The 53421-nt window shown below is 32.0% G+C and overlaps 4 protein-coding genes and 1 pseudogene across 7 annotated transcripts; 4 read left to right on the top strand and 1 right to left on the bottom strand.

Moving 5' to 3' along the window:
- The first annotated feature begins 11071 nt into the window (after positions 1–11071).
- Positions 11072–14891, top strand: LOC100791940 (cationic amino acid transporter 7, chloroplastic). The gene is made up of 5 exons (XM_041005999.1): positions 11072–11565; positions 11713–11932; positions 12033–12381; positions 12547–12781; positions 14074–14891. Exons 1-5 carry the CDS (start codon positions 11190–11192, stop codon positions 14646–14648), a joined length of 1755 nt encoding a protein of 584 aa, XP_040861933.1. The 5' UTR covers positions 11072–11189; the 3' UTR covers positions 14649–14891.
- A 5723-nt stretch (positions 14892–20614) lies between these two features.
- LOC112997710 (pentatricopeptide repeat-containing protein At5g04780, mitochondrial-like) lies at positions 20615–23267 on the top strand (annotated as a pseudogene). Its single transcript, NR_163797.1, has 2 exons — positions 20615–20916; positions 21272–23267. The product of NR_163797.1 is annotated as a pentatricopeptide repeat-containing protein At5g04780, mitochondrial-like (transcript).
- Positions 23268–23402: 135 nt separating this feature from the next.
- LOC100790885 (uncharacterized) lies at positions 23403–32721 on the bottom strand. Of its 2 annotated transcripts, XM_006589646.4 has the most exons (9): positions 32384–32721; positions 29294–32073; positions 26408–27554; positions 25921–26249; positions 25651–25851; positions 25052–25212; positions 24646–24734; positions 24501–24572; positions 23403–23746 (listed from the first exon to the last, which is right to left on the bottom strand). In XM_006589646.4, exons 1-8 carry the CDS (start codon positions 32556–32558, stop codon positions 24541–24543), a joined length of 4914 nt encoding a protein of 1637 aa, XP_006589709.2. In that variant the 5' UTR covers positions 32559–32721; the 3' UTR covers positions 23403–23746; positions 24501–24540. The 2 variants fall into 2 exon arrangements, with proteins under 2 accessions (XP_006589709.2, XP_003535740.2); XM_003535692.5 differs by lacking the exon at positions 25651–25851.
- Positions 32722–38800: 6079 nt separating this feature from the next.
- LOC102668773 (transcription repressor OFP13) lies at positions 38801–40016 on the top strand. The gene has a single exon (XM_006589645.4). It carries the CDS (start codon positions 39175–39177, stop codon positions 39928–39930), a length of 756 nt encoding a protein of 251 aa, XP_006589708.1. The 5' UTR covers positions 38801–39174; the 3' UTR covers positions 39931–40016.
- A 7801-nt stretch (positions 40017–47817) lies between these two features.
- LOC100789303 (probable pectate lyase 12) lies at positions 47818–52563 on the top strand. Of its 2 annotated transcripts, XM_006589644.4 has the most exons (4): positions 47819–48478; positions 48575–49481; positions 49563–49771; positions 52051–52563. In XM_006589644.4, exons 1-4 carry the CDS (start codon positions 48342–48344, stop codon positions 52310–52312), a joined length of 1515 nt encoding a protein of 504 aa, XP_006589707.1. In that variant the 5' UTR covers positions 47819–48341; the 3' UTR covers positions 52313–52563. The 2 variants fall into 2 exon arrangements, with proteins under 2 accessions (XP_040861932.1, XP_006589707.1); XM_041005998.1 differs by lacking the exon at positions 52051–52563 and having other exon boundaries at positions 47818–48478; positions 49563–49778.
- The last annotated feature ends 858 nt before the right edge of the window (positions 52564–53421 follow it).

The following is a 53421-nucleotide window of genomic DNA, read 5'->3' as shown; positions in this document are numbered from 1 at the left end:
TTTTTTTGAAAAAATAAGGGTGTTTTTTTTTTTAAAAAAAAGTAACTCAGATGAATATAATTAATTACTTTTTTAAAATAACTTAACCAAACACATAATTTAAAGGGATTATAAAATTTGCTTGATGGTAAAGAGAAAATGAAGAGAGGTAAAAATCGTGTGTTCAAGTAATAACCTAGATAAAATATAAAAAACAACCTAGTTCACATATCCTTAGGGCCGAGGAATAATATGGATTCTGATGTGAATGCATGAAGAAAGAAATCCCAGAATAAAGAAATTTATAAACCTTTGGTGCTGTAACAACAAAATCAGCAGGCTCTTTGAGGCTTTTTTTTTTTCTTCATCAATGACCCCTATCTTCCCAATCACAAGTCTTCAAGGGAAGGGACACAAAGCCAAACTACAAATTGTAGACATTAGTATCATCCTTTATCTAGATGCACACCACTGCAATATGCCAGATCCAATTGATTTCGCCTACTAGGCCCAAATAAAATTTGTTGAGTGTCACAGCATTTTTAATATATGGCAATCCAAAATCGCCCAATTATGTTTGAAACGGTTGCTAGTCCGAAAGCAAGTCCATTTCATTTTTTAAGACAAAGCCCATTTCATTTATGAAGAAGTTGTATATCCAACCATTTAAATTTTAATTAAACGAATTTTAAGTCCTTTTTTAAAAATATTTTAGTATTATCAATGGTTGGTTTTGAATCATTAGCATACACTTTGATATGGTAAAAAATGAAATGAAAATTCTGAATAAAGTTTTAAAGTTGATAATATGAGTGATCAAAATATCATTTAATATACTAGGTGTACAAGTTAATAATATAATATTCAAAATTAATGGGCAATAACTTTAAAAGTCGAAAGAAAGAAAAAATCTATTCCTATGAAATTCATTTATTGTCGTTCACTTTTACTTATAATTTGTTTATATTAACATGACATGAATTAAAATGTAATAACATATATTGATTCCGCAAGGAAGAAGTGTGTTTTTGTTTTAAAAGGAAAAAATGTAATTAAAATATCTTGATGGAAAGAAAATATCTTACTCTAACATTAAACCTTTTTACTTTGGAGCCAAAGAGCCTCGGGAATGCGTTTGTATTTACATAACTCGAATTAATTCAATGAATTTTGGCAACGTGACAATCTTATGACGTACTATGCTTACATCTTCATAATTCGTCTGAATGGGATGAATAAAGTCAGTTTTTTTTTTTTAGCAAAAGTTTGAATGAAATGAGGAAAAGGAAGGTTATCTTTATTGTTTTACCATCGTAAAAGGGCACGTCATCTTTGAGTAAAGAGGGAGGTCTATTTAATAAGAAAAATGTTAGTAACACATTCTTTTTAACATTTTTTATTATATTTTTTATTGATTGAATTTTTTTATAAAAAACTAAGAAGTAAAAAGACAAAAGTAAAATAAAATAAACACACTACAATAAAATAAAATTAATGAAAAAATCATATACTTTTTTTACCCTATATTAAGAAGAAGAAAAATTAGTTTTTGTAACTAATTATAGTCATTTATGTTTCGTTTTTTTAGCGATGCATAGAAAATGAAAAAAAAAATAGTGGTTCACTGGATTAAAACATATTTGAATGAAAAATAATAAGTAATAACAACAACATTGGTTCCTTTTTTTAAATAAGAAAAACAACATTGGAAACCCCACAAAACATTGATGGTGTCAGTACAATCCAAACAGTAGACAACGAGCTTGATGCATGATAATCTAAATACATTATTCAAATGACATCGTTTATATGTGTCATTAGAAGATCTACTACCACCACAATCTAAACGTCTTAGATATGGGGGCTAGTGTTTACTTGTCTCACATAGCAACATTGATCTCTTAGTGTAGGTTGCAACAGCAAACATGGAGAAAGGATGTGAAAATTTTAATAGGAGTTTAAGGATAAGTGAATGAGGTTAGTTCGTGGTTTGTGTGTTGTGTTTGTTTAACTTATTTAGTTTTCTTGTACATTATTAATGATAAGGGAATGATGAGCCTGTGATTCACTTAATAAATTTAAGAACTTTACTTTTTAGGATTTTGTTTATATATTTATTTTTTGATATTTAATTTTATCCGAAGAAAAAGAGAAGTGAAAGTCATTTTTGTTTTTTGTTTTTAATAAAGAGAGAAATAGAACCATCAACACAGTTAACTTAACGGTGAAAGATTGAAGTAGATGCATGGTGATTTAGGTTTAATTCTGATTGTTAGAAAGTCATTTTTGTTTTTTGTTTTTAATAAATAGAGAAATAGAACCACCAACACAGTTAACTTAACGGTGAAAGATTGAAGTAGATGCATGGTGATTTAGGTTTAATTCGGATTGTTATCATTATACATAAAAAAAAATGGAACATGATGTATTTACATAAAGTGTAAGTCTAATGACTTATAACAAATCTCATTCATTCAATTAGATGTAACTATATATAACAATTCACTTTAAAAAAATTTAAAGAAAAATTAAGTGAGGCACGTGACCAAAAACCCTAAAATTGCCTTAATTAGATGCAAATCTCTCCACCCGTCTGGGCCATTATGTGATTCAACTGACATGCACCCCAATTAATTAAAGAATTAGAGAATTGGTTCACTGTGTTAGAAGAATTACAGGAGCATGACTTAATTAATTCAATGCAAATAACCTCGCAAAGACATTCTAATTCACGTTCAACTGTTCAAGAATTACAAGAGCAAGAATTATTATTTTTCAGAATTGATCTTTCTGCTTCACGTAATAATGGTTATTGAAGCTATAATTGATTCACGTAATTCTTTTGTTTTTTTTGGAACAAATAATTTTTTAAGCTAATAATTATTTTTTTCTGCAGGTTTCTTCGATTACCTATCTCAATTGATTGAGTCATGCTAATCCATTAAAGCTGATTGGAATTGAATCAAAATCATGTAATTGAAGTGCACGGTAAATTAAATAGTTCCTTTCTTATATATCTGTAAAAAAACAAAGGAGGGCCAATTGAAACGTTGGAGGTGGCAATATCAGGTTTTGTAGTCGAATAAATAGTGACCTTTCTCTTACTAGGGGTTCCTCCTTAGAACGGAAACGATATGGTGATGATAATTGATTTCGAACTTCGAAGAAATGATGAGAGGTATCAATCGGAAACTGGATATAAAAAAGGAGGAGTCACATAATTCACTTAATTTATTTTTTAACTTTTAAGTGAATATTTTAAAGCATTAGATCTAATTGAATGGACGAATAAGATTTGGTGTAAGTAATTAAACTTACACATGTTTTAAACGGATTTTATCTAAAAAAAATAGAGATATATAATTATTTTTGTATATGAGTAAAGAAAAGATTGTTGTACTATAATATTACATGGTAAAACATTTCATTTTTGACATTTAAAAAAATAGTCAAATATTAATTTAAACCGAAAGATGAATAGTAGTCCTATCCTATTATAATAAATTTGTCAACTATAGAATATATATGAGGTTTTCTAAAATAAAAATAAAAATAGGAACTTACTACGTGGTTTTGCATGATCAATTTATTAATCTACCTTTTTTTTTGTCAATCTAATTTACTTCTTTTCAATATGGTTTATTTATTTAATTTTATTCTGTAAATAATGGTTTTAGTTACATTTTATTTTTCATGCAAAAAGTAGGAATTTGGAGCCCAAGCCGAAGCTGTGGCATCCCATGTACTTGTTCTAAAGTGTATGATGCTATAGGTTAATACACTAAGTCACTAATGAAAGAAAGTATAAATACTCCCTGTGAAATAATAAAAGTAGAAATGTAGAATCAGGATAAGGTAATATAGTATTTATTTCTATACAGCTATACTTGTTGTTCCGATACAAAATGTTAGGACACGAGGTCGATAGTCGATACACTTGTATTTAAGAAAGAAAAAAAAATTGTACTCTATTTCATTTGTGTGAGTAGCGGTAACTTTAGTATCTATAACTTTATTCATTGAGTACTTGTCCAAGCGTTAATTAATTATGAAAAAATAATAAGAAAATATTGATTAATAATCCAATTAAGATTTAATTAAAATACTCCTCAAAGTTATTTTATAAAACGTTATAAATCTAATTACAAAATAATACAATAATGTTAGCTTAAATTATTTTACTCATTTTATATGATGGAAAGTATATTGATATAACAAATATTATATAACAAAAATAATTTGGAGGAAAAATGAGAATGTGCAAGATAGGATAGTTGATATAATAAAAAAAAACACTGAAAAACTTGTTACAAAAAATATCATACAATTTCATTGTAATTGTAATAATAAGTATTTCTTTTTGTTTTACATCTTTTTTTCTTAGGAAAATATTTGTTTTAGATCTATTATATCGTGCATTCGTGCTTTTCTTGGAATGAACTGTATTCAATAAAAGGTAAAAGAAGAAAAAAGAAAATACACTCCAAATATTGTCCCTTTTCAATCGAGATATAACACTAGGCCGAATTAAGATGTATGCTATAATTTAAGTCATGCACGTAACCACCAACATCGGTTTAGAAAGGACAAAACTTACATATAGCTATTTAAACATTTTGAGGCTGTTTTTTTAATTAAAAACTAAGATATTCCACGTAAATGTATATAGTAAAATTTTGAATTATAAACTACCAAGAAATTTTCTAGTTTTAATTAAAACATAACACCATAATTTTTTAAGAATTACATCTATAATTTGTGGAGTTTTTTATTTATAAAACAATTTTATTTTACATACTCCATGAAGAATACGCAATATAAGTTTGTTTCTTAATTTATGTCCACTTGAATTGAATCGATGTGCACTCACCCTTCAGATCAGTGGCATGACTATATTTACAAGTAGGGGGAGCCATGTCCCCAATTTTTTTTTTCTAAAGAAAATAGATATAAGTATGTTTTATGTTTGATACTTTTAATAATTTTGAGCATAACATTTAATTATTTATCTCTTCAAAATATTTGGTTAAGATATACCTTTGTTTTGGATTCCAATCTTCTATAATTATTTTATCCGTTTAACTTATTATATTAATAATAACTTCACATTTTAAAATTAGAGGTTATTAATTTCAATGGTTGGTCATTCAGAAAAGAAAAAAAAAATCAATGGTTGGTTACTTGGTTTGCAATGCACATCCTAATCCTAAAGTTTCTATTGAAACTGTAGAATATCCTTATCACTATGCTTCATTTTCACTATCTAGCCAGTGATGGATTGACTGTAGTATTTTGGATTCTATTGACAAATAGTAACCTAGATCAGTAGATCAGGCTCTCTACTATGTTGTATTAGTAGACTTGTATCTTTGTATATAATTAACATAACATATTTTTTGGATTTGTTGAGCTAAAGCCCAGTATGCCCAGCCTAGTTTGTCTAGGTCAGTGATTACTTTTTGTGGTGGACCCAAAAAAAAATATTGTTTAAGTTTTTTGTCTTCAATTAATGCACTATATGTTAAGAACTTATAAAGCAGACACCCATATATACAGATATCAGTTTGTTTAAATTTAAAATAAGTTTTTTTTAAATTGCTTGTTTAATAAATAGAGAGGATTTACTTATCAAAATAAATAGAAAATTGGTTTTTAAGAAAAAACAATTTAAAAAAATATACTTATTTTATTAAAATAAATATTTTTTAATAAATAAGTTTAAAGAAATCGAATATATATTAAAGATTTAGTATAATAAGTGTTTTTTAACATAATAAATTATTCTTCCGTCCTAAAATAATAGTTATTTTAAATTGTTTTATTCATATAAAGAAAAAAATAATAAACAAATGAAATAGACTAATAACTTTAAAAAATTAATCTTATAATATTATTGATTTATTTTTTATTCATGATGAGCATGTTGGACAATTTAATTGTATTTGTTGTTAAAATTATACTTTTTAAAAAAATATATTAAAATTAACTTGTAAACTAATCTGACACAATCTGAGGTGATCCATGATTTTACATTACTCAACCAAAGAAATTTACAAGATATCAACGAGTAAGTAAAAAGTATAGTAAATTTTTCAAAATTGGCATGCTGGACAATTTTATTATGATTAGAAAAATGTTTACGATATTTTCTTTGATACTCTCTTTCTACCGGCTTCCTTCTATGATTATCTCTTCTTATTTATATTAAATGAGAAACAAAACTTAATAAAATTAATAATTTTTAATAAATTTTAATTAATTATAAAAAAAAAGTCTCCGAGAAAGAATGTCATAAAAATTATTGCTAGCATTTCTAGTTTAGAGATTAAAATTATCCTTTTTTTTAAATATATATTAAAATTAACATGTAAACTAATTTGACCATCCGAGGCAATCCAAGAAATATTTTATACCATATTTAGATTGAATGGTAGTGAAACTCAATGGAAACGCAAGGGAAAAAATAGTTGTACTTACACAAACTCTAATTAATACTAAAATCAGGAAAGATTTTAACATAGTAACAATAATTAGGTAGAAAGGAGACACTTGCAAGAAAGATTAACCCTATATTTATAGATAATTAAGTGTGGTAGCAAATACCCAAATTAGTACCACTTAACAACTATTTCTTGTTGGTAAAAAAAAAAAAACACTATTTCTTGATTTAAAATATGAAAAGTCACAGGATATTTACTATTACTTTCAAGATCAATGTCAGAGATATATGGATTCTGTTTAGATCCTTAAGATATTTGGTGTGACAAATTCAGTGTGTTGGAAACTTATGAGAAAATATTACCTCTTAAATACAATTAGATTATTTTTGCAAAGGTTTTATGTCTTATAAATATAAAAAAAATTACACAAAATAAATATTTTTTAAAGAGGGATGGTCCCCTTCAGATCGAAACAAGGCAGATCTGCGCGTGTTAATAATAATTATTTCAAAAGTTATTGTATTTAGTGTAATTATAATTAATTATATGAAAATCATCCCTTTTTGCAGTTTTACGTATGAAAAAAAATGTGTCGAAAAAGCTTTATTTCTTTAAATGAATTTTAATTAATTCGACCTGAAAGAAACATGAATACTATTTAAGATAACATAAGGATTAAAGAAAGATGAATGAATATGCGTGGACTCTCTGATAATCTCCCATGCTTTTCACTCCAAACCCGCCCTTATCTTCACTCCCACTCCTCAACAAAGGACATCCCTCAATAAAAAAAGGTTCTTTCACTCACTTTTTTTTTTTCTTTTTAATCAAATGTCCTCACTTTCTCATTAAAAATTAATTAATCATCTTTCAAACTTTATCTGTCTGTTTCCCCATAGTTTAAGTCTTTGAGGCCTGTTTAACGAGATGCGATTTCCACTTTTTTTTATAACTGGTATATTTTAGTTTTACACTTTTACTAACAGATATTTCAACAGTATTACTTAAAAATATTGAAGATTCTTATGGAATAAATTTTAAATTTTATTTCTGATATGTTATTAGTATAAAATTACTGTTAACTAACTGGGTATCACTGTAAATATGATTTTTAAAGTGTTCACGACCAGAAAAAGAATTATATAACGAACTGGTATGTGAGTTTTTTTAGCAAACCTATCCATAAATATTTATAGTATAAGAAAACAGAAAAAAAAACTAATAAAAATTGATCTAGTTGATAAGGATCAAACTTATATTTCACTAAGATCTAAGTTCAAATTTTATTGTTAATGTAAAGACTTTGTTAATAGATAATTTACAAATATTTTTTAAAATCCTTAAAAATCTTAAGACATATTTTGATCTTGATGAGCTTCTCAAATCTAATTCATCTAATTTTTTATTACATAAATAAAATAAGAAAGTAAGAAGAAGAAAATAAAATAATTTTTTCTATAAGCTAAATAAAATTAACGTATGTATTAAGTAATTTGTAGAAAATCTCTCAATTTTTTATATAAATTCTTTAAATGATTTCACCAAAATGATACAACGATGATTAACACATTATTGCAACAAACTCATACTTTTTTCATCACTCTAAAATGTTTTTAAAATAGAGAATAATATGATATTGCATAAAGTTTATAAATATACTATAGTTTTTTATTATATAATAGTGTGATTGACCGATGAAAAAGATGTCAAAGAATAGTTCGTTCATAAAATTTTAATATGCTTCATGCATTGTTATAAACGATGAAAAGGGTATATTTTTTGTTTCACCGACATATTCTCTTATATATATATATATATAGAAACTATCTAATTTGATAGAGAAATGATTAAATTCAATCATAAACGATTAAGATTTAATATTATGTTTTTATATTAAATCTCAACCAATATATAATTTGATTTAATATTTAAATTAAAGAAAAAAAAAGAGGTGTAAGATCCCACTAAACAATTAAATTTTCTCCTCAAGTTTTCTTTCTTTCTTATCAAGCAAATCATGGGTAAACTTTGATTTATCATACTATTAACTGTCAAGTTTTCAAGGCGTATATAAATTATGGAAATAAATTATCTCTCCCAAAAATATTTTTTTCATTCCACAATAAAGAATTGAAATCTTGTAATAAAGGTCTAGAAATTGAGTAAAATATATAAGTTGTTATAAATTATTTGATTTTTTTAATCCTACAAATATAAATTGAATTAAAATCCTGTCAAGACATTTATATTTATCGTTGGAGGGAAAGTACAGGGTATTTTGTTGTTTATGGATAAAGTTAGGGTTGGATGTTTTAATTTTATTATGTTGTGGTAAAAGTAAAACTATGTGCTAAGGGTGGAAGCTTGCTTTTTAGTTGGAGCGGTTTGGGTCCATTGAGAGGCGTTGTTGGGTTTCAAGTTATCAAGTGGTCGATCCAATTCCAAGGCCCTCAGCATCCGTTTAGTGGCGTTGCATATAATAATACTCCATTGTCGTCTTCCTATTCTTACACCTTTTTCTCAAACAAAACTCTCATCACTTACTTATCTCTACTTCTAAATCTTTTTTGCATCTACTCAGGATTTCATTTCATCCGTCATCCCTTTTTCTTTTCTTTTTTCAGCTGAACCGAAAGCAATTCCATTCCTTTTTTGCATGTAGCATTGCCATTGTACTTTAACTAAGTTCTTTTCCATTAAGTTCTTTTGTCCTGTAGTTCTAATAACTAGTATTTTGACCTCTACATTATACGAGTCAAATTTAACATGTAATTATATTGATTATCGTAAAAATTTAAAATGATTTATATTATATAATTAAAGTATATATATATATATATATATATATATATATATTAAATGACTTAAACAAAGCTTACTAATTTTATTTATTTATTTTTTATATAAAAAAAATTATGTGAGTTGACTACCGAAATTTACCAAAGTCAAGATATATCTTATATTTTATCTAGATGCTTATAAAAATAATTCTTACAAAATATCCTCTAAAAAGGTTTTCACATTAATAATAGAGATTCAAATCTATCTTTTCATGTGACCTGAAATCAATTATTAATAACTAAATTAACATTTTATCGAGAATAAGCCACTAACTTTATTTATAGAAATTATGCATATTTGAATATAATAATTTTCAATATAATTAATGAACTAGCATTTTCAAGCCTCAGAGATCATGGGAGTTGTTTTTGTCATTCCCAACAAAGTTTATTTTATAAGTACGATAAAAAAATTAAGTCAACAATGATTGATATAAGTGTTAATGATTTGTATTTCTTAATCAAATAATTTAAAATTTGAATGCTATTTCTTAGATATGAAATAAATAATGTTGAAAAAAAATATTTATCTTGTATATACTTATAATTTTGACAAAAATAAATCATTATCTCAAGTAAAAACTATTTTAAACTAATATGATGGTGATAAAAAAAAGACAATTAGAAAACTTAACTATCTAGTCATTGTATTAAATGGTGTTGATGAATTAAATCTAATTTAATAAATAATGTATCTTCAGTTTAATTAAATATATGATTGGTAAAAGTCTTGAATTTTAATCAAATATGGAGAAAGGGTAAACTAATTAATCAACTCTTCCTCTCTAAAAAAGCAAACAGAAAAGAACTAATCAACTCTTAATAGAAAAACATCACTTCAAAATTTGGTTTTGCAAATTAAGAAGTGCCCTGCAGAAAGTGGATTCAAATAGTGAATCTTGAACTCAGTAAATAGAACGCATAAAAAAAAGTTAGTAAACAGAATATTTGATACACGTTAAGACATGATGATCTTTTCCGTCAAAAAAACCAAAATACATAATCGTTAAAAACATTTCACGTGGAAAATTTGATACACATTAGGACATGATCTTTAAAAACAATGCACGTGGAATATTTTGATACAGAATAAGACATGTTTTTAATAAATATTCTGATACACATTAAGACATTTTTTTTTTCTGAATGTCTTTTTTTTTATATTTAGTAAAATAATAAATAAATATTAAACCATATTTATAATTATTTTAATTAAAATGAGTTCTTCAAGCAGAGTAAATATTAATTATATATTTCTATCAAACTTTTTATGGATTTTTTTTAAATATAAATAAAACTTAAAAATAAAAAAAAAGGAGAGAAATCACATATTTAAATATAATAAATTTTGAAGTTAAATATGTTTAATGCATTAATTTATTATCAGTGAAACACCTATCGATCAATTATTATAAATATTGAAATGTGCTAATAATTTAAATTTATATATATATTTCATACAAATCAATTTGTAAAATACAGATTGATGAAACTAATTTATGTATTAATATTTGATTAATAATTAATTTATTAATATGAATATATTATATTTAATATAAATTAATTGTTAGAAAACAAATAAGAAGATATTACATGGTCACAAAACTTTCTTTTATGGTAAGTTTTATAATATAAAACGAATATAAAAGGTAAAATTGAATTTGTACGAAGGGAAATAGACGGTGACTAACTTAAAGTTTTCATGTTACGGTGGAAAATAAATAGTTTTGAGTTTAATTGGGCACATTGAGTTTTATAATGAAGTGGTGAAGAGTAGTTTTGAATCTAGATATAGTAATAATATTTATGGCACCAGCACCACGATTCATTTCTAGTATTCTACTGTTCTCAAGCATTTCCCAGTTGCAGACATTATAAAACCAACCATTTCGCACTCACAAATCAAAATCATCTCTTTTACTCAACCTCAATGGACTCCTCCTCATCGTTTTCGAGCCTCCGCGCGTACCTCAACGCACTCTCTCACACCCCCACGCGCCTCGCCCAACGCGCCCTCTCCGTCTCCACCTCCTACGATGAGATGAGTCAGGTCCGCTCCCGCTCCGGCACCAGCATGCGCAAGACCCTCCGCTGGTTCGATCTCGTCGGCCTCGGCATCGGCGGAATGGTCGGCGCCGGCGTCTTCGTCACCACCGGCCACGCCACCCGCTACGCCGGCCCCGCCGTCCTCCTCTCCTACGCCATTGCCGGCTTCTGCGCCCTCCTCTCCGCCTTCTGCTACACCGAGTTCGCGGTCGACATGCCCGTCGCCGGCGGCGCCTTCAGCTACCTCCGCGTCACCTTCGGTCCGTCACCACACTTCCCGAGAAACACAAAACACGTGTTTCTCAAATCAATCTCCGCACGACACATAGTCACATACATACATTATCAGTATTCTATTTCGTTTAACATTTAGTTTGTCACCTAATACGACGGCGTCGTTTTCGCAGGTGAATTTGCAGCATTTCTGACCGGCGCGAACCTGGTGGCGGACTACGTGCTTTCCAATGCCGCCGTCGCCAGAGGCTTGACGGTTTACCTAGGCACCACCATCGGAATCTCCTCCGCCAAATGGCGCCTCACCGTGCCGTCTTTTCCCAAAGGCTTTAACGAAATAGACATCGTCGCGGTCGCCGTCGTTTTGGTCATCACTCTAGTCATCTGCTACAGGTTGCTTCCACATGCAGTTCCTACAATGAAGCTTCATTCTCAATCTCAAGTCTCTTATATTATTATTAACCTTGGATTTTTGTTTTTGTTTGTGTTTCAGCACCAGGGAGAGTTCGGTGGTCAACATGATTCTGACCTTGCTGCACATATTGTTTATAGCGTTTGTGATAATGGTGGGATTCTGGAGAGGTAGTTGGAAGAACTTCACCGAACCCGCTAACCCGCAAAGTCCCACCGGATTTTTCCCGCATGGTGCTGCCGGCGTCTTCAAGGGTGCTGCCGCCGTTTATTTAAGTTACATAGGCTACGATGCCGTTTCGACTATGGCAGAAGAAGTGAGGGATCCAGTCAAGGATATTCCGGTAGGCGTCTCGGGTTCCGTTGTTATCGTTACGGTTCTCTACTGTCTTATGGCTGCTTCCATGACCAAACTTCTCCCTTACGATATGGTTAGTTTTATAAAGTGTCTCTTGGTTTTAGATATTTATAAAATTAGTTTTAATACAATTATCATTGGATTTGAATTTTTGGGAGTGGAATTAATTTTAATTGATTTTGTGGGTTAAAATTTGAAGGGATGATTATGATTATGATATGATGGGTGTATTGTGCAGATTAATGCGGAAGCACCATTTTCAGCGGCGTTCAGTGGAAGATCGGATGGTTGGGGATGGATATCTGGAGTGATAGGAGTGGGGGCCAGTTTTGGAATATTGACGTCACTGTTGGTGGCTATGCTGGGTCAGGCTCGATATATGTGCGTCATCGGCCGCTCTAATGTGGTCCCCTCTTGGTTCGCTAGGGTCCACCCCAAGACCTCTACCCCTGTCAACGCCTCCGCATTTCTTGGTTGGTACCTCAATTCATCCTATTTCTACTTCTTAGATTTTTTCTTTTGAATATCTATCTGCTCCTCTGTGTTCTGAGTTGTGTTATGGGCGTTGATTGTGTGATTTCGGAAAGAGGGGTAGGGGACCCACTTTCAACAACTTTGTCTCTTTGGCTCATGTGTTATCGCGCTAGTTCTGTGATCCCACACTTGTTTTTTTCTTCTTCTTCTCATTAATGTAACGTGAATGGGGATAGTGATTCCCCGATTCTTGACGCATTGTCTCATTGCCTATGGAGGAGGAGATTGAGTTCAGCCTTATCTTCAAGTGGGTGGATGTTTTTCTGATCCATGAATGCGTATCGCTAAGAGTGTGTTTGTTTGGATTTTGTTCAAACAAAGTCAATGCAATTTAAGGTCTCTTTGATCTTACTTGATACGAGTCTCAATTGCTGTGTGATTCTTGCATTCTGATTCTCAATAAAACTCGCTGCTGTGTGCATAATGCAGTAACACTTCTAAAACAAATAATTAAAGTAAGAGAGGTGTCAGATACATCGCTTAACATAGATTATTGTGAAAAATAAACCGTTGTTTTTGCTTTTGTACGTAGCATTATTTTTATTTGAAAGTGAAAGTGGGTAACGTACTCCAAAATAGTGCTTGTTAGAAAAGATTTTCCCATATGGGTGTCACATGTTCTCAAGCTTTGTAAGCCTATAACGTGGTTTCCCATATTTTGTATAGTAATATATGGTCCCCGCCCCCTCTCTTTTAGGGTATGTGTGCCTATCCCGTCCTTTACACGGACTAGCTTGAAATCACGCGTTCAATGAACAGTATCTTCACTGGATATGGATGGAAAGGACTATGACAACTGTGCTTTGCGGTTTGCTGTGTGGTTTAGGATGGAAAGATGTGAATCACTCACTCATGTAAAATAATAGGCTTCTATATGTGACTCCCGTTTTTTCCTTTCCTTTACAACGCATTAGAAGAATAATAAAGCATTTCACATGTAAGATATTGGTGGTTTTAATTGATTCGACCCCCACTATTGGACGAGTAATATATTCCTCTTGATTGGAATAATTGACTGATCAAGACCATAGCTCTTTATGTAGCTAGTTAAAGTTACCCTCAATGATGGATTATTTGATTTCCATGATTTTATGCTTTGTGGTGCGTTTTGACTTCTCACAATCCTCTTATCTAAAATTCCTTTTCATCTCCCTCTAAGGCTACTAGGCTATTTGAGTATTTCTGGTGTCACTCACTCATATATATATATATATATAATCTTCTTTTTCAGGTATCTTCACAGCGGCAATAGCCCTTTTCACTGATCTTGATGTCCTCCTCAATCTGGTGTCTATAGGCACCCTCTTTGTCTTTTACATGGTGGCAAATGCCGTGATCTATAGACGTTATGTGGCTACAGGGACAACAAATCCATGGCCTACATTGTCCTTCCTCTGCTCATTTTCCATAACCGCAATCATGTTCACCCTTATTTGGAAATTTGTACCCACAGGAGGGGCGAAGGCAGGGATGCTCAGTGTCAGTGGTGTTATTGCGATTGCAATATTACAACTTTTCCATTGCATGGTCCCTCAAGTGAGAAAGCCTGAATTCTGGGGTGTCCCATTCATGCCGTGGATACCCTCTATATCAATCTTTCTTAATGTGTTTCTGTTGGGATCACTGGATGGGCCATCCTATGTTCGTTTTGGATTCTTTTCGGCTGTTGCGGTGCTTTTCTATGTCTTCTACAGTGTTCATGCTAGCTTTGATGCTGCAGGAGATGGTTCTTTGACTGCAATTAAGAATGGAGAAATCCACGTGGAATCAAAAGAAATTGAGGACCAAATTAGTTTCAAAGTGTAGATAGAATACATTGTCCTTTTTATTTATGTTGTTTTTTTAATTTAAGTCACCTCAACCTTTTTGGACGTGGGGGAGGGAGAATTATGTGGATTACATGTCAAATTAGAATAGGTTGCAACTTTTGTAGAAGTGGCGAATTGTATAGTTAGACTGGCTTAGGTTGTGATCTCTTTTGTAAATTCTCTGGCTTATATCCCCAAATCAAAAATGAAATAATAAAAAAAACTCAGTTTTTGTAGCCTATCAACTCTCTGACTTCTAACACCTAAACACAACTTTTGTGAGACTGAATTATTGTTATTGTTATATTACTTTCATCACTAGATATGTTTTTCTGTTTCTCTGTTTTTTTTAATCTATTTCTTTCTTCCATTCGTATATAAAAAAATGAGGTGTGTACGTTTAACATTTTTTAATGCCATATGGACTTTCTTGATCTTTATGAGTATAATTAAGGATATAAATATTTTATAAACACAAGAATGACAGTAGTCTTTAGTCTTTACACGTAAAAATATTAGAGAAATGCTAATAAATACTTTTACTTGAGATGCTATATGGACTTCCTTGATCTTTGTGAGGATAATTAAAGATGGGGATATTTTGTAAGCCAAAAAAATTGATATATATATATATGGATTCATCTATTATAAGAGCGATTTTTTTAGAGTTATTTTTCATTTTTTAAAAGATTTAATAGTTATAATAAGTAATTAATTTTAATCATTAAATCTTAAGAAAATAAATAATGAGAATAAAGAGTAATTTTTTTAAGATCTAATGGTTATAAAGAGAAAAGTAAAAATGTGATAGACAAAATAGAATAATAAAAGAGACAAAAATAAGATAGAAAAATTATATAACAATTTATATAGTTAAATATGTTTTTAGTTTTTTTGGTTTCTATTTTTCAATATGTCTAAAATTTGAAATTGTAGTTCCTGTAAAATAAGTGATTTTTTTTCTCTATAAAAATAATTCTTGCTATTCCTCCAAAATTTAAAAACATTATTTTTAGGTAAAAAAATATTGAGTTATGTATTGGCATTGTACATCATATATGCATTCTTGCATATTACCTCATATGATTAACTGATTTTTTTTATAAGATGATCAAGTGATTTTCTATTAGACATACAAGTAGTAAATCGACATCATATGATGATAGGAATAAAAAAATATTGATTTATATTTTAAAAAGATAAAAAAGAAAATTTTACCATATCAAAAACCAAAATATACTCAAGATGAAAAATATATTTAACACATAAAAACATTAGAGGGTATATTCATTTTTTCAATGTATGATTACTATTGAGGTTGTTAACTATAGTGTGTCAATGGAATTTTCATTTGCAAGCCAAGAGCACAATGCAATGACAAGGAGTCTATTTCAGAGGGAAAAGGGCAATTAATATGACACAAAGTAGACATGATGTCACTCTAAAAAGAAGAAAGTGAAGGGGTATATAGTGCTGCAATGTAATAATTGGTGTTGATTCATTCATCATTAACATAAATTTTTGAAATTAATTAAAAAATATGGAGAATCCGAGGATTAACTTGCTGTAATTGTAATTTGATAACGAAGAATCTGATTAAGTACGTACATCTTGTGCTGTCACATCTTGATGGTCATGGCAAGCATTAGTATTAGTAAATCCAACTTTCTTGTTAGATGCACGGTAGGTTTTGCATCTTTAGGCGTCCATGCTTTAAGTGTTTTGTTTTCATTTCTTCAAATTACAAAAATGTCATTTTTAAAAAATTATATAAAAACAATGACAAGTAATAAAAAAATAATTTCACATGAAATTTTGATAGTAAAAAATAAAACTATTTCTTAATTAAACGTGAATATAATTTTTTAAAATATTTCTCTTAAATAGATTACTTTAATTTTCTTAATTTTGATTTATGTATTCCAGAATATTACTTTTTGGTTATTATAAAGAAATACTGCATTAAGTTATTCTCGCTACAAATATGAATTTGATTTTCCTTGACACAACTAAAATCTTACTTGAACGATAACTCTTTTCAAAAACATTTTTTGGCATTCATGGGATAGTTAAATAGCTGTGATTAAGTAAAATTACGTACGCTTTAAGCATGTGCAATGATTTTTTAAGTGGACAAATAGTCATTTACCATCAGTCTTTGTAATAATTTTTTAGGTAGGATTCTACTAGAAGTCCATGTATGTTATTGGTGTTTTGCTCGGTAATTATTGAAGATGTCTCCCCGTTCTACATTTTTTATATATAAAAAATACTTTCCTCTCAATAAAAAATACTTAATTATCATGAGAAAGTTTTGTTTCCAACTATAAAGGTGATTTTTTTTATTATCACCTATTTATAAACTAACATTTCAAAGAATTTGTTATGTTTAAATTACATTTTATTTCCTTTTGTTCAATATAAAAAAGTTTTATTTCCACATTATTTTTCTAAGAATATTAAAACATTGTTCCTGCCAAACATCTCCTAAAGTTCTCCGAAATAAAAAAAAAAAAGTTCACGTGAAGGACTCTGGCTGGAAATACGGAATGCCACCGGGTAGGCACTAGAAGCTGAAAAAACATTATATAATGTAACTGAAAAACAAAAGGAACGAAAAGTATAGACCAAATCATCTTTTGGACACATTTGTATTTTTGAACTTTCTTTTCTGCATCCCTAATGATATGTGACTCCTTCAATTATAGTGTCTCGATTTTTCAACTAAATCAGTACTTGGTGGTATAAACCAGAATCTTGCTAGGAAGTTGAATGAGGGATGCATATCATTAACAAGATGATCTATTGGCTCCTCTTGTTTCATTCATCAAAAGATCCACTAATTCTTCTGTCCAATTATTCTACATGCACCATCAATTTAATTAATTATCGCCCACGGAAATAAATTTATAAATATGAATTGTTTCTTCTCCGTCCATTATTCTTGTTGGTCAGCTTAAATATTAAGTTTCACAGTAGCAAATAACTAGTAAACCTCACATATAACTCTTGAATTAAAAATAGTAATTAAGAAAAGTGTAACAGAAATCTACCAAATCATCACGCCCACGCCTTATCTACTTTGCTAGTTGGATGATAGTGGTCTCTAATTGACAAAATAAGTATATGGACAAAATATTATGGGCCATTATGTTGGCACCATGTTTTTTCTTTTGTCTTAATTGAACCATCTTTGTCTGATGCACCATTTTTTTTTGCTCTAAGTTGCCTTGTCCCTTTTTATTCTTTTTTGGTCCTAATTACTTTTTCCTTCTCCCCCATCCTTGATTTCCCTTTCTATGGTCCCATTTATGTGTGTTGGCCGGTGGCATCTTCTTTTTATTTATTTTGAAGCTGCATTCATGTCTGCTATTCCATCCCATTGTAACTTCAACAATGTAAAGGAACAAAGGAAAAGATTCAAAGTGAGGATGGAGGAGGATATAAATGAAATTAACTCTGCATTAAAAGAGTAGAGAGGACAATTCTAATACCCAAAGAGTAATCCACATCAATATTCCATTCATGTTGCGTGCAATTGGAAGAGAGCAAGGGACTTTTTAGTTGATGTGAAGACTTCTAACTAGAAGTGTTGGGTTTGTGCGTATGTAAAGACTCTCATCTTTGTTTTTTTGTTCGACTACTTTTTCAATTGGCATGTCAACATTTTTCAATCAAAGTTGTGACTTTGGTATCCTAAAGGTATTTTCTCAATCCTAATTGAGAAGTATGATGAGATATTAAATTTGAATACATCTCTGTTTGGAGATTTAAATTTTGATTCGTCACGTTAAAAGTTTCATATGTATCTTTTTCAGCGAATTAGTTTCTCGTGCTAGACCTAATCCATGTTGGTATTGATTGTCGAAGTAGTGACTTTAATTAAATAGTAAAACCTTTTTCTAGTAAAGTGACATGTATAATCGGACTTTACTTGAGTCAGCATCCTTGACTTAATGTTTCTCATCATTCTTTGTCGAGTATCTTTATTGTAACAAGAGCCATGAGATAAGATCGATGCTCATTTAAGTTTTTCTGGATCAGTGTGTTCAAAGAAGTGAAAGCATATATATGATGAAACAGTCAATGGACATGGATTCCCATATCCCATCACAATTGGTCGTTTCCACTACTTGGATTCTAATTTGTAATGTCAAAAGGACAAAGTTCAACGCCGAAAGTCAGTCTTGTAATGAACATATATGAAAAGCAGATATTGTATTTTTATAATTTCATTGGGATATACTATTTTGTCCGTCCAGGACAACACTTTACCTCACAGTTTTTGTATGTTATCCCTTCTTCATATATTCTACTTAACGTAATGTGTCTACTTCAAGTGATTTGATTTGGGTCATGGAAATTCAATAAGTTCCATTCCTAGCTATATACTGCACTTGTGTTGATTCTCCTACTCTACTTGTGATTTCAAGTCCTTTTCTTTCTTTATTGTAAAAGATTTCTTTCTGCCCTCATGCAACATGTGAGGACAAAGTTGTCAAGTAGTAGGACCAGCTGAAAAGATCTTATAAAAAAAACCAATCAGAGAATTAACTCACCCAAGATAATATATATATATATATATATATATATATATATATATATATTCCTCACTTCAACTTGCAGTCTACATAAATGCCTTTTTTATTTTTTGCATTTCTGTAAAGTACATCCCAAAAAGAGGTATATAGAAAAGGGGGTTGGGGTTGAGGTTGAGAGAGAGAGAGAGATCTTCTTATGATGGGTTGGGTATCTCGTATTTGTTTTGTTTCTTTGCTTCAGCTTTTAGTTAGTTAAGATATGGTTGATCATATGAAAAGACTTTCTCAATGGAATTCAAAGCAAGTTGTTGCTGTGACTGTGAGAATTCAACCAAGTACTACTACTCACTGACACAAAGATGGGTTGGTTCAGTTGTCTACTCAACTTTGTGAGGTCCACACACTTCATTTTATTTTTTGTGCATGTATTGCACTTGCACAGATCTCTTTTTCCTGTTTCCATTTGTCACTTTGCCAAGAAAATTATGAAGCTATCGTGTCGAATATCAAAGGATATCAATGAGTGCATAAAATATGTAAATCATTGGCTAACCTTAATATTTTTTTTTTCTTAAACAAATAGAAGAAATGGAAAATGTCAATGATGAGGTGAGATAAAAGTTCTCTTGGGTACATACTATATTTTTTATAACAGGTTTTTGTTTGATTTCATTTCCTATAGTTTATGAATGTAGAAATCAGAATGCCATTATTTGTACAATTAAGTATAATTAATAAGAGAACAAACATTCTGAAAGTATATGTGAACTCAGTTTATCTGCCATGTTAGTATTTTTTTTAAGGAACAAATTATTGATAAACATTAAACACATTGCAAGTATTTTAATCCAAATACAAGATTGTCACACTTACATTCATAGAGAAAGACAAAAACAAGTTACAGGTTAATTCACCAATAAAAAATAATCATTGTGTTATCTCTGCTGGCCTTAAATCATATCCACGATCTAACCTTTATCAAGTTGATGAAACTATCAAAGTCAAAAGGAATACCCTGATTAACTTCTGTGATGAATGATATGTACTGTGATTAGCTTCTGAGGTTGAACTAAGAACTTTGAAGTGTAGTAGTAAATCATTGTATCCTTTTGGGCTTAAAGAGCTCTTCAACATATTTGGGCCTGAACTTATTTCATATTTGGGATCTAACTTCCTGCACTCCTACTATTGTTTTCAGCACTTCCCATTGCATTATGAAAAGATACAAAACTACTCTGGAATGGTCTTTTCATAATGCAATAAGAAGTGTACGAAACAATAATGGGAGTGCAGAAAGCAACAGGCGTGAGTTGGAAATGGTCTAAACTGAAAGGCCCAATGATGCCAAAGGGCCCAAGGTTAGATGGGCATCGAGATCACACAATACATCTGTTCACATTGTTTCCCTTTGCTCTGACTCCAATGACATGAAAACGTTGAGAAGGTGTGGGAGATTTGTGATTATTACGGCATCCATATCAGGAAATTATCAGTTATTTCTGAGGCCAAACCAGAATCCTCAAAGGTTGAAAATGTTGTTCACATGGATCGTGTGTCAAATTTGCACTATCTTTTGCAGTTATGTGCGAAAACAGGATCATCCATGGGAGGAAGAGCATGCCATGCTCAGATTATTCGCATCGGCTTGGAAATGGACATATTAACGTCAACTATGCTGATTAACATGTACTCAAAATGTTCTTTAGTCCACAGTACTCGCAAAAAGTAAGATGAAATGCTAGTGAAAAGCTTTGAGTGTGTTTGATTATTTTCATTTTTTGTTTTTATTTTGTAAAAATTAGAATTTTGAAAACATTTTTTATTTGATTTTTTGCTTGAAAATAAAAACACTGATTGACTTTTTGTTTTTTTTATTTTATTTTTAAATTTGTTTAAAATTATTTTTTATCACTTTATTTTCAATTTACCAAAAATGAAATTTCTGTCTTCAGTTTAAATCATTAAAAATAAGATTTTATTGTTCAAACACATTTTCAATATCATTTTCTATTTTCGTCGGAAATGAAAATAAAAAATAACTAAACCAAACATCCCATCCCGTAATTTTGTGAAATACAAGGATTGGAGCACTGACCCAGAATGCAGAGGATCGGAAAGCTCTAAAACTTTTGATTCGAATGCAAAGAGAGGTAACACCATTCAATGAATTTACCATTTCCAGTGTTCTATGTAACTGTGCCTTCAAATGTGCTATACTTGAGTGCATGCAGTTGCATGCTTTTTCAATTAAGGCTGCCATAGATTCAAATTGTTTTGTTTGAACTGCTTTACTCCATGTCTATGCTAAGTGCTCTTCAATAAAAGATGCAAGTCAGATGTTTGAGAGTATGCCTGAAAAGAACGCTGTTACGTGGAGTTCAATGATGGCGGGATATGTGCAAAATGGTTTTCATGATGAGGCCTTGCTACTTTTTCACAATGCTCAGTTGATGGGCTTTGATCAGGACCCATTTAATATATCATCTGCTGTTAGTGCTTGTGCAGGCCTGGCAACTTTGGTTGAAGGGAAGCAAGTACATGCCATGTCACATAAGTCTGGATTTGGTTCAAACATTTATGTTGCTTCCTCCCTTATAGACATGTATGCCAAATGTGGCTGCATAAGAGAAGCTTACCTTGTGTTTGAAGGTTTCGTGGAGGTTAGGAGCATTGTTTTATGGAATGCGATGATTTCTGGGTTTGCTAGACATGCTCTTGCACAGGAGGCTATGATCTTATTTGAAAAAATGCAGCAAAGAGGCTTCTTTCCTGATGATGTAACATATGTATCTGTACTAAATGCATGCAGTCATATGGGTTTGCATGAAGAAGGACAGAAGTATTTTGATCTTATGGTCAGACAGCACAATCTTTCACCGAGTGTCCTTCACTACTCATGTATGATCGATATTCTTGGTCGAGCAGGACTGGTTCAAAAGGCTTATGACTTGATAGGAAGAATGTCATTTAATGCAACTAGTTCTATGTGGGGTTCTGTTAGAGGACTAAGCTAACTAATTGCAAAGCCTCTTGTAGAATTTATGGCAATATTGAGTTTGCTGAGATTGCCGCCAAGCATCTGTTTGAAATGGAGCCTAACAATGCAGGAAACCACATTTTGTTAGCAAATATATATGCAGCTAATAAAAAGTCGGATGAAGTTGCAAGAGCAAGGAAGCTTCTCAGAGAGACTGATGTGAGGAAGGAGAGGGGTACAAGTTGGATTGAAATTAAGAATAAAATTCATTCATTTACTGTTGGTGAGAGAAATCATCCACAAATAGATGATAATTATGCTAAGTTGGATAATTTGGTGGTAGAGTTGAAGAAGTTGAATTACAAGGTTGATACCAATAATGACCTGCACGACGTGGAAGAGAGCAGGAAACATATGCTTTTGGGGCACCACAGTGAGAAGCTTGCCATTACCTTTGGATTGGTGTGTTTGCCTACTGAGATACCAATAAGAATTATAAAAAATCTCAGAATTTGTGGTGATTGCCACACTTTTATGAAACTTGTATCCAAGTTTGCAAGCAGGGAGATTATTGTTCGAGATACAAACCGTTTTCACCACTTTAAGGATGGATTATGTTCTTGTGGAGAGTTTCGGTGAAGTTTTGATATATATATATATATATATATATATATATATTAACTCCAACTAATGTGAGTTTTATGTTTTACTTTCATTTCTGCAATCTTAAACCACATTTGAGTGACTTTGACTTCGTTTGGTAATCTCATATCCATGTTTTATAGGACATAGGAACTTTTTGCTGACGCAAATGGTTGATTTCAGTTTGTCGTAAAGTGCGAAAGGAGAAGTATGCGTTGGGAAACTGCGTTTGGTGCACAACACTGATTCACGTCGAATTTGTTAAAAAACACAGAAGTATTAGTTACTCCACACTTGATGCACATACACTGCATGGTAACGCGTAATCTTGGAAATCAGAATTGTTCTTTTATATTAAGCTGGGCTTTTAAGAGGGCACGATGGTAATAGTAAAATGGTGTATTGAATATTAGCTAATATTTTTTTAATAATAGTGGACAATTTACCTTTGACAATACAAATTAAGAGCAAATTACCCCAAATCGGTAAACGAAGTCCTGTGTGTGGGAAAACTTCAAATAATTCATTAATATTCTTAAACTCTAGGCATTGAGAAACAGGTTGCAGAAAATTAGAAAGCACCAGCACTATCAACAATGAAGTTACGCAGGTTTTATATATTATAATTATAATCTAACAGAAACAAAACAAGTCCTCAGCTGATCTTTTAGACCTTTAGCAGAAGCTTCAACAGAAGTAAAATCCAAATTCGGCGTTTTGAAAGATAGCTTCACACTACAAGTCCAAGAGGGGCTAAAAAAAAGAGAAATAGAGGGAATGCGTTATATATACAGTGACTTTTGATACTATACAAATTACAAAATAATTCCAACAAAGGGGATCCTTAGAAGCAGTAGATTTTAGGGTACATCAAAAGATCTAATTTTCATTATCTTGGCGGCTACATCTTCATTCTTAATGAAGCTCTTAAAAAATCTGCCACAAGTAAACATGTCAGATAAATATACATTAGAAACCTTTATTAGTGTAAAATTATATTGTGTGCAAAGTAAAAAAAAATTAACCGTTCGGAAAATTCAAGTCCGGTAAAAAAATTTAAAGTACGATGTAGCTTCAAAAAACACTGTTTATAATGTTTAGAGCTCAGTACAAGATAAATTGCTTCTCCGTCGTAGCTGGCGATGATCTTTCCAATTTAGTGGATGGGCCTATCGCAAGGCATCCACACTCGTCTGCCCTTGTTTCAACCATTTGATAGGTTTTAATAGAAAAAAATAAACGTCCAAAAGCAACTATTCCCATTCACGTTTTTTAATTTTCATCGGTTATCAATTTTCAATATTTTTCATTCCAAAAGAGTAATTGATCAATGATACATGAGAACAAATAAACCTTCCACCATATTCCGAAGAAAAGTGAAACTAAACCACAAAACTTAAATCCATTATAGCAAATAAAGTGGATATTATACTATTATTAGATATGGTATTTGCGCATTATCACTATATTATAAGTTGTCAATGTTAAACTTATTCATTAGTGTAAAAATTCACAGTTGTGAACCCATAATAAAGTGATTCTTATAAGACAATAGCAATACAGGTAGTTTACAAACAGATAGAATATTAGAACAAATTATCGACCTTCAGAATTCCCAATTAGGCTAACAAACCGTTAAAAGGGAACTAACTGCTTCTTTCCATACATACATACATAAGAGACAGCGTACCTTTAACACAATCCCGTGTTACTAAAATCACTATGCTCGGCTACTGTAGCTGAAGCTTCCGAGGCAGGAGAACTACAAAAGAAGGTAGTTTAATGCTTAGTTTCAGACAACTCATATATTCAACTTCATTAATTTCAAGAGTTACCTTCTGCTATATTACAAAAACTTTGCGGAGGAAATATCGTTTCTGGGTCCATTTTCTGGGAAGAAACAATCAGAGACAGGCTATGCTTGCTGCAGAGAAAGCAATCACACAATGTTTCAGAAAAATGGATAAGCTAAAATTCCAACGAATTTCTATCATCAAACAGTAAATATCAAATATCACCAGACCCCAGTAATCTGATTACTAACAGAAAGTTTAAGGCAATATATATGCTTGGTGCCAACCGCTTACTGTCGTTAAAGCTTTTATTTAATTTTTTTTCCTTCTTTCAGTTTGAATAAAGAAGGCCCACATATACTATGAAGGGTTTCAAACCCCCACAGACATCAAATTAAAGAATGGCGTTATAAAATAGTAAGCTCCAAAAACATGAACAGTCACAAACCTTGCCCATGAAGGGATAAACTTATTATTTGGCAGGTCATCCTCGTCTTCATCTTCATCATCTGAACCTCTATATGGAGAGATCTCATATGACTGCTCTTGAAGTGAGTCTTTTATGATCAAGTCATCATCTTCAGCGGCTTTAATCAAATTGTCCATTACCTATAAAGACGTATATTTTAAATGTTCAGATGATTATAAAAGCAAGTCCAAAGCACAAAATTAAATATTCAAAATGTATGATTGACAGTTTACTACATAGCAGTCTTTCTCCTCCGATAAGAATAATGATAAGCCAAAAACTGATTGGATAAATCATAAATCCGACTTCAATTGTTAAGCATCATATGCTTGGAAGCAAGTGGCTTTAAAAATAGTAATAATAATAGCATTTCAAAGCTAAAATCATATGAGATCACATCAAACACATTGGTTCTATTAGACTGGCTAGAAAACAAGTATATCATGCATCGTTAGAAGAGCATTTATTTTCATACAGTGGGAAAATATTACTCCTAGCCTTGACCAAAGTACTATGAAATTCTGCAAAATATGAATATTAACGACAACATAGAAGAGGGCCAGAGAAAATAATATTACCTGTCCATTATTAGCACAATCATTCACAGATTCCGAATATTCAGGATGTGGTTCTTTTGTTTTATCATTTGCCGAATCCCTCATGGCCAACGGTTCGGTTTCAGAAATTTTCTCCATATTGCATTCTCTTTTGTCTTGCACTGGCAAATTCTTATAATTTTCTCTTTCATCCATAATTTTCTTATTTTCTAGGACTTCACCCTAGACCAGACATCCCATGTATTAGCATTTTCCTAAAAGAAGAGAGAGAGGGAGGGAAAATTATTTTACCGTAGCTCGGCGTTGTATTTTTATTTCTTCCTTCTTGGCCAGTATCTTCTCATGCTCTTGCTGCTGCTTCTTCATGTCATTAACTCGCTTCCTTTTTTTTTCTTTCTCCTTTTTTTCTTCATCTTCCCTCTGCCGCTTCTTTGCTGCCATTTGTGCCTCCTTTTTCTTTCGTTCTTCCTCTTTCTTTTTCTTCTGCAGCTCCAGCTCCAACCTTTCCCGCTCAATTCGCAACACCTCTTTCTTCATCTTGCGCTCGTTTTCTTTTTTTTCAGCCATACGCTTGGCAGCCTCAGCTGCTTCCAGGGCCTTCACTTTGATGTCTCTCTTGCCTACGAGTTCAAACTTCAAACAGTAAGGTTCAAATAATTATTAAAGTGAATGACCATTTGTGTTACCATGTCACAAGATGAACTTCAGTCTCCTAGAAGCCAAATTTTATAATGGAAAATATCTATCTTAAAGTCACTCAATAGATAAGATCAGTTACCTGTAACAACTGCTGCCGCTTGTTTTTGTTGAACTAATGGAATAAAGGATGAAACGTTGGATACAATATTGTTAAAGGAGCCTTGTTTCATACTATCTTTTCCTGATAACTTTCCCCTACTGGGCCTTTTGCAAACTGATTCAGCAGTCCTCTTGACACCATTCGCTCCAAGCGATATATTATGGTTCTCCTTCCCCTTTCTTGTGAATCTTTTCCTATTGCCATCCTGCTTGTCAAGCTTATGTTTTGCCTTATTGCAAGTCCCACTGAGGTTAAACTCTGTGCTTAAAATATCTTCACGTCCACCTGTTAATATATCATCTTGTAAAACTGATGCAGAGGGGTTTACATTATCTACAATCTCAGCTAGGGGTTCTCTTATATTTGAGCCAGCCATTTCTTTGGAATCAATGCCCATTTGGCATGTACCAGCAATCTCATCCACATTTTCATTTTCTTCAGTAATGCAGGGAAGGTCTAATTTTAAACTCTTACGCTTTCCTGAACTGCCTAAGTTTGAATTAATTCGATCCCAAAGAGTTTGAACTGAAGAAGTGTACTGACCCTTGCAATTTGGTTGGCAATCAGAAAGGGACCTCGGGCTTCCATCGCTTAGAGAAAGGGAAGTCCTTATACCTAAGCCCTCCAGTAGTCCATTAGGTAAAGACTGATAGGGCTCTGGTATGTTATGCAACTTATAAGGGGTTAAAGAATTGTACGATGAAGAATGCATGAACCTAGATTTACCAAGGGATGTATAATCTATTGAGTTACTTGGAAGATCTATCTCTTCCAAATCTATTTGATCTCCAGCAATGCATGGCTGTGCATTATCTGCTTGCATAATAAGCCCTTCAAGCTCTGCTATAGTCTCACCTGTACCAACCAAATCCAAGCATTGCATTCCTGGAGAAGCAGGCATTCCATTTGAGAATTTAGCATTTCCTCCTGGACAAACTTTTCTACTTGAAGTGCTTCGTTCAAGATGTTCTGCACATTCCTGTCCACAACTAACCTGATGATGCCACAACTCCACCTTCTCATCCATGGTGCATCCCATCGTTGGGTCAATACTAAAACCTGATGTTTTTGCCACTGCCAACACAAGGGTGTCTTCACTTCTGTCTCTTCCATCCAAGATACAGCTCTGCCAACAGGAAAACATTTAAACAGTTTACTCAGAACGTTTTAAATGAAAAGGCAACTTTCACAGCTCTAAACCTACACTCATACATCTGTATATTTACTTTCCTGCATAGTAAGACATTGCAAAATTTCCAGTTTCAGGTGTAGTTTTGGCTGAATACAACATATGTTAACACAAGCCACTGACAAACAAAGAGATCCAGCAAAATATCTGAGAACTTGAAGTCTAACTTTTTTGTTAAAATAGTAAAACTTATTTTATAGTTCTGGCTAATACAGTGTATGTTAAAACAAGTCACTGACAAATCCAGCAAAACATCTCAGATCTCGACGTCTAAATTTTTTGTTAAATAGTAAACCTCATTTTTGCCTGAAACTTTATTATTGACAACCCAGCAAGTTAGTAGATTGTGCCTTTCTACTCATTCACCAATTCCTCTAAGTGTATCACTATTCAAACAATTCAATTATTCAAGTTTTCTGATATCTGTAGAAGGAAAGGTAATGCATGCTAAACAGTGTTAAATAGAAAAGAATATGCATGTACAAAAACAACAACCAATCCATGGATCATACAATGCCATAGTGTTCTATACTTGCATGTAAAGAAAGAAACCCCAAATTAAAGAACCAATGTGAAATTATATCAGTAGCTTTCTAGAGTTCAGTTTTAAATTTATCTTTCCTTTTTGAATATCAGCTTACCTAAATTATTCTTACATTTGTCAACATAGGATTCTCACTTTTATCGCTTATCTATGTCTCCCTCCTCGCCCTTTTTGACAGATGGCAATCCTTTTTCATACTTTCTGCTTCCACTTCTATATATATGTAGCATAAAACTATTATTTATCTATAGTAAATAGCTATTGGATCATAAATTCAACTTTCCACTAGCTCATTTGCCGTGAAATGTGTCATCTACTCTCAGCCAATTTTCAAACAATAAACACTAAAATTTAGAAGAGAACAAGAAAAAAATTATATTGGCATCTCAATTCAATGTATAGATGTCACATTATAGTGTTACTGTATTGGGTTTTATCATCTCTTAGGATTTCTTCTTTTCATTTTTATTTGACTCAGTTTTTCTGTTAATTCAGGGAATATATTGCATTTTCAGTGTTTTTTTATGTAGATTTTAAAGAATAGTGCTTTTCTATTCGAATAAGGAATGTTGGATTCTTAAGTAACTGAACTCTCTTCCTACCTTACTCTTCTCTCTGTTTCTTTGTTCTGTATCCCTGCTGCCTCTAATCCTAAACTGATCAAGCTAACAACATTTTGCTACAACATTTTTACTCCACAATGCACAATTATCACCTCAGCATTTTCACTTCTCCGAATTCTAAATAGTTTCTGTTACGCTCTCTGATCTGGTCTTCCTGGGAACATCACATAGACATTGATGGAAATCTTGTTGGAATTTTGAAGAAAGTTGAAATGCATAATTTTCATTTCTCAAAACAAATTATATCTAAAATAGCTTTCAAAGGAGCACGTGACATCGAATAAAATAAATCTAGTTATGTCTATGCCAAAACAACACAGCACAATAATTATGACAATAAAGTTCGAAGATATTAACCAAGACTCTCTGACATACAATTTGATATTGAATTATTTTATACCAACTCGCAAGTGCAAGGTGTACACAAAATTCATATTTAATCCTAAAGAAAGAAATCTTACGCAGACTAATCTTAAAATTTTAAGAACGTAAAACAAAATATTATGTACCTCTTCTTTTCTCACTTTAAGTGAGGAGTCTTCCATTGTTTGGCATTCCCCGTTGTATTGCTTTTCGTCCGTTGGGATGTTACTAATAGATTGATGTCCTGTATCATCCTCTGGATCAGATGGCAAATGTTGAACTTCTAGGGCAACCTCCCGGCTGTCTTCTTCAATACTCAAGCTTCTACTCACAGGCCCTTGGTCAATAGAATCACATGGCTTTTCCAAGAGGTTTGAAGAGGCGGATCGAAATCTCTCTGTTTCAATGTCAATCTTCCTTCTTTTATGCTGAGGACAAGAATGTTCCACATCATAAGTGAAACTTTTGGGGGAAATTCTGAAAATCTGGAAATCAGTTGAAAAGCTGGTAATTTTTCCATCACTGTGCAATGTCTTATGCAACACCTCACCATCTTTACACAAGGTAATGCTATTGGGGGGCTGTTGTGCCAAACCAACATTAACATCATCCATAGGAGCAGAAAATGGGAACCCAATAGTGAAATTTGTAACACTTTCATCTGTGGATTTATGCAGATCATTTCCCATAACTGCTTCAGAAGAAAAATTTGCCAACTTAGTACTACATTCAACATTTTCTAGTTTACTGTTTACTGAAACAAATTTTGATGGCATAACTTCTTTTGACAAACTTCTTGATGAATTTTCACCAGCAACTTGTGAAGGACTTGAATGATACATCAACGAAGAAGTACGAATACAGAATTCATTCTGAACCATAGGTATCTCTTTGTTTGGTGGCACGGCACTTAGTGTTGCCCTAGCTATATCTTCCTCCTTGAAGTGGCTTGCGCAATATTCCATATAAGGCTCCCCTTCTCTGATTGGTACTTCCCGCATTTGCAGCAAAGGCATCTCCCCCGAAGAGTTACATTTAATTTGGCATACAGAAGAAGTTTCCTCTTCAAGTAATTTTACAGGTTCCAACGAGTTCAGAGGTTCTTCTGGTGACACTCCCTGTTGCCCCTCTTTCAAATCAGAACTACAAATTCCACTCACACTTGTCTCCTCTACATCATCAAAATCAAGTTGCATAGGCATCACAGACATGATAAAATCAGCGGGCAGCTTCATGACTGATACATTCTGCCTAACCTTAGGGATAACACAAGAAGGATCTTTTTCAACTAATCCATCAGAGTCAGCATCAACTTCATCAACAATTGCAGCAAATCTGTGCTCAACATTATCAGTGGGAAGGGCATCATATGGTATATTTTCTTGGGCATCCAAGACTTTCTCATCCACCACTGCTTCAACATTTACTGATTCTGCATGTAAAGACCCACCATAAAAATTGGAAGAACTCACTGGCCTTAATGATCCTTCATTTGCAGAAGTAGCCACAGCCCTCATATTTCCAGAGGTAGCTAGTGCTGCAACGTTCTCCTTGACTGCAGAATTCCTGCCAATTTCTATATCTAATTTGGAATACTTTGGACTTGAAGATAACCTTGTAGCATCCAGTTTGGTAGGCTGTATATTCCAAAACTTCTTACTTTGGACTTTTTCAATCGTTTCAGAACCACTTCTACTCAAATGATCTTTTGGTTTTAGTGCAGAAAAGTCAGGATCCTTTTGAGTACTTAAGGTCCCAACAACAGACACCACAGGATCCTGTGAATTCTGTGGAATTAAAGGTTGAGGTAATGGCACTGATTTATCAATAGACCTTACAGAACCACTAGTCATCAAAAGATCATGCCCTGGTGATGGGCAGGAACTTCTAAGTAATTTTATCATACCATGAATGTTACTTTCTTGTTTGCTGAGGCAGGAATTTCCATCTTTAACTGTATTCCTACCACTTCCATTGTTACAATCAGCGACTTTGCTTAATTCTGTTAGTTCAGCATGTGTAATTGGTTGCCTGTGATCACAGAATCCAACTCCTTTGCCACTGCCCAAGGTGCTGTCAAGCTTCAACAGTTCACTGTTACATCTGGCCTGGCTAGAACTTCTAGATTTTGTTAATCTCTCATCATGCACACTTTTTCCAGCTTCGTTGCTCTGATAATCCCCTTTGTTTGCTTCATTGACGCCACAACTTCCATTTGCAAAACAAGGTTGGTTGACTATCTCAAATGACTCATTCAAATTATTAGGCGGAGGGCCATCTTCCTTCGCTACAGAAGGACTGGCAACATTCAAAGAGTTGAATTTCTGGAATGAACTTTTAGATCTTGTCATCCGGCCAGAGTACTTAGTTACACAATCACATGCTTTTGTTTCTTCCATGGAACAACTTTGGATGTTGGAATGAAAATCTTTGACTACATCCGACTCCATTGCATGTTCTGCCTCTTGACTTGAGGGTGCAGAACCTGTAACTGTGCCAGCACAGACACTGGCATTATCATCTTCTCTTGACAATCGTCTGGGTGCTTTTGCACTATTACGTAGCTCCAGAGCCTTCTGCCTCGGCTTTGACCTTTGCAACTTTGCGAGAGACGGAGCTGGGTCGTGGTGACTGTCAGAGGCTCTTGCTTCAATCTGATTCTGAGGTGGTGATACAGCACCTGAATCCAATTCTGGAGGACCACTTGAGGCAGATACAGCATAGTTGACAGAACAATCTGGCAAATTCGAAACCCCATCTCCCGTGTTACACTCCTTTTCTAAAGCACGACCTTCATTATGCAAACCAATTGGATAGTGAACACCACAGGACACGGCATCTAGATTACTGTACAGACCAGGGAAAGGAACTATATACTGTGGTTGCGAAATTAGAACTTCGGAAACGAGATCATCTTTGCTTAACCCTGCAGAGAAAGAGTACATTATCACCAAATTAGGATCAAATTTCGCAAAGGAAAATTGGCCGAGACGTTGCGGCTCATACATAACTACAACAGAATTGCTAATTGAAACTAGCTCCCTCAAAAAGTGTACGGACGCAAATTATCATTTCTACCAATTTTCAATTCTACGAAGCCACGAAGCGGATTTTATTGTTCCTCCATGTCATCAAAACAAAATGCGAAGCAAAAATCAGCGAGACCTAACACTGAAATCTCAATAGTCGAAAAACTGAACCGTAATCGTGAACACGCGAGAGGGAGGGTTTGTTACCTTGTGGATTTGCCTGAAGGGAAGAGTTGAAGAGCCATGGCGGAGGGGGAATTCCGTTGAGGCGGAGTTTGGGGAAAAGGTGTTGCTCCCAGAGATGGCACTGTTGTCGTGATTGGTCGATGATTCGCTTCTTTCGCTCGAAGATCTGCACGACGTGCTTCTCCATCGCCGACATTTCTTCTTCGCTTCACATCGATGAATAGCGTGGTTTTGGCGCTGTTTACAATTCAAATTTTGGGATCCTGGTAGTAATTCTATTCATTGGATTGGAAATTGGAAATGGATTCATTCCATCTATGTTTTATGGGTTTTTCTTATTGCCCCAGCCTTTTTCTTATACACCCAGCAGATTTTGGATTGTGAATTCATATGAATTTATATGGATTTTTTTTTAAAATAAAAAATATATTTTACAAATCAATTTAAAATTAATAATCTATGTAGAACTTATTTGTTTATTTACGATTTTTTAAAAAAATATGATTTTTATTTACAATTTAAAAATATATTATTAAATCAAAATTAATTGTTATGTAAACTTATATGTGAATTAAATATACATTAAAAATTTTAGTGTTATATATAATGGTATTAATTATTTTATAATATAGTTGGTTAGAGTGTGGTGTTAATAACACGAAAGTCACACCTTTAAATCTTACATGTGTCTTTAATTTTAAATTAATTCAAAAAAACATATTTAAAAAAAAAATCCATATGATATAGATTGCAAGTCCATAATAACTTTATAAAAAGATAATATTGGAATTGTCCAAAATCTGGCGCTGATGTACAAGAAAAAGCTGGTGCACGAATAAAAACTTATGTTTGTTTGTGTTGTGTCATGTATTGGGTTTATTTGGTCTTTACCGTTTGGCCCAACTTAATTTCGACCATGCCCAGATCTTCACTAGGGTATTTTTTTTTTTCTGCATTTCCCAAATTGCTTCTCGCAGTTTCCATATTGCTTGCAGAATAATCTTTTGTAAGCATGAGCATTCCAGAAGTAATATGAGAAATGCAAGTGCAAGAAGCAATTGCCTCTTCACCAATTGATGAACTTACGTCTATTTGTCTATGAATTTTCTAATCCATTCTTTTAAACATATTTTTTATTAATTAAAAATTATAAAAGTCTGTGTCTCACATCTTATTTAATAATTTTTTCTTTTAATTTTATAGCATTCAATAAATTTTAAATAAAAAACTGTTTCAAACATTTTTCTTTCCCTCTAATCATAATATGTGTATGAAAAAAACTTAGTGTTTCTGTTGCCAAATTTTGACCCAATTTTCTCTACACTTTTGGAACCAGAGAATTTCCTCTTGGTCCAACACTGGATTGTACTGCAATTGAAGATCTTTCTCCAATTGAATAAGATCATAGTAAGAAAAAAGATCTAGCTGTTGATGGACACCTTTGATTCCTTCACCCCTTGAAGCTTAGAAAGGACATCCCCTCGAATAATCTGCCAGGCCTTCTTGACAATATCTTCATAATCTGGATGACCTAGCCAGGCTGCTTGAAAATGAAAATACGAAATTTTTCTTGTAACAAATTTGCAGCAATGAAGATAAATAAGTCCTCCATTAAAAGCCAAGGGTCAGGAATAGAATTTGATAAACTCCTAAGATGATCTTAAAGAGTAGCACACAAAGTTGGGGTTGGAGAGGCATAGATGGACTACGAATTAAGTTTCTTGACGGAAAAAAGAGGTACATTGAGGCACGGAATCAATGTGTGTGAAAGTCATATCCTTCCTGTTAGAGAGGACCCAAATTCCTACAGAGTGGCCCATAGCTTCTTGAATGAACATAGGTGAGTAATCTAGAGACTTCCAAAATTGCTTCACTTTAGTAAAAAGAATATGAGCCTCAAAGATCAAGAAATGCTAAGGATGAGACTTTTTAATAATATCCCGGACACGAGGCTTGGTGGTGCGTCCTAATATTCAATGAAATAATTGAGAAATCTTTAAACATATTCATGATACATGTTGAAAGGGGAAAGAGTAAAGGGAACCTCCTACGTAACCATTAACCATTGCTTGGTCTTTGACCATCATATTGTGTAATAGGCTCATCTTAAGGAACATCAAGTCCAAGGTTGATACCAATGTGATTAACCTCGTTAGAAAATATATGAGAGCAATTGACAATGTGGCTACCCTCTCTCTCTCTCTCTCAACTATAGTTTATACATATTAGACAAAATTATTTGATGGAAAACAATATTCACAACCACTTAATCACTTTAAATGAAAAGAAAGGTCTCTTTAACATGCATTACAAGAGTAGTCCAACTCATCACGGGCATTCTAGAACAAAAGTCTAATTGCAATTTCATCAAGTCAAAAGTTATGATTATATAAATAATATCTATATTTAATAATTCTAAAAGTTTATTTTAAATAAATGATCATATAATACTAATTTACAAATAAACTATCAAACACGATACTTAAATAAAAGAGGAAAAAACTTAGAAATTATGACATTAAAGTTGATGAACATTTTCTTTTGGTATCGAAACAATTCTAATTTACAGCCAAAGTTCTTTTGCAAAAGATTTAAAATAAAACAGTCCTACGGAAGAGCGTATTCAATTAAATTTAAGGAGCAATTGTAAAATAAATAAATATATAAGATGAGAAAATAGGTGATGCACTAGTAAAATAATGTTACATCAATGATAAATTTATTGACTTTTAGAATAATTAACTTAAAATTTATATTAACAATAATTTGTAATTAAATGATAATATAAAATTATTACGTGCAGATTAAACTCATATAAAATCTAATTTTTCTAAAATGAGGATTTATTCTAGAAATTACAGTAAAGAATTGTAACGATTGGTCAAAATAATAACAATTAAGATTTCAATGAATATATAACTTATTATATACTTGCATGTTTTTATTCACAAATTAAACTATTTTTTTTTCGATCAATAATAATAACATTTCATTTATTCTATAAAATAAATTTCTCACGTTCTTGACCTGTGTAAATTGACTTATTAATTAGTAAAGTAATAATAAAAGATATATTTAATAACATGTTAGCAATATTATGGTCGGAAGAAGAGCTTGCAAGTTAGATGTTTGTCTGATATGCTGATTTTCTAAAAAGTTCCCTCCCTTTTCTAACGTGGGAGTTGCCAATACAGAAGTAAAAGGAAAAAGGGAATAAAAAACATTTAGTCAGTGGCTCTTGGCCACAAAATCTTAATAATAATTGAAGCTTACACTTTCAGAAGTTAAACTATTTTATTTATTCATTGAAGTTAAACTATTTCTGAAACACAAGTTGGGGAACAATCATAGAGTTGAAAGTAGCATGTGCTTCCATGGAGCATGGCTAAGTCTATAAATGTGGTTGGGAGACATAACAGTTCACTTCCAACTATTTTGCTCTTGAGAAGTCCAATATTCGGAAGACATAGATATACATAATTCCAGCGCTTCTACAGTTCTTCTACTAAAAATGAGATTTCAAAGACAACAGAGAAATTAAATTATATCCACACATCTTCATCACCCAGTGATATTGGAATGATTCAAGAATATTAAGTTTCAACTGTGTACCGTGTACGTATGGAATAAAATCAATCATCATCATGTTATAAAATAAAATCAATATCACCATCAAGCTTAAAGCTGGAAACTAACTAGAAAGAGACTTCCAATAATATCTATGCAAATTCCTTCCACTAAAAATTTATGATACGAATGGCATAACCATACAATATGGAGAAAATTTCTCATGTAAATTCATTGATATCTAGCAAAACCAGACTGTGAAAACAAGAGCTTGAATTAAGACAATTATTCAACATAATTGATGAGTGTTTTCTCCTCAATTAGAAGGCTTCTATTGGATGTAATTACTACCAAAGTACTTGTCGATTCAACAACATTTGTGTAATATAGTTATCATTCCTCAGTTATTTCACGGTGCTGCAATTATTATTCTCTGGCGTGTTTTAATTTCTCTAAAAGATTCATGACTTTATTTGATGAGAAATGTTATGGGGACCCCTACAAACCTCATTCTCAAGTTTGCTAAGTGTTACTTTTTGTACAACTAAGCTATTATTTTAGGACCCATTGTCACATGGACTAATGTACAAGCATTTGTATTAAAAAAAAAAAAAAAAAAAAAAAAAAAAAAAAAAAAAACAGGTGCATCGATCTCTTTGAATTTTCTTTATGATATGGGTGAAGCTTTGGGTAAGAGGTTCCAACTCCAAAGTAAATTAAAGCCTGAAGATATATCTTCATTTGGAGTCAATTTGATTGGTTGATGGAGACCGTTGGATCAAATGGTAGCTTACAACAATGCCCGCAAACAACATGCATGTCTTCAAGTGTATTCTAGAAAACATATATAATCGGTCTATGAATTCAAAAGGATACCAAAGTTTTTTGCATTTCTTTTTGGCTATACCAGCACTTGCGTTATATGGTCCAGAATCTCATTCTCTGCATCTCCCTCTAAATTTCATTCCACAATACAAAATCTAGCTAAAAATATAAATTAGGTAATCAATATTTGTCTTTGAATATGCAAAAAACTCTGTAAGTACATCCAGTAACACAAGGAATTGCACTTGATTAAGGGTACGCTCGTTTACTTTTTTTAAAAAAAGTCAATTGAAAAATTCATTTTATAAGAATTTATATAAAAATAATAATTTATATTATTTTAAAATAATTAATTTTATCTATACAATAAATTAAAATAATTTTTAATATATGATTTTTAATTTTACGAGTTTCACGCCTAAAATAATCATATATGAAGAGAAAAATGAAAAAAATATACCTCTTAAAATCAATTTTACTTACACTTTTTATCTCTTTATTTTCTCAATTTTGGGAATTTTATCTCTCTTTCTTTTTTTTTACCGCAAATTTAATCTTCCACTAATTTAACATTCTAACAGTTTAAACTCGTAACCCTTTCACTCATTTGTTCTTTTTATTTATCTTTAATCCATCAACAAGAGACTTATTCGTTGTTTTTTAGATGGCGAAATCGGGATGGAATATTGGGGACAGCCCTTCATAGGGACTTATATTCTCTAACATTAAATTAAATTTTAATTATATTAATACAAATCCACTTTAACTTAGAAACGTGATTCTAAAATATAACCATACAGTCACCAACTTAATTCTAAGTCAATTCTATGTGCAGAAAAGTCAGCTGTGACGCTTGGCAAGGGGAAGGGATTGGAACTAAACCACCACTTAACATATTTATAATGCAAGTATTGGTCAACTTTTATTTGAGAGATGTTCGCATCAGAAATTGGAAGAGCTACTATATACGTATGTAGAACTATAATTTATAGAGCATTATGCTACCACAAAGTGGAATAATTTATTTTTTTAATAGTGGCCAACAAACATTCATGTACATTCCAAAACTGTATGAAAAAATGCATTATCGTAGTTCTAATTTTCTATCCATGCACATGGGCCAACTAGCACCACTAACTTAGTAACTTGACAATATTTTCAACGTGATTCAACGGAAGAAAACGCAAAATCTAGATAGTAGAAATAAATTCAGCGGTACAAATATATTTCATTGGGAAAAGAAACTAGGAAGATGGAGAATTGCTAAGATTTTTGGAATTCGAATTGCTAGGGCATCATAAGTAACTGTGTGTTGACTGTGAAAGTATGTTATCTGTCCTCCTTGAAGTCAGATGACAGCTTATTTATTACATCTGATGACCATATATAGTATAAGAGGTAAAAACAAAACAGAACAAAGTTCCTAATAAATAGAGAGCCTAGTTTTAGATCTCAACCTCCCTTCTCTAATAAATACTTTGGGTGAGGACAAGTATGCGTGATACAACCGTTTCCTCTTTAAATCCTTCACATGAATTCACCTTCTTTCCTTCACTTCTAAAATCTCCTCTACTAGCAATTATCACAGTCTTTTCTAACCACAAAGACTTCACTTGATTACCCTACACATCTTTTTTACAATTTTATAGCATAAAGGTAAATGTTAACGGCAGGTGACCTTCCACAATTATAAATGTATAGTGGTTTAACTCCAAACGCTATTAGGGTCAAGTAGACACCGTTTCCTGGTCCAATATTAGAACTTATTGATCCTTTGTTCCTAAAAAGAATGTGCACTCAAGTCAAAGAGATATGACAATAATAAATGTAATATCAGTTTGTGTTCTGAAACAATATGTGATTTTTCCTTATAATTTTCATCTTTTAGAAACAATTTTATTCAAGTACAAAATATAAATATTTTTCTTAATTTAGTAGAATTTGAACTTTAGTTTATCACGTTACAAGAAACTAATCTATTAATTAAAAATTTAAATATATATCACATAAAAATTGATCAGATTTATAGACACATGACAATTTGGAACTGATTAATAATTTCTGTTCTACTAGACCTGTTTGCCCTTGAATTATATCTGCCATTTTATGAGACAGACATTGCTGAAAGAAAGTACTGTTACATTCAGTTGTTGATGGGAGCATTGAATAACATTGAATTTTACAAACCTACAAATTAAATTCACCCATGAAAGCACTTACCAGACCCCATTTCTTTGTCATATTCTATTGCCTTCCCCTCTGAGCCTTTGCTTTAAATACATACTCCCCTTCTGATCAAATTTATTACAGGCACCAACCAAAAACGCTTCCCAAATCCCATAGAAACACAAACACCATCACATCCTCCACTCACTCCTCACCGAGAAAAAAGAAACAGACACTAATATCCGATAGATCCAATGGGAAAGAAATCTTTGAAGTTGCCCTCTCTTTTCAAAACCAAAGAACCCCCAAGAAATCAACATCATCATCATCATCATAATCATAATCCTAATCATCCATGGCAATTCATGCCCTCTTGTGGCCACTCAAAGACCCTCTCTTTCCGAGGTGGAGATGATGACATGTTCAAGACAGTTAACTCTGTGTTCTTCGACCCTTCAGCTGAGAGCACTATTGAAACTCCAAAGTCATGGTTCACAACCTCATCTGAATCTGCAAGCATCTCAACTGAGTCAGAAGACTACCACTACTGTGATGGGGAGTCTTTGGAGATGTTGGTACGTGGTGTGAGGTCAGAGAGGCTTTTTTTCGAACCTGGTGACACAAGTTCCATCTTGGAAAAGGCCAAGGCTAGTGGTTTTCCCTTCAAAGAAAGTGTGGTCCTAGCTATGGAGTCAGAGGACCCTTATGAGGACTTCAAGAGATCAATGGAGGAGATGGTTGAGTCTCATGGAGTTAGAGATTGGGAAGGCTTGGAGGAGCTTTTAACTTGGTACTTAAGGGTCAATGGTAGAAATAATCATGGGTTTATAGTGGGTGCTTTTGTTGATTTACTCTTTAGTTTAGCAGCTTCTAATGGTTCTATCACTTGTTCTGATTCAACTTCATATTCTTCTGCTGTTTCTTCTTTTGCTTCTTCCCCCTTGAATGGCCAGAATGAGATTGTTGAGCATGGGATTGGGAACGAAAATGATGGTGCTGTAACATCTTAGCATTACTGCATTAGCAGTAATTTCATATTTTTTTTTTGTATACATTTGTAGATTAAAAGAAATGCTCAGTGAGAATATTAATTAAATTAACTCCTCGTGATCATGTGTTGCATATACATTTATGTTCTTGCTACGATTGTTTGTTTTACACGTTTACTTGCACGTATTTGTCCAGAGCATAAATGAAGGCTGGTTCTTACTCGTTTTTCACAAACACATATCAAGGGGTGAGGGAGCCATCTGTCATGTATCACATGGTTGCCGGGTTTCTGAACGTGACATTACACTATACTTATTAATGAAATATTGCCGAATCTGAAATTTGTCTCTCTCTTATTTAGTATGTATTTACATTATTGGAATTTATAGTTATTATCGATTTATTCTATATTTTTAATTAACAAAGTCTTATACAATTGAGAAATAATTGTATCGTGCTAGTATTTAAAATTAAATTCTTAGTTGTGTTTAAAAAGAAAATATCATTAAAAAGGATTAAAAAAATAATAACAAGTTTTTTTTATTTACTAACAAGTATTGTTGATCTGCACTAAATAATTTTTTTTTATAATTATTAGTATTTAAGTAAACTACCTTTATTCACTTTACTTAATTCATGTGAATTGTGGAACAAAAATGACATAGATCCTAACATAGTGTATCACTAGGATCGGCTTTTAGTGGTGAAGAGTTTGGGATAATATGCATTAGATTCCAGATTTAAACCTCAATATGATTAATTGTTATAAAAAATACTAACATAATGTGCATACACAAAAATTGCAAATTAAAATTAGTATATTTTGATAATTCGTTAGTTGAAATGATAACTTATTTGACATAAAAAAAAAATCCCCAAATCATCACCACTTCACCATAAGAGGATAAAAAAAAATATCTTGTAATATTATTGACTTATAGTTTTAAGAATTCAAAGCTTTCATTTTATTGATGAACTTTAATTTCAAACAAATTTACTCATTTTGAACAAGGAATAATTCTCAATTACGAAACCAGAATATGATCTTGCTTAACTAGCTTAATTCACGATTGAGTGATTATTGAATTAGCATTTTAAAAGATTATTTTAACATAAAAAGTTTTGTGAATATTAAAGATTACGTAGGAATATTATGATTTATCATATTTCTTTATAAGACTTTTATGATAGTTTGAATTTTAATGGATTTATATTGTAAGAATTTAAAGGATTTGAAATAACTTTATAAATTTATAAGATTTGGAAAGATTTTATGAATTTTTAAAAACACATTCAAAAATAACAAGAGTTAGTGAAACAAATATAAGAAATAAAGAGGATTGGATAAAAAAAATAAAATCAATATAATTTTTTAATCTTTTAATAACTATGTTGATTATAGCTAACCTTGGTTGTAATAATATCTTCTCATTTTCACTTTTGGGTTTGAACAATAGATTTAAAATTACGTTGGTTTTCTGATTTTTTTAATTATTACAATTATTTTATAATAAATCTAATGACATGTTTAAACAGAGTATAATAATAAACATATACTAGAAGAAAAAATAATAAGGGTGAAAAATTGGTAGGAGGACTATTGAGTTATGTGGATGACGAAATTAAATGTGACAATCACGAAAATATTATGTCGAGTAGGTGATAAACATAGTTGGTAAAAAAAAATATGGTTGGACTTAATATATAAGACAAACATTAATTTAATTTAGAAACCAAAGAGAAAAGTGTAGAGGGAAAGAGTATATTTGACATTTCTTATTTCAAAAGAATAGAAGAAGTATATATAAGATATGCATATTTAAGAATATTAAAGAAGAAAAGAGGGTATGTGTAATGAGAAAAAATAAAGTCTAGTAACCAATATAAAAAGAAAGAAATTTTTTTAACAAAATCTTAAGGGTTTGTGTGAAATTATTTGATAGACGTTTTATAAAGTCTGATAAGATCTATCGAAATCCTTATTAAAGAATAATTCATCAAAATTTGTATATTTTTTAATATCAATAAACTTTTTATAAGTTATAAAAAATTATAATTAAATATCACTGGATTTTGTTGTCTTCTTTAAAGAAATCTTCCAAGTCTTAATTAAATATTACAAGATTTATTTATATTATTTAAAAATCTTGATGACTTTTTTTATAAAAAAATATTTTAAAATTCCTTAAAATCCTAATTCAATACACCTCAAATATTTTGTATATTAAAAAATGAAAATTTTTCCACTAAAAAAAACAAATGAATATTTTTCCACCAAAAGAAAAACAAATGAAATTTTTCAATACTCTTTTTTGGAAAATAGGCTTTCGTAAAAAAAAGGTTTAAAAGTGATTATTTACTTGTAGAAACTTTTAAAAATAAAGTTTTAGGAAAATTCTAATCAATATTTTGATTAAAAATCTAAAAGAAAGACAATTTTTGTTCGGATGCATAAAGTTATATTGTTTATACTTTTTTTAAAAGTTTTTTTTATGATTTTTATAATAAATATATTGTTTAGTTTCTAAATTAATATCTTAAGTATACTCATTAGTGAGATACAAAGTTTCATACTTATCAAATCTTAATTTGATAGTACGAAACAGTAATTGGTCCATTGAAAGTAATCACCATTCTGGTTAATTTTTAAGTTAACTTTTACTTCTGAGTTAATGCTTAATTTCACGGGGGTTTAAGATGCTTCATCAGCTCGATGCGGGTAAGGTAAAAGAAGAGAAGGTGGAATTTTTCAATTTTCAGAAATATACCAAATTTTGAGGCAACTGGTAAGACTTAAGAGTTTGTTTTAAGTTTTTAATAAGAAAAACATTTTTTTGAACCAATAAGAAAAACATTTCATAATGGAGAGTTGGTCCACCGCTGGAATTGGTGTAGGTTATTTGTTTGGTTGCTCTTAATTATAAACTCCTAAAGGAAAATTCAATTCTCACTTTTTTTTTTCTCTTCATATTTCTTGCTTTTTTTTCATTCTGAAAATTAATTTCGTAAAATAGGAACGGACCGTTGAAGGCTTGAAGCAACCAGAAACAGGGCTTTGGGCATTGATGAAGCACGTTCGTAATTTTAAAGCAGGAAAGCTACTTTTTATTATTTACCGTAATTTATTAAGAGGGGGTGATAAACATAATTAAATTAATGTAATTTCATAACCAAATGTAATTATTTTGTCAAAAATTATAGGATCAGGTTCAATATTTTCCATGTGCAAGCTGACGAAGACAAATGCTTTAGCGTTGAGTAAATTACACTGACCGGTATTGTGAAAATACAAAAACATCTTCTAATTTCTTAACCAGTAACGGTGTTAGTGTAATATAGAAAGAAATATCAGTGTCATATTTTTAAACATTAAAAGATTGTTAATATAACACTTAATAGAATGTCGGAACAAAGAGTTAATATAGAAATCAAAAAAATGATGTTATATGTAATTTAAAAAAAGTTTAGGAGTGCAAATCTTTTTTTTTTTTTACAATAAAGACATATTTCAATCAACAGTTGGAAATTAAATCATTCTAGCTAGTTATAGACATCATTAATGTGAATATTTATCTTCCAATAAATTATTTTTCACACTCATAACTGAGAATTAAAATTCACCAAATAATAATTAAACATCTAAAATATACTTAAAAAATCTAGATATGAATCAAATGTGTTGAAATTTGGTCGGGAGGAAGATAAATATTAGTAATATACTTCCTTCTTTCTTTTTTATAAGAAAACAAACTGATTTCATACTTAATAATATTTGTTTAAAAAAAGGAGTTAACTTCATATATCATTCCAAATATAAAAAAAAAAACATTTTTTTCCTTAAACTATCCTTCACTTAACTGTTATTTGATATTAAACACAAACCTTGTATTATATGAAGAATATTTTAAAAATAATTTCAATAAAATAAAAGTAGTTAGATTTTGTCTATAAAAGAAAACCAAAAGAGTATTGTTTGACAAAAAAAAGAATTTAATAATTATAGATTGCCAATCAAACATAAATTATTGTCAGGATAAATTATGTTTGACAAAGATAGAGAGAGACTATACATTTAAAGTTTTTTTAAAGTAATTGTTATAAATTAATTATTTTAAATAATTATTTAATAACAAATACAATAAAGTTTTTAATGTATACATATATATACATATCAAAATTTTAATAAAAATTAATTGTTATAAATTAATTATTTTATGCATATAGACTTCATATAAATATACTTAAATAAAAAGTCAAAGGTTAAATAAATATATGATATACTTTTTAAAATTGAATTAATATACTCTATAATTTATTAATATTAGTTATGTTAATTATTCATTATGTTTAATAAATACAAAAAATTAATGCTAAAGAAGAAAAACAAAATTTTAGTTAAATATTTATAGGTATATAGAATATTTTTAAAAGATAATAAAAATATTAATTTTTTATGTATAATTTTATATATATTAGTATTATTTATTAAAACATTAACAATAAATTTTTATGTAATAATTTTTTAACTCAATTGATGAATTTTTCAATGTATATAGAATTAAATAAAAAAGCTAAAGTGTTAACAATATATGTTATATTGTTAGATATAATAAATACACTATATCATTAAAGTATTACTTCATAATATTATTTATCAAATACAAGAACTAATGCTAAATGTATATAGATAATATAACAGAATTTTAAATGTATATTATATATATAAAAACTTAAATAAAAAGTGAAAGATTTATTCTTAGCAGAAAAAATTCTTACTCAAATTTTACTTATTTTCTTACCAAAATTAGAATTAATTAGAGTTAGTTTCTTTTTCTGATGAATCGGATGATTAAGACTAACAAATAAAATAAAAAAGTCAAAGGTTTAAAAAATATATAATGTACTTTTTAAAATTGAATTAATATACTCTATTATTTATTAATTGTTTATTATGATAAATACAAAAAATAATGCTAAAGAAGGAAAATAATATTTTTAGTTTAATATTTATATAAATATAGAATATTTTAAAATATAATAAAAATATTAATTTTTTAATGTATATTATAATATGTGTTAGTATTATTTATTAAAACATTAACAATAAATTCTTATGTAATTAAGAATACAGGGTCATCTTCGCAAAATGGCTACCAGAATCATCGGTCTAAGTTCTTTCTTGGGAATTATCTATATTGTTTTTCTTATAACTTCGAGTAATAAACTTTGGATGTCTTTAGTTATTTATTTTTTGTTTAAAATTTAATTTGGAAATTATAAATTTTATTTTTCATTAACTTACAGATTGAGAGAAAAGAAAAAGAAAAAGTGTGGGTGGAAAGAGATAAATGAAAGGGCAAGAGTGAGAACTTGTCGAGATGGAAATCAAAGTGATAAAAGAAGATAAACAAAATTGATATTTTTTTCAAAATGTTCATTCACTATTTTTTTTCAAAATATTTTAAAAGTATTCCTTTAATTTTATCCTAACACGTTCTATATTAAATAAAATGATTGAGGGCCGTTTGATACTTTTTTTTAAGAATCACTTTTTTTGAAAAAAAAAAAGTTCTTCAAGCATTTTTTTTTTCAGCTTTTCAAAATTTTCAGAAATAAAAAAAAATCCAAAATCTTATTCAAATAAAAAACATTTAAATATTTCCCATAAAATTAGCTTTTTTTATTTAAAATGATTTTTATGACTGTAAATAAAATAAATCAGCTTCTGATTTTTTTAGAATCTCTAAAAAAACAAACTCAGGAGATTGAGAAATGGCAATGGAGTCTGCAAGGAGTTTGTGAAGAGTATTGTCTGAATGTCTGACTGTCTCTACAATACCTGAGAAAGAGTGCCAAGTACAGAGGCTGGTAAAATGTCAAATTTACGGATGAGTTTGTTTAAATTTAAAAGAAGAAATTTTAAAATAAGTGTTTTTTAAGAAATAAATAGGATTTACTTCTTAAAAAAATATTTATTTTAAATAAAAACAGTTCAAAAAATATGTAAAAGTACTTATTTTATAACTTCCCTTTTTTCTTCATTTTTTTGTATCTTTTATTATTTTTTTTATGAAGGAAAAAGAAGCTCTTGGGCCCAAATTAGCCCAAATAAATGCTTAATACCGTTGGTTTAGTTGAAATACAAATATTCGTGTTAGTTGGTTAGATTCGTTTTTTTGTTCGCTTTTAGTATACTGTTGGGCAACTTAGTCTTGAGCTTTGTTTTTCTGCCTGGGCCTGCTATGGCCCGGTTCCTTTTTGTATTGTTGACAAAAAATTTATTATATTCCTGTCAGTTTATGATAGGTATCCCGATATGCTTATTGTCATAATAAAACTGGCCAACATGAAACTTTGAATTGAGGTTAACACAACTACTCTTTTTCATTCTTGCTATCAATCTCATTTTTGGTTCCATGAATTCTTCCCAAGATATTAACCCTCCCATCAAATAATTGTCACAACTTAACAAAGCAGATTACGAATAAAATCCATCCCACAAGCAAATTAAGTTTGGGTCATAGAACACGATCCCACTTCCATGAATATTCACTAGGTTGCATGGAGTTGGGCTAGACATTTTAGGTAAAAGTTGTATATTAAATCCAAACTACAATGCCCCTCAAAAAGTGTCCAAACTACAATTCTACTACTCTTTTAAATTCCGGCAAAGAATATTCATGGAAACTGTTTATAAGAACCAGAGCAGAGAAGAGGCAAAACACCCACCAGACCCGTGAAATATTCTGATCATAAACTCAAACATCATATGAATGAAATTTATGGTTGGTAAAAGAAATTATAGACGCATTTGAATTGTGAAATAGACATTATGGAATTAGGTGCATACAATTTTAAATTATCTTATTTTAAAAAAACAATGCAAATTCTTTTTACAATATTAATATATTGACTATTTTCTCTTTTTAAAATATTACCTTTCATTTGAGTTGATAAAAAAAATACTATATTTAATTCAAATTCCACACAACAGAATATTAGTATATTTATTTTCTTTTTTACAACGGCGGCAACAAAATTAGACAGAACCTACAATCATTTATGTTTATGATTTTGTAAGAAAATGTAAAGATTAATACAATTCGTAGTAAAATTGAAACAATAAGATATTTCAAACTTATTTTTGAAGTCACTGTTTTGGGAAAGAAAGCTTGCGGCGTGCTAAATACACACATCAAGGCCCCAAAGATACTTGTTTGTTTCCCCTCTTCCCTTTGTATCTTTGCTACTTTTCTTTATGCTCTCAAAGAAAAGGAAGGAAATCTTTGTAAGGAAGGAGGCCTGCATTTCCACTCCCAGAGATGTAATCTTGTGCATCAGTATCCACCCCAAATCTTTTCCCACCTATTCATTCATAAGCGGAGGTTGGGGATTAATGCGAATAAGACCTCCCGCAAAGAATCTTAATCCATATAATATTGATGATGAGCACAGTTATAGGGACGTAGCTTACAAATCTGTATTGAAAAATCTTTGAAGGATACCTCTTAATTTATCTAACACTTAAAAAAAAAGGTAAAAATATATATGATAAGATTTATCATGCGATAAAAAAATATTAATAAAAGGTTTAAAATTAAAAAATATTTGTATATCATTTCTTGTTTTTATTAGATTAGGATTTCTTAATTTTTCTGCTATTTTTTTCTTGTCTTATTTCTGTAATTACCCATAGGAATTTGTCAAACCCCTACACTATGTATTGTACCCTTTGCATGATTGCAAATTATCCATTCAGGAAAAGAAGTGGATAATTTTGATGTAGAAGAGAAGAAATTACTTCGACTTCCCTTCACCATTTGGATAAGTCTTTCTCTGCAGTTTTAATTTTCCTCCTCGATTGATCTTTATTATTATTTAGCCGCAATGCCTGGATAGGACTAGTAAGCAAGGCAAGGCAAAGAATGTGAGTAACTGAGGGAGGCAGAATAGAATTGGAAAGGGGGGGAGACACAACAAAACAAAACAATCTCTCTCTTTCTCTCTCATCCATTTCCCTCATCAATTCATGCATAAACTACAGCAACTCCATTCTCTTCCTTCCTTCCAAATGAACTTAAAACCCTCCAAAAAAAACCCCACCCACAAAGCAACTTACTAATTTTTCCATCCTGGAATAATTATCCGACCATTACTATTATAAATCTAGTTATTATAAAAACCCCACCCACAAAGCAACTTACTAATTTTTCCATCCTAGAATAATTACCCGACCATTACTATTATAAATCTAGTTATTATAAAAACCCCTCCTATTTCCCCCAAATTTTCGAGCTTCATAAGTAATTGTGCATTCAAGAGGAAAACATCATCCCAAGCCAAGCATCATTTTACAACACAAAAAAACAGACAAAACAAACCCCTTCCCAAACCCAAACTCAATCATAATTGTTTGTTCCTTGAAAGAACAATGCTCCCCATCACCTGCATTCTTTTTATGTGCCTTTTAAGTTCCTTCTCACCCCCAATCAACGCTCTTCTCAACCTCAACCTCACCCTGCCCCATCAATACCCTCACCCCGAATCCGTCGTCCAAGATATCCAACGGTAACAACCCACATTATACACTACTACAGTACTACTTCTCTTAACCCCTTAAAACACACTACTAAAAAGTTTAACTTTTTTTGTTTTGTTTTGCAGGAAGGTGAATGCCTCACTACGGAGAAGGGAAATGCTGTCAAAGGACGAACAACAAGGCATGTCTTCGTGTCTGACAGGAAACCCCATCGACGACTGCTGGCGGTGCGAGCCGAACTGGGCGGCGGAGCGGCAGAAGCTGGCGGAGTGCGGCCTCGGGTTCGGCAAATACGCCATGGGCGGCAAAGGCGGGCAGATCTACATCGTGACGGACTCCTCGGACCGCGACCCTGCCAACCCCATTCCGGGCACCCTCCGCCACGCCGTCATCCAAGACGAGGCACTCTGGATAGTCTTCGCCGCCGACATGACCATCAACCTAAAACACGAGCTCATATTCAACAGCTACAAGACCCTGGACGGCCGCGGAGCCAACGTCCACGTCACCGGCCACGGCTGCATCACGCTCCAGTACGTCTCCAACATCATCATCCACAACATCCACATCCACCACTGCACTCCCTCCGGGAACACCAACATACGAGCCAGTCCAACGCACGTAGGGTGGAGAGGCAAATCGGACGGTGATGGGATTTCGATTTTTGGCTCGCGGAAGATCTGGATCGACCATTGCTCGCTGTCTTATTGCACGGACGGCTTGATCGATGCTATTATGGGGTCCACTGGGATTACTATTTCGAATAGTCATTTTGCGCACCATGATGAGGTGATGCTTCTTGGACACGATGATAAGTACTTGGTGGATAGGGGCATGCAGGTTACAATCGCGTTTAATCACTTCGGCGAGGGTTTGGTGCAGCGCATGCCACGATGCAGGCTCGGTTATATCCACGTCGTTAATAATGACTTCACGCAGTGGAGGATGTATGCTATCGGCGGTAGCGCTAACCCCACCATCAACAGCCAGGGCAACCGTTACACGGCTCCCGGAGACCCTGATGCCAAGGAGGTCAAATGTTTTTTTCACTTTTTTTTTTATCATTTGAATATGTCTTTGGTGGTTTTTTGACTGGTGTTTTTGGAATGGCAGGTGACGAAGCGCGTGGACACAGACGATAGAGAGTGGAGTGGTTGGAATTGGAGGACGGAAGGGGACATAATGGTAAATGGAGCGTTCTTTGTACCATCGGGTGCTGCGGGGCAGAGTGGCCAGTACCAAGAGGCCACCAGTGTGCAAGCCAAATCCGCCGTGCAAATTGACCAGCTCACTATGTACTCCGGTGTCTTGGGTGATCCCAGGTATTAATTAGTATTCATTCCCTTTTCAATTGAATTCTCAAATCGAATAATCTTAAGCCTGCCCCTACTCGCATCTGACATTACCTGTAAAGGGTAATCTCGTCTGTTGGATGAATAGGGTTTCGACAGTCTTTTCATTATAATTTAATTTACGGAAATGTCCCTTCCTGTCTTTTGACCTGACCCACATGCCCCCCGCAATTGTTAAATGACGCGGTTCAGCAAAATGCCAACTGTGTAGTACAAATTGTTCCGATTCTCATTGGTTGGAGTTCTGTGAAAAGCTCTGTGGGATATTAGTAATATGTTTTTTACGTGTTTCCACTTTCACGTCTTGTTTCCTAAACATGGGTTTATGCTAAATCTCACTTTACTAGGTTGGGTAATTGAATTATTATAGGGGATACAAAGTTACACAAGATTGCGATTAGTGATGTTAATTAATAATTTAGAAAAATCGGGGGAAAGTGGGGGCTTTTTGGGCGTTGCACGTGATCGTGAGGTCATTGGGAAAGGGGAATCTCTAGCTCATGGCCCAACAGCAGGCAACAGCCTTATTTACGGTTCATTTGTCTTCATTCATCTTTTTTTCTTGCATGCACGAGTCTAGATGAAATCTTTTTTCTTTTCTATTTTTTTGGGGAGGGAAGATTTTGAAAGCAGAGAACTTTGTTTTGATCCCACTATGGAATTTGGATATGTTGGTGGGGGTGGGTGTTGTGTTTGTGTTGTGGTTGTTATAAACCCCTATTGGCCCATGCTATCTCAAAATCATTTTAGAATTGGAAGTGTAGTTCACAAAATTTCGTTCATATCTAATAATGAAATTATTTGGGAAGAAAAAAAGAAAGGGCCAAAAAGGGGTGCTGTCTGGATGGAACCACATAAATAAAAGAGAGGAGTGAAGTGTAGGGTTGAAAGCTAGGGTTTGAACCTCCACGTCGGATGTTTCGGCTCACAAATTATATTCCTTTGTATCTGCTTTCCACCAAGTAAGAGTGGGACTTTGTTGCACAGTATAATAATAACGTGTTTTGGAGCACTTTTGGGCCCATTTCTGATTCGACACATACCAGTCACAACTCACTCACCAAAGGAGCATCTCGATCACAACTTGCTCTTGCTGTCACCACCGTTATTAACCTTGCTGTTTAGTCCATACTAGTACATGACTAATCAACTCTAGAGTCCATTCATTCATTATCTTAGTGTAACAACCATTCTCTAGGACAGTTTTTGAATATCTGCTGCCACTTTGCAACAATGGCCTTACATCTAATTTGAATTGTCAATGCCTAGTGGCTCTTGTTTAGCACTAGTAGCCACTACCCGCAGTCTACCCTCATTGCACTGTCAATCAACTTCTTAACAATGAGAGAAATGTTAGCAACACATTACCTTACATTTTTTATTTTTTATTTTGTATTGGAAATTTCAATATATTATAGGTGTCACTTCTTATTTAACAAACTCCACTCATGAATTTTTAGTTTCTAATAAATTTCTAATTAATAATAAAAAATGTGTTACTAGTACTTCTCTCGACAAGATTCAGAATATGTTCGTTACTCTTTTGAGTGACTGACTGTCCTCTGAGCCAAGAAATGCTAACAATAAATTTAATTTTTTCTAATATACTTACCAAATACTAATAGGCAGTAAAACTCACCTTATTAGCATCTGTCTTATGAATTTCAAACTACTACCTAAACTAATTTATTTCTAATTTGACTTCTTTGCCTTAATTTGTTGAATCTAGTCACCTATGTTTCTTTACACAAGTGCATCTTATCTCCTGGTCTTTTCCATGGATACTTTGACTCATTCTCCCATGGTTTCCGGGCCAAAGGCCCATCTTTCTTACGTCTGAGATCCACTCACTTATTCCTACTATCGTCACCTTTTAATTAATTGCAATTAAGGCGGCTAGAATTATGCATTGACACTCTTGAAAGGATCACTTACTCTTTAGGTGTTCATGTCATGAGTCACGGGAGGCTACCTCCCCCAACAAATTATTAATAATAATCAAACTATCTGATAATGTACCTTTTCTTCAAGTTGAAGCCAATATGAAGGATGATGATGTGATGTTGTAATAAAGGATCTAAACAAGATATTTGTCTTTGTCTTTCCTTCAATTTGAAGCTGATGCTTTTTCACTTTTGTTAGCTCAAGGTTTACATCATTTTATTGGCCTTTTTTTTTTCTCCATGTCTACCAAACCAAAAAAAAAAGGGTACCTTTTTAAGAGTTCTTATGAGTAGATTATTGAACAGGGATAATGGGGATTTATATCCCGGCTTCAACGGCGGTGGGACCGTGACCGGAGCCACCAGCAAAGGCAACACTGACGGGTCCAGCAGTGACGATGGGGGGGACTTCTTCGGGATGATATTCAGAGGTGGCAGCAGCAGCAGCAGCAGCAGCCAAGCAGCGCCACCATCGTCCGTTCTATTTGTTTCAATCTTTTTGTCTCTTTTAATTATTTTTGTTTTGGACACTACCACCAACCATGCCTTTTTATTATCATTACTATGATCACACAATTGGGAAAGGGGAAAAACAAAAAAACTCCCTTGATGCCCAAAAAATTATCAAAAGCAAAAGAATGATCAAAAGTTTCTAAAATTCGTTTTTAAATTTAGAAACTAGGAATCGTGTTTAGGTATGTACACAGCTCTTCAAAGTTATTATTAAAATCTAAATAGAGCTAGGTGCACTATGATTGGTCATTGTCTCTCAAATGTATAGTTTAATGTATGTATTTAATTCAGTTTGCTTCTTTTTAATCTGGCTCATTCACTGTGTATACTCATTCCAACTCGATGAGCATTAATTTAAACCATTTTAATTTTATAAGCGCAAACTCGCTGTCTAGAATATTTATTTTAATTTGCACTCATCATATAAATTTAAATTTAATAAGACGAAACCGCGTTGGGACAAAGACGAAAATAAACGCCTCATTTGCATGAATATTGACTTAAGCAGGGTGAAATTCTTTGATTAACTAAGAGAAAGTACAATCCAACTTTCTACTGCATTATCCTGCATTAAGGGATTTACAGGGTGAAAAACGTTGTTAAGTCACCTGAAATCCTGCATTATCCTAACGAAGAAATAAAAACTATCGCCTGGTTGCATTACTTTCTACTAACAAGAAGACATATTTTTTCTATTCCAAAAACTAAAATGATTCTTTTTGTGGAGGTGTTGAAATACAATTACTAATTAGAAATGGTTGGGCAGCCCAACTTCGAAAACTTATTTAGTTGACTTTTTCTTTTTATATTCTCTCTTTAAAATTAAAGGGATTTACAGCGTTCACAAATTCATGCATTCGGTTGATTGGGTCTAGCCTTTTTAACCATAAAATTTAGGCTTAATGGTATTTTTTGTACTCTAATTTTTTTTTGGCGGATTTCCCCCTTAATCATCGTGAATTTTGCTCCTACATAGGAAAACTATCACAATTAATGAAAAGAAATCATCGCAAAAGTGTCTTAATTGTGACGGTGTAAAGAAAAAATCGTTAAAATGTCTTAGTTGTGGCAATTTTACTATGCAGAAGCAAAATTTGCAATGCTTTACAAATTGGGGGACAAAGTTTGCGAAAAAAATTAACAATTAAGCCTAAAATTTACTTG

The sequence above is a fragment of the Glycine max genome, chromosome 10 (genome assembly GCF_000004515.6).
Source record: "Glycine max cultivar Williams 82 chromosome 10, Glycine_max_v4.0, whole genome shotgun sequence".
Taxonomy (NCBI): Eukaryota; Viridiplantae; Streptophyta; class Magnoliopsida; order Fabales; family Fabaceae; genus Glycine; species Glycine max.
The sequence above is the reverse complement of the archived record's forward strand: the minus strand, read 5'-3'. Positions and strand labels throughout refer to the sequence as shown.

Bases quoted from the DNA above. Each gene is read 5' to 3' on its own strand.
- LOC100789303 (XM_006589644.4), top strand. From the start codon at position 48,342: ATGCTCCCCATCACCTGCATTCTTTTTATGTGCCTTTTAAGTTCCTTC. The intron at 48,479-48,574 runs GTAACAACCCAC...TTTGTTTTGCAG, and splicing joins GTCGTCCAAGATATCCAACG to GAAGGTGAATGCCTCACTAC. The intron at 49,772-52,050 runs GTATTAATTAGT...ATTATTGAACAG, and splicing joins GGTGTCTTGGGTGATCCCAG to GGATAATGGGGATTTATATC.
- LOC100791940 (XM_041005999.1), top strand. From the start codon at position 11,190: ATGGACTCCTCCTCATCGTTTTCGAGCCTCCGCGCGTACCTCAACGCA. The intron at 11,566-11,712 runs GTCCGTCACCAC...TCGTTTTCGCAG, and splicing joins CTACCTCCGCGTCACCTTCG to GTGAATTTGCAGCATTTCTG. The intron at 12,382-12,546 runs GTTAGTTTTATA...TGTATTGTGCAG, and splicing joins AACTTCTCCCTTACGATATG to ATTAATGCGGAAGCACCATT.
- LOC100790885 (XM_006589646.4), bottom strand. From the start codon at position 32,558: ATGTCGGCGATGGAGAAGCACGTCGTGCAGATCTTCGAGCGAAAGAAG. The intron at 26,250-26,407 runs GTAACTGATCTT...TTGAACTCGTAG, and splicing joins AGCGGCAGCAGTTGTTACAG to GCAAGAGAGACATCAAAGTG. The intron at 25,852-25,920 runs GTAAAATAATTT...TGTCTGGTCTAG, and splicing joins AAATACAACGCCGAGCTACG to GGTGAAGTCCTAGAAAATAA.
- LOC102668773 (XM_006589645.4), top strand. From the start codon at position 39,175: ATGGGAAAGAAATCTTTGAAGTTGCCCTCTCTTTTCAAAACCAAAGAA.